At 41.1% G+C, this 72089-nt stretch overlaps 1 pseudogene; it reads right to left on the reverse strand.

The window, feature by feature from the left end:
- Positions 1-26485: 26485 nt before the first annotated feature.
- LOC143398358 (homeobox protein OTX2-like) lies at positions 26486-58370 on the reverse strand (annotated as a pseudogene).
- Between the last annotated feature and the right edge of the window lie 13719 nt (positions 58371-72089).

Raw genomic sequence — 72089 nt, forward strand, 5'->3', positions numbered from 1 at the left:
TATTCTGGAAGGATATATTTGCTAAGAAATCACCAAAAGGAGTGGTGAGGAAACGCTTCACATGCTGATAGGTACTCATCCAAAACCAAACCAAATCAAATCAAATTGGAATTGAAGGAATGTTCTCAAACATCTTTTTTTTAAAAAAATTGTAGTTGTAATGGACAAAATGCCTTTATTTTTTTTTATTTGCTTATTTTTATGTGGTACTGAGGATCAAACCCAGTGCCTTATGCATGCTAGGCAAGAGCTTTGCCGCTGAGTTATTGCCCCAGCCCCTGTTCAAACATCTTAAAGACCAGTTGCCAAATGGTATCAGAGCAGATGCACACTGAGTGTGCAAGTGGCCTGCCACTCCCATCCTGGAGGGTGAAGGCACGCTCACTGTGCCTACTTCCTACACGCTGCTTTGGTGGTCTCAGTGATGAAGCAGAAGATCCCTGTCTGTTTGTTCATAGGTGGTATTTTATAACTCAGAAACCAGGGGACTAACTATTATACAAAAGAGTTTTTGGTTTCAGAGACACAAAGAAGGCAAACATGCAAGAACCAGTGGCTTTCTTTCACAGTATTTTTCTTTTAAACTATGAAAAATAACTCATCCATCCCACTCCAAATTGTCAGATTCTTATTAATAGATTTGCAAGAAAGACATAGAATCTATGTTAGAATCATGAAATATATTTGGAAGAAATGAATAAAACACTAATATATGAAGAAACATACAAACAACAATATATGAGGAAAGAACCAAAACACTAATATAACTGATACCTAATAGTGGGGAAAATCTTAACATCCTAAAGCTGGTTTCCAAATCAATGTGGAATATCCTGCTTTCCAGTCTCTGAATCTTGTACCAAGGCTTTGGTGTCATCCATTTCTGCCACCAGAGAGGGAGGTGACTCTGTTCAAGAGGGGTGGACACAGGTTTCACCATCCACAGCAAGTGAACAACCGGGTTCAGTATCCTCCAACTTAGTTGCTGGTGGCTGAGTGGCATGCCTCCTGGTCCACAGGTGTTACAGTGGCCACTGGAGGCTCTGACTCTGCCACTGTTGATGTGTCTTGCAGTTTGGATGACTGGCCTCTCTCCAGCTCAGCAGGTGTAGCTGTGAGCTGCCCCAATGATAAGGATGGAAAGTGGGGCTCTTCTGCCAGAGGCATTCCTGCAACTTGAGGTGGCCCTGGAGCTGTAGAAGAAAGACCCCAAAATGATAGCCTTTCCCTGGGCGTTTCCCAATTCATCCAAGAACCCTGCCCCTGAGAGTCAACCACCTCCTGTTCCCACAACAGACTAGGGTCCCCCAGGCTATTCTGGCTTGGGACCCAATGGCAGTTCCTGGTGGTGCCAGCACAAGTCCTCCTCACACATTTGGACCACCACCCCAGGTGTCCTCCTCACAGGGCTCAACTCACTGGGATCTGGGTCCTCCAGCCATGTAAGGAGTCTGTGGATGTGGAGGGTCAGCCCTGAGGCAGGCATTGTGAGCTGCAGGAAGGTCCCAAGATGCTTCAGGGTGTCCAGGTCAGAAGATGCCTCAAAATCTTGAGGGTAGATGTATAACAGTGTTTGAATCATGGAGCAGCGGGTGCTGTGGACATTGGAGGGAGGTAGGCAGCCATCAGGAACTGGGTGTCTTCTTTATCTGGAACTTCCCAAAGCCCCCTGCATGGTGGGCTTCCCAAAGAGTTCCAAGCAGCCCACATGCTGCTGTTGGGCAAGGAGGGCAATCCTGTGAGGGACATGTGTGGCTTGGTGATTCCCAGATTTCTGTCCAGTCTCTATACAAGAAAGTGTGGGCAGTTCTGGGTAGGACTGCCTGTGTTGGGAAGGGATCGTCATATGGTGTGGTTCTGAGGCCCCAGAAAAGCCTCTGTTCCTTGGGTACCCTGAATCCCACCACAGGTATCTATATTTATCCTACAGGCAAAGCCACATCCCTTAGGCATTGGCTGGGAATCACACAAGGGTGGGATCTGGGGCTTGCCCAGCCTTTTTCTACACCAGCCTCCCATGTGTCCCCATGTGGAGAAGGGAACCAACCCTCTTGACCCAAAGACCACTCCCTTCTTTACTTGAAAGTACTCCTCAGCATCTGCCTGGAGGTGTTCATACCTAGAGAAGACCAAGAAGGTGTCACCTGTTCCATCCCATGCCCCCTACCTTCCTAGATGCCTGGTGGAATTGACTAACTTCCTGATAGTAATGGAAGCTCCTAGGACTGGGAAGTTTGTCTGCACTATTTCCTGAATGGTAGGCTAAGTGACTGCCAATAGGAGGTGCTTGCATACATTTGTGTGATGAATGAACCCAACCACCTACTTTCTATCTCTCTCTCTCCAGGCCTGGATCCCCTCAGTCCATTCCCGGGGCCCTGTTCTGACAACATCAGGAACCCTGTCAGATGCAATCCACATATTCCCTCCCAAATGAAGAAACTGCTTTTCCTGAGGCCTCAAAGGAATGAGGCCCGAGGCAGAAAACTTCCTGAGAGGATAGATGACAGGCCCTCAGGAGAAGCACAGTGCCCTTAGCAGGCTGCTCCACAGGACCAGGCCTGAGGAAAACACTCCTGGGGCTCATCCTCCTGATCCTCCAAACACCCAGGCAGGACTCTGAAAATCCTAGTGTCCACAGAGCTGACTGAGGCTCAGGTGATGCCTGGCATTCCCAACACCACGCCTGGAGAGGGCCATGTCCCTGGGCTTGGAGGTGGTGTGTACTTTTTACACAGCGGCTCCATCAACTTCTGGGTCATAGTAGAATTTTGGTAGTTCTGCAGATGTTCATGCACAAATGCTGTGTTCCCCCTCAGCAGGTCAGGCATCAGACCAGTAATGGTGTCCTCCACAACAATTGCCCAGGGCAACTGGGCTGAGCACTGACCCAGTGCCTCAACACTTAGGAAAGGCCCCTACTCAGGGGTTTCCTGAGGCGTGAGGGTCTCCATCTTGGAAAACAGAAACTCATGGCTCTGAGCTTAACTGTCACCACCCAAGTTAGCCAACTGGGCCTGTACTGGACCATTGGTGCCTGCCTACCAGGATTCCAAGTTCTGTTTGCCAAGGAAGTGACCTTACTTCCTTGGGGTCCCTTTTCCCTTAAGTACTTCTTCTCAAAATAGGAGCCCTATCTAGTAGGCTCCCTTCTCCCTGTGCCACATGCACCATTGGATACAGGTATACCAACATACTCTAGCTCAGGTTTCAATAAAAGCCTGGGTAGAGCCAGCCTCCCAGGTGTGGGGAGACAAGAGATGGGTTCAGACCCATCCTCTCTTTTTGGCTGTGTGTGTGTGTGTGATCCTGAAGAAGTCATTGAAACTTGCAGGGTCTCCCCACATTGCCAAAATATTTCTGAGGGACCATTCTAGCATCTGCTTTTCAGATTGTCACCTGGTGTGTGGGTCCATACATATCTATATTACCTCTGAAATGGTAGATTCACAGGGTGATTATTAACAAACACACAGATACCATGGTTACAGAGAGGGGAGGGACAAAGGATGACACACACCTCTATCTAGATCTGAGTCCCAGAGTGAGATAGGGAAAGACCCTCTCCTCTTGGCCGTGTCCCACTCTGCACCAGTGGAAGGTTGACGTGACTGATTTTCAGAGACTCTCTCTGTCATAGACCTTCCAGTGGCTTCTGCTGAGCTTTAGACATGCCTCAAATGCCTCTTCTTAATGTAGGAGGTCTTCCTGCCATGGGAGCTCCTCAGAAACTCAGTGTCCTGGAACCCAAGGCCTGTAGTCCCCTGCTCTCTAGGTGGATACAAACCTGCATCTTAGTTCTAACAAACAGAAATTAGGGTGATCAAGGGAAATCACTCCACAGGTTGAGTTATGGGAAGTGTCCTTTCTGGCTGGTTCATTCCCACCTGCTTTCCTTTAGTCTGTCTCATTCTTCTTGTAGAAAATGAAGCTGGAACATCAGGAGCAGGCCAGTGGACAGCCCTAGGGGCATCCATATCCGAGTTTCTTGACCAACAGAGAGTATGAAGGATGAAGGCTCAGTTACACTGTATTCTGCCAATAAGACAGAGGTCTCAGAGGCAGGCAGATCCTTTTGGATGTGCCTTCTGAAGGCCAGAGCCCCTGGCTCCTGACAGACCTAGATATACAGGCAGCAGCTGAGCTGGTCTGGATCCCATTGCACAGAAACTGTGACATCATCGCTCTCTGTGGCTATTAACAGTGGGATGCTGACCCACAGCACTGGACAACTAGTGTGGTGACTCAGCCCTTGGTCTCCCTTTTCATCCTATTCTGGCCCAGTCCCTCTAAAGCCATACTGGCCTCCTTTCCAATTTCCCTGCATCACCTCAGCAGGTGAAGCTGAATGCTGAGAGCTGCAGTTATGGGTTTGACCTGCTGAGTGCACCAAATACTTCACATGAATTAGATGTACCAAGCATCTTTTAGAAGAGGAAGCTTTTCATCTTTAGTAAAGGACAAATAAATAATAATTTTATTACAATGGAAAAAATTAGCATCACAAAAAATGCATCAGAGAATTAGACAGGTGAGGTGAAGGACAGCTGTGACCAGGAGCTGGCACTGGGTCATGCTTAGATCACAATGTGGGAGTTGCCATAGAGGTTTCTAGAACTATGGTACTGTGAATCCTTCCAGTAGATCTGGATTGGAGGTTAAGAAGCTTCCCATGCTATTACCCACATCTGTGCAGAGCCACCTCTGCCAGTGGCTGTCAGTTGCCAGTCACTGCTGCAGGTCTGCAGAGCAAGTTGATTAGGGCCTTGCTAAATTACTGAAGCTGCCTTTAACTTAGCTTCCTGAGTCACTGGGACTACAGGTGAGTGCCAACACACCAGATCAAAATTTTAAAAAAAATTTAAAAATTAAAAAAAAATTCTTTTTCAAAAGGACTAGGGTATGTAATCCAGTTGTTAAGTGCTACAAAGATTAATCTCCAGTACCAAAAATAAAACAACAAAAAATCAACTTTAATTTGATGTAGTTCCATGAACAACCATATATGCATTATTAGTAGTTTTATCTTCAATTTTTAGGCCCCCCTCACCCAAGCTCATCCATACCCAGAATCTGACTCAGAAATGAACAGACTTCTAGTTGAAAAGATTAAAGATTTAAGACCAGCAGTTGAGGTGGTTCATTTTCTGAGGGACCACAGCCAAAATAAAAAAAAAGTGACATCAAATTTACCTCAGGTAGGTAGAACCCAAAATTAAGACAGGAAAGCTTCAGTTTAGAAGCAGCACAGCACTGGTCTGTTTCTACAAAGAGGCCATTGCCCAGGATTCATATCCTAAGGGTCATGTGCATTACCTTTAACATTAAAGCTTTTGTGGTTGCAAATGTGAGAGTTTGGGCTGGGTACAGTGCCTCTCACTGTAATTACACCCACTCTTGAAGCTGAGGCAGGAGGACTGCAAGTTTGAGTCTAGTCTGGGGAAATTAGGGAGTTCCTGTCTCCAAAACTTCAAAGTGCCTTGGAATCAGCCCACAGGTAGAGCTCCCCAGCTTCAACCCCACTTAAAAGGAAGGAAGCAAGATTAACAAACAAACAAACAACAACAACAAGAACAACAACAACAAAAAAAAAACCCGTGATGCTCTGGGGAACCACATGAATAATCACAATGAAACACTAATGAATAATTTCTTAACAATGATACTTTTATTTTTCTTAAGTTTAAATTCATTAGAAAGGAAAATCTATTCTATAGTGTTCAGCATAACTTGGGCTGGGTATCTATCTGATGTGGGCAAAAAGTAATGAAGACTAAATCAAACAGATGTTGTCTGCAGTATGAAGCCCACTGTTTGAAATGCATCTTCCCATAATACTGGTATTTTGAATGTTTTCAAGTGGGATTACTTTCATGAAGACATCAGTGGAATCAAGTTGAATCAGGCATCTACCTACATACACACTTGTTTACACATGCATCAGTCATCAGACTTGAATGGAGACAGCTTTGCCCAAAAGAAATATTTTACTATAATAGTGCAATCTGAAGTAGTTTTCATGGCTGAAAGAGAAGAGTATGATAAGCACAAAGATCAAAAATGTGAAGTTTGAGGTATTACATGGGAGCGTTTTCAGTAGTTCTGCTCATTGTTCAATCTCATTATCTATCTATTTATTTACTTATTTATTGTGGTGCTGCCTATTGAATATCATGAGTGCTAAGCAAAAGCAATTCCACTGAGCCCACCAGCTCCTTCTTTCTTCTTTTCTTCCTTCCCTTTTTTTCTTCTTTTGTTTGGTACTGGGGATTGTACCCATAGGTTCTCTACCACCAAGCTATATCCCCCATATTTATATATTTTTTAAATTTTGAGGCAAGTTCTTTCTAAGTTGCCCATGCTGGTCTCAAATTTGCCATTTTCCTGTTTCAGCTCCCTTGAGTTTCTGAGATTGCCACTATGCCTGACAACTCTCTTTTTTGAATTTTAATTTTGTGATAGGGTTTTGCTAAGTTGCCTAAGCTGGCCTTGAAATTGCATGGTGGTGTTGAAGCAAAATAGGCTCTGCACCCATTTTTGGAGGGAATCCAGAAAACCATCTTCAGAAATGAATACATAAAAGCTGGGTATGTTAGCACTCACCTGTAATCCTAGCAACCTGGGAGACTGAGGCAGGAGGATCAAAAGAAAAAGAATGAGAGAAACTGGAGATGCGGCTTCCTGCATAGAAAAATGCCTCTGGTTCAATCACCAGTATGGTCCTCCACCATTCATTTAAAAATAAAGAAAAAGAAACAAAGAAAAACCAGAGGCATGCATACATTTAGGATATTCACACTATAGAAGGAAAAAATTTAAACAACCATCTTCATCAGCTTTATTTTGTAACTCTAGAACCAAACAACACTTCATGTCATCAAATAGAATACATGTGCTATGTATTGAGCAGTGGAGGTTGGTTATATAGACAAGAAACTTCTGGAAAAAAAAAAAAAGAAAAAAAAGCACACACATTAGAACACACACACACACACAAAAAAAAAAAAAATTGGTAATTTGTAAATTACTTTCCATGTAAGGGAAAGACAGGGAGACAAGACAATAGAAAAACAACTGATTGGTTAATGTCAGGTTACTCCAGGTTACTTTTTTATAAAAGTTAAAAGAGATATTTTGTGATGCTGAAAAAACTGGTCTGTTTGGGAGCTGTGATACTCTGTCTCATGATGTCTGAGGAACTTTGGAACTTTACCATAAATAAGTCCATTTTCTACTCCTCTCCTTTTCCTCTTTCTTTTTGTTTTTCTTCTTTTTATTTATTTATTTTTTTAGGTGAATCCTTGCTTTTTTGTTTAATTCCTATTCAGTAGTTCTGGAGGCTGGTCCCTATGGTTTAGCTAATGGTAAGCAGGTGCTCTACCTTGGAGCTACACACCTAGCCCACTACTGCTTAGTGCTATTAAAAGAAAATTCCTCAGACTAATGAAGTTTAGTAAAATTTTTGTTTGTTTGTTTTTGGTACCAGGGATCAACCCAGATGCACTCAACACCCAAGCCATATCCCTAGCCTTTTTTTTTTTTTTTTATGACAGTGTCTCATTTAGTTTCTTAGTGCCTCACTAAGTTTCTGAGGCTGGCTTTGAACTTGAGATCTGCCTGCCTCAACCTCCTGAGCCTCTGGGATTACAGGCATACTCCATGGCTGAATTTTAGTAAGGTTTACCTGAGCAATGAAAAACAAGATAAAATTTTTTTTAACCTGACAGCTCCCAGAACCAGTGCTGCTTCTGAGAACTCCAGCCGACCATCTGATCAGACAGCACTTAGAGAACAACAGAGGGAAGCCATAGAAAATGAAGTAATTGGTGCAGCTTAGTCAACCAGTCAGTTGGTTGCAGTTGAACTAATTAATAGGGCCTTCCAACCAACCAAAGCTGTTGTTCATTAAAGTCTGAATTGACTTGGTCTGTTGGGCCCATCACATGTGCTCACTCCAGATTCAAGTACTCCTGCCTGTTTCAACAGTCCTAAACAATGGCCTCCCACAATTGTTTTTAACGCAAAAATGTGCATCGATTTTTTTGTCCACTTAAGTGCTGGGGATTGACCCCAGGATGAAAATGATCATTTTATTGTTGTTTTCATTTTTTGTTTGTTTTGTTTTCCAGAGCTGAGGACTGAACAACACAGGGCCTGATGCTCGTGCACTCTACCACCGAGCTGCACCTCCAACTCCTTACTATTTTATATATATATATATATATATATATATATATATATATTTAGAGAGAGAGACAGGGAGAGAGATAGAGTGATAGAATTTTTAATATTTATTTTTTAGTTTTCAGCGGACACAACATCTTTCTTTGTATGTGGTGCTGAGGATTGAACCCGGGCCGCACGCATGCCAGGCGAGCGCGCTACTGCTTGAGCCACATCCCCAGCCCCTTACTATTATGTTTTAAGAATCCTTTCTATAGTTGCCTGCCATGGTGCTGCTACCCTGTCTCACAGATTCCCTGCCAGTATCTCTGCTTAGCTTCAGCCTGGAGCCTAGCTTTTCCCTGACAGCTGCCACAGGGGGAGTGCAGGTGAGTGTCAGCCAGCTACATGGGGAGCAGAGGTTGCAGGGCAGGGACTGCTTTTGCATCCTTGTGCCAGGGCTCTAGTGACCCACTCTTGGGTCCTGGGGGTGTTGGTTGGGGACTGAGCAGCTTCATTGCCCCTCCTCATGCCACTGCCACTCCCACCAGCCCATCTGGCCACCACCTCTCCTTGCCCTACTCCCCTGCAAAGTGAGGGGCAGGGGAGCAAGAATCCACCTTCTGGAAAACAGAAGGCAGATTTCCATGCTTTAAAAATATATATCCAGCTAAGTGAGTGGCACACGCCTATAATCCCAGTGACTCAGGAGTTTAAAGCAGGAGGATTGCAAGTTAGAATCCAGCCTGGCAATGTAGTGAGTTTTTGACTGAGAAGAACAAAATACAAAAGTCTGTAAGTGTCACTTAGTTGTAAAGCATCCCTGGGTTCAATCTCCAGTACCAGTAAAAAAGAAAATATCTGTATGTATATACATACATCATAATATATACACATTTATTTATTTCCAGGGGTTAGCAATTTTAGGAATTTAGCTGAGTGGCTGACCCCTCACCTAGTATGCACAAGGTTTTGAATTCAATCCTCAGCACTGGAAAATAAATAAATATATCCAAGCTGGGCTGGATGGAGTCTATGGCAGGAGAATCACAAGTTCAAGGCCAGTCTAGGCAACACAGGGAGGTCCTGTTTAAATAAATAAATTAAATTAAATAAATAAGTAGATTTCTTCCCCTGAAAAATTTTCCACCCTGTACACTTATAGGGACATATACTGTCAATCCTGAAAGTGGGGCTATTACAAGTACCTGGCAGGCTGATGAGGAATAAGTGCTTTCAGATTATTTTTCCAAATTAATATAGAATTTTAATGTGCATAGCTATGTTTTAATAGTTTGAATTCTCATGTTTCAATGTGCAGTAACATTATGGTGCTAACCACGGAGCATTGGTTATATACAAGATTACAATTATTATCCTGGTTTGTCTTAAACAGGCTTGGTTTTTGCCTTTTATCTTGGCATAATTATTAATAGTGCTTCCTTTCACTTTCAAAAATTCCCTTTTGGTTGACATATTATGTGCTCACTTAAGTTTTGTATATTGTTTCTAATTTTTCTCTTTTATGAACAACACTTTTCTAAATATTCTTCCAGCCAAGTCTTTGTGTGGAACTTTTATATGACTTGATCAAAGAATGTGTTACATTTTCGGTTTTTATATATGTTGCTTTTCCTTTCAGAAACATTATGTAAATGTATGCCTCAATTATTCATTTTCAAAACCTTAACAAACTGGGTAGTGCTATTAATTTGTGTCAAAGGCATAACTGTCCTCTAAGAGGAGGGGGTGGGTACTTTGTGGGGGTTACCAGAGGGATGCACATAATTAATTCCCCTGAGCTAGCTGCCAGGAGCAACTGCTAACCATGGGGAACTATTGCACATATTTTTTTCCTATTTTTTTGTGGCTCTGAGGATCAAACCTGGGGCCTCTGACATGCTAATAAGCATTGTACCACTGCTCTATATTCCCAGCTCTTTTGACAATTTTTTATTTTTTAGTCAAGTTCTCAATAAATGCCGAGGCTGGCCTTGAACTTGTGATCCTCCTGCCTCAGCCTCCTGAGTATCTGCGGTTATAGATGGGAGACTCAGTGCTGAACCAAGATTTTTTTGTTTTGTTGTTTAAAACTGAAACTTGCTGATTGGTGGTGCATGCCTGTAATCCCAGCAGCTTGGGAGGCTGAGGCAGGAGGATCATTGAGTTCAAAGTCAGCCTCAGCAATTAGTGAGGCCCTAAGCAACTCAGCAAGACCTTTTCTCTAACTAAAATACAAAAAAGGGCTGGGAGTGCTGGGGTTGTGGCTCAGTGGCAGAGCGCACACCTAGCACATGAGAGGCCCTGGGTTTGATCCTCAGCACCACATATAAATAAACAAAATAAAAGCATTGTGTCCAACTACAACTAAAAACTAAATATTAAAAGGGGTGGCTGGGGATGTGACTCAGTAGTTAGTGCCCCTGGCTCAGTTTCCAGTACCAAAAACAAACACTACCCTCCAAACTCAAAGAACAACAACAACAAAAACTGCAACAAGTAGTTTATTGATTTTACAAGGGAACAGTTGTACACATCAGTAAATGACTCTATAAGAGTAAAAATACAATGAGACCATCAAAATTTATAGGATACTCAAATTAAGTTACAAAGTCCAATGACCATAAATCTCATCTTGAGTTCTTTGACAAAACCAGGAATTATGACTCAAAATAGCAACATTTATCTGCTAATACAAGGAATAAAAATTCTTATTATCACTGTGATATTGCTAAACTTTTCAAAGATAGGAACTATCATGAAGTTTTCACATTTAATTTGAATATTGCTATAAATAGCTATGATTCAAACAATACACATACCAAGAACAGCTCGGTCCCAAAGAGAGAAAAGAATGTAGAATGAATCAGCATGGAGCTAACAGAATTATCTACACAGTCACTTAGGTCAGTTCTGAAACTGTCCCACACAGGCCTCAGAAGACTTACTTGGCCTGCTAGAGGGAAGCTGTGGCATGAAAGCCTATGTAAATCCTTCAGATAAATCCTGCCTCAACCTGTACAGCAGGGAGGGGCTGGGGCTGGGGCTCAGCAGTAGAGTGCTTGCCCATCAGTGCAAGGCCCTGGGTTCGATCTCAGCACCACATAAAAATAAATAAATAAAATAAAGGTATTGACAACTACAACTAAAAAAAAAAAAATAAGTATTTAAAAAATATATATGGCAGTTGATTTCCTTCTTAGCTTCTTCAAGGGCTAATATGAGATTTTCCTGGATATCTGATACTATAAGGGCTCCACCCAGGTGGCCACTACTTTGCCATCTTTGAGGGTAGTGTCTGCCTGGGACAGTCTCAAAAAATGTTATCTACCTCCACACCCTTGGTGTAGGTTCCAGGATAGCCTGTACTTGCCAAGACAGATATAGTGTGTCTTTCTAGCCAAAAGGGCAGAGAGATGCACAGCAGACCCTCTAAGAAATGAGAGGAAGATGGGTGTGATATTGCACCCCTGTAATCCCAGTGGCTCCGGGAGGGTGAGACAGGAAGATCCCAAGTTCAAACCCAGCCTCAGCAATTTAGCAAGGACCTAAGAAAGTTAGGGAGACCCTGTCTCAAAATGAAAAATAATAAAGGGCAGGGGATGTTGCTCAGTGGTTAAGCGCCCTGGGTTAATTCACTGGTACCAAAAAATAAAAATAAAAAAGTGAGAGGATTATTTGTATTTGGCACTCTGGCTCGCCAACACAGCAATTGAACTTCAGAACTTTGGGACTTAAGCTGATGTAATTCTGTACTGCAATCAATAAAAATCTAAGATTTGGGGGTGTAGCTCAATGGTGCAGCACTTAAGTGCCCACCAATGTACGAAGCCCTAGGTACAATTTCCCTCACTGCAAAACAAAACAATAAAAATCGAATGCCTATAGCGTATGTGTGATATACGACTACATGTAAAATGAGCAGTAAATCAAATTGTTTTTGTGCCCCTGGCTTCCACATGAAAGAGTGACAGGACCTTCAGTTACTATGGAAACACACATAGAACTGACAGTCAATATAGTCCTTCTTCCTTCATTGCAACTTAGAAGTTTATGTGTGGAAGCTTTTTTATTTCTTGAGTCTTTTGTTGCGCTTTTGCTCGGACAATTCTTTCATGTACTTCTTCCTCTTTTTAGAAAACCATTGTTGTATCTGCAAAAAATGAGGCAGGTGGAGTGATTAGTACAGGAATCAAGATGCTGGTTATATGCATAATAGTGCTACAGAAGTGACTTTGTCTGTGAAGGAATAGGTCCTTATACCTGTTTATCTGTCATGCTGAATTCAAATGAGAGTGACAGCCTGTCTTGTACTGTGGGGCACGAGCTTAATTTAAACTTTGCCCAAAGAGTGTCCATGAGGGATTTGCTGACTGGTCTCTTCCTGGGACACAGCTCCTCATGTTCCTCTTCATTTTTCAGGGTGTCTTTTAGCTTCGCTTCTTCTTCTTCTTCTTCTTTGGCTTCTTCTCTCCAGTTGCGCTCCTCCTTTCCTTCCTCTTCACTAGGACACTAGGGCGAATGCTCTGGACTTTGGTTCTGTGGCGTAGCTGGTTCTTTGTGAGTGACAAGATCTGTGAATAAAACCAACAGACACATGAGAATGTATTTGATTTTTGTATCAATGTTGTGTATTGGTGGAAAGCAGAGAGGAAAGGGAAAGTCCATTTTCAAAATCGTGGAATATTTTCATAAAAGGTACAAATTAAAATTAATTCACTTATGTTTTCTTTATTCTTCTCCCCTCTCCTTTTTTGTTTGTGATTGTGTGTGTGTGTGTGTGTATGTTTTGTATTACTAGGAGTCTAACCTAGAGCCCTGTGTGCTAGACAAACACTCCACCACCGAGCTATCCCCCCGCAGCACACCTCCTTTTAAAAAATTTCCACTTTGACACAGGGTTTCATTGTTGCCCAGGCTAGCCTGGACCTTGCTATGCTCCTGCCTCAGCCTTCCAAGTAGCTAGGACAACTGGCACACCTCCTCACCCAGATCTTTCTTTTCTGGGGATTGAACCCAGGGAGATTTTACTATGAGCTACATGCCTGGTCTTTTTTATTTTTTAGTAAGACAGGGTCTTACCTAAGTTGCTGAGTGAATTGCTGAATATGGCCTCAAACGTGATCCTCCTGCCTAAACCTCCTGAGCCACTGAGTTACAGGCATGCACCACCACACCTGGCTGTTGGATTTTTAACTAATGTTCATAATGGAACAATACATAAGTATTTTATACTTATTCTATTAAATAGGTGTTATGCAAACTACAAAATGTCTTAGTATTATCTCATGGATGCAAAAGTTTTGAATAACATGACTGAATAAGTATGGAAGGAGAGTTGAATGACATCCACATAACTCTAACAGTGGTTATAAAATGGGAGTGAAATGAAATGAAATGGAAGTGACTGAGGGACACTTTTGCTCTGTACACCAGACACTTCTGTATTGTTTGACCCACATACAATGTCAGTGCATTTGTTTTTAGGTATATTAAGGAAAACAATCACATCAATGAGCCCCCATAAAATACCTGAATGTGGAGAAGCACTGGAGTGCTTTAGGAAGCCTTTTTTACGTTTCTTTGTGCTGTGGAGATGTTGCAGGCAGTCCATATATTGTGTATCTTGAGTTAAAAATTGTAGAACTGAACTCAGGGTCTCTTCAAAGCTCATGCTATTAACAACATCCTCCAAAGGCAGATTTACATTTTGGTTCAGGCCAATCCAATTATTCTGTGAACTGGATATGCCTGTGTCATCTAAAATGAGAGTAAAGAATTTCTATGAGTTGGCTTTATTATTATTATTATTAACAGTATTATTATTCTGGGTATTGAACCCACTCCCTTCCACATGCTAGGTGAGTGCTGTACACTCCCACTGATATATGCTTGCAGTCCTTTTAAAAAAAATGTTTATATTCATTTGTGTTTTGCAGTACTAGCAATTGAACCCAGAGATGTTCTACCACTGACCTAATTCCCAGACCCTGCCCCATTTATTTTTTTTAATTTTGAGACAGGTTCTTTGTAAGTTGCACAGGCTAGCCTTAAGTTTGCAGTCTCCTGGGCTCAGCCTCCTGAAACAATGAAATTGCAGGCATGTGCCACCACATCTGGCATCTTCTCTTTTTTCTTTTCTTTTATCACCTATTTTGCCATTTTTATGTAAAAGATTTGTAATAAAACCTGGAAAAATAATCAACTTGGGAGGCTGAGGCTGGAGGACCACAAGTTGGAGGCCAATCTCAACAACTTGGTAAGAACCTGTCTGGAAAAACAAAAATAATAATGAGGATGTAGCTAAGTGTAAAGCACTGCTGGGTTCCCCAGTACTAAAAGACAAATACATGAATAAATAAGTAAATAAATAAAATAAATAGATAGATATGTGGATGTAGCTCAGGGGTAAATTTCCCCTGGGTTTTTATTTTTGAGGGGGTACCAGGGATTGAACTCAGGAGCACTCAACCACTGAGCTACATCCTCAGCCCTATTTATTTTATTTAAAAAAATATTTATTTTTTAGTTGTAGTTGGACACAATATCTTTATTTTGTTTATTTATTTATTTTTTTATGTTCTGTGCAGGATTGAACCCAGGGCCTCACACATGCTAGGTGAGCACTCTTCCACTAAGCCACAATCCCAGCCCCCCATTTGTATTTATTTAGAGAGAGGGTCTTAGAGTTGCTTAGTGCCTCACTTTTTGCTGAGGCTGGCTTTGAACTTGAGATCCTCCTGCCTCAGTCTCCCAAGCCACTGGGATTACAGATTCTTTTTTTTTTTTTTTTTTTTTTTTTTTACTTACTCCAGCCTTCCAGCCTTTTGGTTTTATGAGGTTGTCATCAACTGCCAGCCCTTGCTGATAGTCATTCATGATTGTTTTGTTTTGGATCTTCTCTCCCAGAAGCTGATTGTTTTAGAGATAAAAATATTCTTAATACCAGAAGTCTTTACCTAAGAAAAGTCCTAAAAGAGATGAAAAGTAAAGTAAATAAGTAAATTATAACTTTCCAAAACATCTGTATTTGATAAAAATGAAAGTTGTTGAATTTACTGAATACCCAATTTGAAATTCATTTCTCTAATTTTGTTGAAAATGAATTTTCTTGTGGTTGCTGTTGGTGCTGGGACCAGGGCTTTACACACAGGAAACCTGTGCTCTACCACTGCAAAAAACAACCTACCCAGCCCCTGTGTGTTATGCGTTAGTTATTTATTCATTCACATGTTCTGTTTCATAGTGTATATTTGAATAATCAGTAGTTCTTATTTTGAGAATTCCATGGTCAAAGTTCTATCAGGTTGGAAAATGCACATGCACATCATAGAGTCAGGTTTTTTGGTTGTTGTTTGTTTGTTTGTTTTTGGTACTGGGGATTGAACACAGTGGTACTATATTATTGAGCTACATCCTTAGCCTTTATTATTTTGAGAAAGGGTTTGAGTTCTTGAGGATGGCCTTGAACGTGGCCTCCTCTTGCCTCAGCCTCCCAAATCATTGAGATTAAGGCCTGTGCCACTGGCCCCAGCCTTTTTAATTTTTTTAAAATTTTGAGACAGGGTCTCACTAAATTACCATAATTGAGATGCAACTTGTAATCCTCCTGCCTCAGCCTCCCATGTAACTGGTATTACTGTGTCTGCTATCTTTCTTATTACAATTTACATGTTGAAGCCTGATGCAAGACTGAGCAACATAGTGAGACCCCATCTCAAAAAAACAATGAATAAAAGGGTTGGGGGCATTGCTCAGTGGTAAAACATGCTGGGTTCAATCTTCAATACAAAAAACAAATGTTTTTGCATGGTGACATTTCTCATTCTGTGGAACTTTAAAAAACCCCAATATATTATAGTCATTTTGATCAGCAAACTCTTGTTATTAATCCCACACCAGCTAAGTGAATAGAGTGTCACAGAATCAGTCTGAGAGATTGACTTTTGTGTGTGACATCTGACATCTGATTTCAGTTTGTTAGTGCCTAAAACAGAGACAAATTGGATCTGTCCACGGTAGCCAAATGCGCACAATTCCTTGAGGGTAGCGTCTTTGCTGGCAGGTGGATCAGGAAAACCAAGTGTGCAATCATCTGAAAGGAGCTGAACAGGGGCTGTCGTCGGGCATGTCATTGCTGCCTACAGTGTCACAGGCCTTTCATCCCAGCAGCTCCTCCTCCTCCTCCTCCTCTTCTTCTTGTTCTTGTTCTTGTTCTTCTTCTTCTTCTTCTTCTTCTTCTTCTTCTTCTTCTTCTTCTTCCTCCTCCTCCTTCTTCCTCCTCCTTCCTCCTCCTTCCTCCTCCTCCTTCCTCCTCCTTCTTCCTCCTCCTTCCTCCTCCTTCTTCTTCTTCTTCTTCCTTCTTCTTCTTCTTCTTCTTTCTTCTTCTTCTTCTTCTTTTTTTTTTCTTTTTTGGTACTGGGGATTGAATCCAGGGGCACTTAATGGTTGAGCCACATCCCCAGCCCTTTTTATTTTTTATTTTGTGATAGGGTCTCCCTAAGTTGCTAAAGGCCTAACAAAGTTGTTAAGACTGGCCTCCAACTTGCAATCCTCCTACCTCAGCCTCCAGAGTTGCTGGGATTACAGGTGTGCACTACCCCACCCAGCCCAGAAGTTCCCCTTGAAAGGGACACTGACTTGCATAAGCCTGGGTTTCAGAGGAAGTTCTGCAGGCCACCATGACTTCTGTAGGAGTAGGGATTGGATGGATAATAAATTTGCAATGGACCTGAGATTTTCTAGGTTTGGTTTTCTGGAAAACAGTAGCTGTCTTCCAGGCTTTAAAAATATATATCCAGCTGGTAGGTGCAGTAGCACATGCCTATAATCTAAGTGGCTCAGGAGTATAAATCAGGAGGATTGCAAGTAGAGGCCAGCCTGGGCAGCTTAGTGAGTCCTTGTCTCAAAATAAAAAAAATAAATAAAAAGAAGAAGAAGAGGGGCTAGAAATGCTGTTTATTTGGAAAGCACACTTGGTTTCAATCTCTAGTATCAGGAAAAAAGACACACACACACTACATATATTTATTTATTTCCAAGGGTTAGCAATTTTAGGAATTTAGCCTTTAGCTCTATGGCAGAGCCCGTATCTAGCAGTACTCATGAGGCCCTGAATTCAGTCTTTGGCACTGAAAAAAATATTCAAGTGGTGTTGGGTGGCATGTATCTGTGACCCCAGCTACTCTGCAGTCTGTGGCAGCAGGATCGCAAATTCAAGGCCAGCCTGGGCAACACAGGGAGGCCCCCTTTAAATAAAACAGACAAACAGATTTCTTTCCCTGGCAAAACCCATCGAAGTTGATACAATTTAACTACTCTCTTTAGAAATTGTTTTTACCCTGGGCACTAAGGGAGACAAATACTATCAGTCCTAAAAGGAAAGCTATTTACTATGCCTGGCAGGCATAGCTCAAGTTATGTATATTATCTCTAATTTTTCCCTATCATGAACAATACTTTAATAAATATTTTTGCTTAAAGATACATTTTAAGCTTTTGATATATGTTGCTTTTCTTTCCAGAAAGATTATATAAACTTACCCTCCTACCAGCAATTATAAGAGGAGTCATTTTCCAAAACCTCAACACACTGGGGAGTACCATTAATTTTTAAAAATCTTTTCCAGTTTCATAAGTGAAATTGTGATTTACTGCTGTAATAGGAATTTATGTTATTGAAACTGTGGGTAAGCATTTGGACAGATTAGTGTTCTTCCATTGCAAGCAACAAACAACAATTTTGTGTGAGTTAAATCAACAGGAATGCAGAGAAAGGAACTCAGAGACATTTAAAATATTTAATGCATTTCAGGTGATATTTTTGAAGTTGCTTTTGATTATAATAGAAACTTCACTCTATGACTGACAGGTCTATTATTTGAAGAACATATAGGCATTCTTTAATATGGCTGGGGATGTGGTGCATTGGTTGAGCGCACCTGGATTCAATCCCTGGTACCAGAAATAAAAAAACAAAAAACAAACAACTTAGCTGGAAGCTGGGCATGGTTGCACAAGCCTGTCATCCCAGCTACTTGGGAGGCTGAGACAGGAAAATCCCAAGCTCCAGCCCAGCCTCAGGAACTTGGTAAGGCCCTAAGCAACTTAGAGTCTTCCTTAAAATACAGGCTGGGTCTGTGGGTCAGTGGTAGAGCACTCACCTAGCATGTGTGGGGCACTGGGTTCGAGCCTCAGCACCACATAAAGATAAAAAAAGGTATTCTCCATCTACAACTAGACAATAAAGATATTTAAATAAAAATAAAATGGCCTGGGTATATAAAAGGTTAACCACTGAGATCGAACTCTGGGTTCAGTTGGCACTGGGGTTGGCACTGGGGTTAGTGGGTACAACTCAGCTGGAGCAAATGAAAAGGAAAGGGCAACTCCTGTGTGAAACAGATCGTCAGTACAATGGTGTCAGGAGGGCAGTCAGCTGCCTATTGAAGTCCTGGGGATTTCAAAAACTGAGGGGGAGGGCTGGGAGTTAATGGTAGAGGTCTATCTAGCATGTAAGAGGCCTTGGGTTTGAAACCCAATGCCACACAAAACAAAACTCTGAATGTCCCCTATTGGAGGACCCAGCACCATATACTGGTCCTCATCATCCCCTTAGAAGTACAGGCTAGGAAAGCGCCAATGTTACCAGCTTGCATTCTGAAATTTGGGGGAATGGTTTCTCCTGGGATATATTGGTAACTGGTGGGGAATGCCCCGTAGGTGGGAGGATTCGGTCTCCTAAGAAATCACAGAGTAGTAGACATCAACATCTGGGGCACAGGACTGAACATCGATTTGGAGGGTGCAGTGAGTGGAGCAGGGCTTTGGCCTGAGAGTGAAATACCTGCAGACTTTGCCTAGAAGCCCTCCTGCTCCTCAATGTGGTGCACCTGCTCTTAAGTAAGAAAGTAGCAGCTGGGCACCCTGGCATGTGCCTGTAATCCTAGCTACTTGGGAGACTGAGGCAGAAGAACTGGTGGCTTGAGGCCAGTTTGGGCAACATATGGAGATCCTGTTTTCTTTTTTTTTTTTCCAAAAAAAAAAAAAAAATCGGCCACATATGAGGTGGCAAGTGCATACAATCCCAGCAACCACGGAGACTGAGACAGGATTGAAGTTTCAGACCAGCCTCAGCCATTTAGCAAGAACCTCAGCAACTGAGAGACCCTGTCTCAAAATTTAAAGGCCTGGGGATGTAGCTTAGTAGTAGAGCACACCTGGTTCAATCCCCAGTCACACAAAAAAATTAAATTAAATACTTTTTTTTAAAGGCAGAGCATGTTGATACATGCCTGTAATCTCAGCGACTTGCTGAAGCAGGAAGATCTCAAATTCAAGGACAGCCTGGATATTTTAGCAAGACCCTGTCTCAAAAAACACAAGAACTGAGCATGTAATTTAGTGGTAGAGTGCCCTGGGTTCAACCCCCACTACCAACACACCTGCACAATTAAAAAAAAAAAAGAACAAAAGAAAAAGAAAAGAAAGCAAGAAAAGGTAGGAGTCCAACCTCAGTTCAGCCTTGGGGAGCCAGGACTCACAGGAGAAATAAAAGGAAAAAGAAGTTTTTATGTAGAAAACCTGGACGTAAAAAGTGAAGTCCCAGAAAACCTACTGACTCAGAGTGTCACTATTGCAAATTTCTAAATTTATCAAGAAGACTGGGCCACATTAGAATCCATCAGTAATTCATTCATTGAATCCTTACTGATGGCTTAGTATATGCTCAGCACTCTCATAGGTCCTTTGAATACATTCATGAAAAAAGCTGACTGAGACCTTACATTACAGTGAGAAAAAGGTGTTTACAAGATTACTGGATTTTCTTCAGAATATGAGAAGCACAGGACAAACTAATTGGAAGGAAATCTCATAGTGACTTTTAAATTTGGAGGTGGGATTCTTTTTCCCTAGAAAACTGGCATCATATAGATTTTTATTTTTGGAAGGGCTGGTGCTTGAACCTAGGGCCTTGCACGCACATGCTAAGCACACATTGTACTAAAGAACTCACCTCCTATCCCTAAAACTTCTTTTTTTCTTCTTCTTCTTTCTTTTTTTCTTCTTTTCTTTTCTTCCTTCCTTCCTTCCTTCCTTCTTTCTTTCTTTCTTTCTTTCCTTTTTTGGTACTGGGGATTGAATCCAGGGGCACTTAAATACTGAGCCACATGCCCAGCCCTTTTTAAAATATTTTATTTTGAGACAGGGTCTTGCTAAGTTGCTTAGAGCCTCACTAAGTTGCTGAGGCTGGCTTTGAACATGCAATCCTCCTGCCTCACCTTCCAATGTCACTGGGATTACAGGCATGTGCCATTGCACCTGGTTCTAAAAATTGTGACTTAAAACAATGCAGTGCTGAAACTAGAACCCAGGACTTAGTGCCTGCTACACACCCCGTCACTAAGTCACACCCTAAGTCCCATGGCACCATTTTGAGTGTGAAGCCAAGAAGATCTTCCTCTCTTTTTCCTTGTCTCCATTTACATGCAGTTATCACCATTTCTTTGCTATGATCTTTGTGGGTGAACACCAAATAGAGAAGACTTGAGCCTTAGGAAGAGTTTTGTTTGGGAAATGACATTTTCAAGAGATTGGTGTTATGATGTAAGCTGCTCCAGTGCTCAAGCACTTCTAAAAAATGTCTTGGTACTTTTTTTAAAAAACTTTTCTAATGTAGCTATATTGAGTTGGGAGTGTGATATTCTGTGGAACTATGAGAGAATGCAACATACCAGAATCTAAGCGGCTGGGTTGTAGCTCAGTGGTAGAGAAAGTACTTAGCATATACAAGACCCTGAGTTCCATCCTCAGCAAACCCCCCACATACATTTTTTTTTTTACTGCATATTAATTTAAGGTAACTTGCAACAATATTAGGTTTTTCTCATGAGTATTTAGATATTCTCTCATCTTAAAAGAACAACACTCGGGCTGGGGCTGGGGCTCAGTGGTAGAGCGCTTCCCTAGCATGTGCGAGGCACTGGGCTCAATCCTCACCACCACATAAAAATACATAAATAAAATAGAGGTATTGTGTCCAGCTACAACTAAAAAATAAGTATTAAAAAAAAGCTCCTGCACAGCAAAAGTAAAAATTAAGAATATGAAGAGAGGTCTGGGAGAAAATCTTTGCTACCTACTCTTCTGATGGAGGCCTCATATTTAGAATACATAAAGATCTCAAAAATCTTAACATCAAAAAACCAAATAACCCAATTAACAAATTGGAAAACAGATGATTCTCAAGAGAATCTATGCCACTCCTCCGTTACTTATCCTGAAGAATTAAAGTGATCATACTACTGTGGTACATGCATACCCTTGATTACAGTAGCACAATTCACAATAGCCAACCATGGAACCAGCCTAGGTGTCCATCAATGGATGAATGAATAAAGAAAATGTAGTTTAGCTGGGTGGGGTATGCTTGTAATCCTAGTGGCTCCAGAAGCTAAGGCAGGAGGTTTGAAAGTTCAAAGCCAGCCTAAGCAATTTAGTAAGGCTCTAAGCAACTTAGTGAGACTTTCTCAAAACAAAAAATAAAAAGAAAGGGCTGGGTATGCAGCTCAGTGGTAAAGTACCCCTGGTTCAATCCTCAGCCCACCCCCCCCCACAAAAAAAAAGAAGGAAGAATAGAAAATGTGGTATATATACACATGGAATTTTACTCAGCCATAAAGAAAAATGAAATCATGTCATTTATAGGAATCCGAATGGAATTAGTGACCCTTTAGCTAAGTGAATAATCAAAACAGAAAGTAAAGGTCAAATGTTTTCTCTCATATGTGGAAGCTAGAGAGGAAAAAGGAAAAGTGTGTGTGTTGGTGGGGGTTGGGAAGGACAGGGAATCTCATGAAAATCAAGGGAGAAGAGTAGAGGAAAGGGACCAAGGGAGGCAGGTGGGAAGGGAGTAGGGAAGTGGTAGGGAGTGATATTGGCCAAATTTTATTTTTATATTTATATAAATATAAATACATGATATATACATGTTACAACAAATGCCATCATTATGTACAAGATAAAAAATATGGGGAAAAAAGAGCTGGGGATGTAGCTCAGTCATAAAGTGTCCTAGATTAAATCCCCAGTAACTCCCTCCCACACAAAAAGTGTGTTCTATTTTATGTTAATTCATTCTTTTTTTTTTTTTAACTCTGGATGGAACCCAGGGGCACTGTTTGTCTTATTTATGTCTCAGTAAGTTACTTAGGACCTCACTAAATTGCTCAGGCTAGCCTCAAACTTCTAATCCTCCTGCCTTGGCCTCCCAAGTCACTGGGATTGCAGGCTTGTGCCATCACACCCAGCCTTGTTATGAATTTTTACATAAAAATTTCAAAAAGTGAGAACTTAATGTATTTGTGTTTGACACTGCTCAAAAGTTATCGGAGTGGATGCAGGAGGGTGCATGCTTTTAATCTCAGCCACTACAAAGGCTAAGACAGGAGGATCCAAAATTTGAGGCCAGTCGGGACAATAAAATGAGACGCTGTCTCAAAATAAAAAGTGAAAATGCTAGGGTATTAGGTCATTGGTAAAGCATTTTGCTTCATTTGAAGAAGTCCCATGTTCAATTACCATTATCATCAAAACAAAACTTAACAAAAACTAGTCAAGGAATATGTCAGAAATACAGGAGATCATATTTGTTTTTTTGTGGTGTTGAGTGTTCAACTCAGGGCCTGTGTGTGTTAGACAAACCCTCTACCACTAAGTCACATCCCCCAATAGAAATATTAAGAATAAAGTAATAAGAGTGACACTGGAGATCTTCATTGGATTCAGCAGTCATGGGTTACCATTGACCAAAAACAAAACAAAAAAATTCATAGTCAGGCACAGTGGCACATGCCTGTAATCCCAGCTGCCTAGTAGGCTGAAGAAGGAGGATGGAAAGTTCAAGGCCAGCCCCAGCAATTTAGTGAGGCTCTAAGCAATTCAGCAAGAGCCTGTCTAAAAATAAAAAACAGAAATAAAAAGTGCTGGGGATGTCACTTTATGGTTAAGTGCACCTGGATTCAATTGCTGGTACCAAAGAAAATCAAACCAAACCAAACCAAACAAAAATCCTATTACTTCTCAAAAAAAATTCCAGGAAGTGGTGGGTGCAGGGGTGCATGCATGAAAGCCCAGCAGTTTAGGAGGCTAAGGCAGGAGGGTCAGGATTGAGACCACCCTTGACAATTTAGCAAGACACGCCCTCAAATTAAAACAAAAAACAAGCCGGGCTTGGTGGCCTATGCCTATAATCCCAGCAGCTCAAGAGGCTGAGGTAGGAGGATCATGAGTTCAAAGCCAGCCTCAGAAATTTAGTGGGTTGCTAAGAAGTCAGTGAGATCCTGTCTCTAAATAAAGTACAAAAAAGGGCTGAGGATGTGGCTCAGTGGTTGAATGTCACTGAGTTCAATTCCCCAGTATCCAAAAAACAAACAAACAAAAAAAGAACACCCCCAAAATAACAAGAGTTGATGATATAGAGCATCCCTGGGTTCCATCCCCAGTACTGCAAACAAAACACAATAAAAGAAAAAGAAATTTTCAAAAAGTAATAAAATAAGAGAGTAGCTATTAATTTTTTTCCATTTATTTATTTATTTTTCCCTACAGTACCAGGTATTGAACCCAGGTATGCTCTACCACTGTATTTCTCTATCCAGTTTTTAATTTTCAATTTTGAGGTAGAGTAGGGTCTTACCAAGTTGCCCAGATCTGCTTCAAATTTGTTATCCTCCTGCCTTAGCCTCCCAAGTAACTGGGAGTATAGGAGTGTCGCAGTGACCAGTTCACTGGAGCTAATTCTGAATCACATTTTTCTTCTATAAAATATCAACCAGGTAAACCTTGAATTTTTGTTAATGACCAAATAGGCATAAATTTGTAAACATGGTCTTTTAAAAACGAGTGTTTAAGTTTTGAGAGAAAGAGACTATGCTCAGATTTGTATTTTAGGGAAAAACCCCTAAGGAGTACGGGGAGAATAAAACTGAGGACAAGACTGACAGTGACTAAACAGAACTATTGTATAAGTCCATTTTCTGCTGATAATAACAACACCACAGACTAAGTTACAAAGAAGAAAGGTTGTTTTGACTCACAGTTCTGGAGGTCTGAGGTCCAAGTTCAAGGGTGGCTTATGGTGATGGTCTTTTTCTGGCAGAGTCCCCAAGTGATATGGAACACCCAGTGTTAAGACACAGGAGCGCAAGACCTTATGCCTCTTCTGGTCTCTCTCCCTCTTCTTATAAACCATCATAACCCAATCAGGAAAGCTGCACCCTAATAGCTTGATCTAATCTTCAGCACCTTGTGAAAGCCCCACCTCCAAACCCATGATCAGATTAGTAGCAGTGGTGCATGCCTGTAAATCCCATCATCTTGGGAGGCTGAGGCAAAAGGATTGCAACAGTGAGGTACTAAGCAACTCAGTGAGGCCCTGTCTCTAAATAAAACCCAAAATAGGGCTGGGTATGTGGCTCAGTGGTAGAGTGCCCCTGAGTTCAATTCCCAGTTCAAAACAAGCCTCAGCAACTTAGCAAGGCCCTAAGCAATTTAGTGAGAACCTATATCAAAATAAAAATAAAACAAGGCTGGTGATGTTGCTTCGTGGTTAAGCATCCCTGGGTTCAATCTCTGATACCAAATAAATAAATAAATAAATTTTTAAAAAATAAATAGTTGCCTGAAGCTGATATAATCATAAATTAACTTTGGACAGTGAGATGTATTCATTTGTGGAATTGGTTTGAGTGACAGTAAGATCTAGGCTGACCAAAAGCTTTAAAGAAAAATAGTAGTATATCTGATAAATAAAATAATAAATGGCATTAAAGAATTTGGGGAAAACAATAGGAAAATAAAATTATAATCACCTTTACCTCACTAATCAGTTAAGAAGTCATTAATTTGTGTTTTTTCTCTTTGTTACTTTAATATGTATATACAAATTTGTTTATATGTGCAATATAAATAACAGTGATAAAGCATTCTACACTCTGATTTGTATACTGCTTTGAAGAATGATTTTTAAGTGCCGAATATCTAACTTAGAATCCTGCCCATAATAGACACCTGCAGTTCCACAGTACCATTCATGTGGCTCCCCAGAACTTTTCAGAATTATTTTTAGGTAGTACTAGGGATTTAAACCAGTGCCTTGAGCTTGCTGAGCAAGTGCCCCACAACTGAGCTACATCTCAGCCCTTTTTTATTTTTTACTTCTTGCATATGTGTTTCTCTTGCCTCTGCCATCTGCAGTGACAGAGGAGTGCCATTATGCCCAGCAAGAATTTTTGTGTGTGTGTGCTAGAACCATTTTAATATAATTATACATATCTGCCAAATCCAGGAAGAAAAGGTTTATGCATATATAACTTCCAGTTAACATCTGCAAGCATAAACAACAATGATCTCAGTTTAAAAATTCATCAGGGTCAGAGCAATTGACCAATGTCTCTTTATTGCTAGACTTACCAACAGTAAAATACAGATGAATTAATGTCCTTTATTTCTCTTCTCTCACTCTCCTTGTCCAGACATTTTGTCGTAAAGTTTCAATGCAGGTCACCTCCAGCCAAAAGTAATCTTTTAAAATCAGTACTCAGTTGCTCTGAATTTTGCTTATAAGTATAACCCATTTAATCACGAAGAACTCCTGGAGAGGTGGAGTTCAAGGTTGCATACAATAACAGGAGATCACAGTTTTGAAGTTTAGCACAGATTAAAAACCACAGATGTACCATTTATATAAGACACACACTGATTGTCTCTTAAACTACATATTGACTACTTATGAATATTATTTTTTAAATAAAGTAGTGCATCTAGGACAATCAGTCGCACAATTCACACAGCCCTGAAGTTTTTCAGTGCTAATTACCAGTTGGTCATGAAACGTGAATGAGTTGAGACACTGTTCATTCCTAAGATTCAACCAAAGATTGGCTAAAACATTGGATCACCTCTGCTTATGAAGGCTAGGACCTTCCCTCCCTTCCCTCACAACTTGTTGTGTGATTTTCAATTTTTGGTTGTGTTTGGTTGCACATGGCTGGAATGCATTTGATAGATCACTTGGTAAATCAGGAAAACCAATGATCTACAGCTATGAGAGGATCTTAAGCAGATTGGTTTGTCCATTTCAGGTTGCTGGTTGGTAGGTCCCTTTAAGGTCCTTCCTTTTTCCTTCTATGTCTCCTGGAACTTTCATCAGAGGAGTCTGAGCATCATCCCATCTAACTCTTTTAACCAATGCCTGGCTAAAACTGGAACGTCCAGCCCAGCATATTTAAAAATCATCCACAAAAAGAGGTTCTGTAGGTCTTCACAAAACCTGGAATTTCCATGAGGATGTCTGATCTTTATAATCCAAGCAGTCAGCATTGAAGTTAAGCTACCAGGAGGCAGTTTGGTCCTTATAATCCAAGCAATCAGTGGTTGAGTTAAAACCCAAGCTTGTAGCTCCATATCCCTGGGTGGAAAGAGAAGCTGGGAACTGATTGAGATGGCTGGTAACTGCATTGGTACCCATGGGACTCAGTGTGGCCCCTGGTCTAGGAAGCTGGTGATGCATAGGGGTCAAATAAGATCCACAGTCCATGCCCCCAAAGTAGGAAGTTGAGCCAGCATATCCTTGACTATAACCTGAAGCCTGAGTATAGGTCATGGGATAGGACCTCTGCATGCAGGAGAGGAGGTGGACAAGGGATCTGACAGTGGGGAGATGGAAGCTGGGCTCCAGATAGACACTGGAGCATTGCTGCTGGCAATGGTAGGGACTGAGGTGCTAGAGGGGGGAGTGAACTGGCTACTTGTTCCACTCTCTGAACTCACTTCCCCAGCTGGAGATGTCTTCTTTTTGGCAGGTGTCACTTTATTTTGACCTCCATTCTGTTGTTGCTGCTGCTGTTGGCGGCACTTTGTTCTTCGATTCTTAAACCATACCTGCACCCTGGATTGGGCAAGTTGATTTTCAGCGCCACTTCTTCCTGCATGAAGATGTCTGGGTACCAGGTTTTGGCAAACAGCGCTTCCAGGATGTCTAGTTGAGCTCTGGTGAATGTCATCCTTTCCAGCCGCTGTTTGGTGGGGTGGGGGGGAATGGGGGGTGGTGGTTGCAGGACAAGAAGCCCGGGGCCTTTTAGGGTGGAGGAGCAGTTTCTCAGTCACAGGGGTTTCCGCGGGTCCTCCAACTATCCCACCTTCCCCCCTCTTCTCCTCTCCTCCTCCCAATGCTCTCCTCTCGGCTTCCAGGGCCTGGGCTCCTGAGACTCAGGACATACTGCCCTTTTCAGAGTAGCATCCAATTATGAAATGCAGCAAGAATTTTTAAAAATTGGGGTTATTGGTGGGCGAATATTAATTAGTGATTTTTTATAGTGTTATAATTAAATCCAGGGCCTCAAGCACGCTAAGCAGGTACTCTACCTGAGCTTCTTCCCCAATCCCATTTTATTTTTATTTTGAGACAAGGTCTTGCTAAATGGTCCAGGCTGGCCTCCAACTTACAATTCTGCTGCCTCACCCCCCAAATAGCTAGTGTGGAGATGTAGCTCAGTGGTACAGCACCCCTGGGTTTAATCCAAGCAACACACACACACACACACACACACACACACACACACACAAAGAGAACAATTTTTTAAAATTAAATTTTGGCAAAATCTAAACATAGGATCATATTCTTTCAATTAGAAGCACCAATGACCATTCTTTCTTAAACAGTATTATAGCAAAGGTAATCCTGTTATTTATTGGTTTGTTTGTTTGTTTCTTTATTTGTTTCAGTAGAGGAGATTGAATCCAGGGGTACTTTATTACTGAACTGCATCTCCAGCCTTTTTCTTTTCTTTTCTCTTGAGACAGGTTCTGACTAAGTTGCCCAAGCTGACCTTGAACTTGAGATTCTCTTGCCTCAGCTTCCTGAGGAATTGGTAGGACAGGTATGTGCCACATGTATAGCATTACTGCTACTTACTAAACCCATTAAGTTGTGTTTTGTTTTTTTGTTTTTTTGTTTTCCTCCTGTACCAGGGATTGAACCAGTGGTGCTCAACTACTGAGCCACATTCCCAGCTCATTTTTTTAAATTGTTTTAATTTGAGAAAGGCTCTCAATATGTTGTTTAGGGCCTCAATAAGTTGCTGAGTCTGGCTTTGATATTTTGATCCTCCTATCTCAGCCTCCAAAACTGCTGGGATTACAGAAGTGCACAACCAAGCTCAGCTAAACCCACTAGATGTGTTTTATTTCAACACAATTTTTATTTATTACTTCAGATATCTTTAATATCCAGATGTGTGTGTATTTGGTACTGGAGTTTAAACCCAGGGGGTTTTCAACAGTGCTCTACATCCCCACCCCTTTTCATTTTCTATCTTGAGATAGGATCTCCCTAAGTTGCTTAGGGCTTCATTAAATTGCTCAGGCTGGCCTCAAACTTGTGATCTTCCTGCCTCAACCTCCAGAGTTGCTGGGATTACAGGGTAGTGCCTCTGCATCCAGCTCAAACATATTGTTTTTAGCATGTCAAAGTTTATTCCCTCCTTCATGAGGAATCTAATAAGGAGATAATAGTCTGTGCCACTCACAGCGGCCTGGGAAATAAGAAGGTTCCATAGGGAATTACTATCTAGGTTTCCCCATGCAGCACTGGTCATTATTGACTGCTGCAGGCTTTTCCTTTCCTTTTTCCTTTTTCTTCTTCTTTTTTGTGAATCTGGGGATTGAACTCAGGTTCTCACTCTCACACATGCTAGGGAAACACTCTCTACTGAGTTACTCACCCAGCTTTCCATATATATAAAGTATATATGCATATATATATACATCAAAATGTCATGTTTTTATTAGCTGATATAAAATAAATTTAGGACATGATGATTTGGAGGTATTTTCCCAGAAATACCATAGCAGAAATAATGCACCATGTATCTGAGAAGCAAGCCATAAATAAATTGACCTGAGACTGTTCATCAGTCGCAGGCATCAAGGTCCATCTTCCTGGCTGGGTGTTCATTATCTGAGAAGCACTGAAAAGTGACAAGGAGAGTTCTTCTAGCAGAGGCATGTAGTTTCCTTTGTTTTCTAATAGCTTTCAATTTCTTCATTAGTCAGTATAAAATGTGAGACCACTATTTTTTTTCATTTTTTTTGTTTTAATTTGTTATATATGACAGCAGAATGCATTACAAGTCATATTACACATATAGAGCACATTTTTTCATATCTCTGGTTGTACACAAAGTAGAGTCACACCATTCGTGTCTTCATATATGACTTAGGGTAATGATGTCCATCTCATTCCCCCATCATTTCTACCCCCATGCCCCCTCCCTTCCTCTCCCTCCTCTTTTCCTCTTTGCCCTATCTAGAGTTCATCTAATCCTCCTATGCCCCTCACCACCATATTATGAATCAGCATCCTTAATCAGAGAAAGCATTCAGCATTTGTTTTTTGGGGATTGGCTAACTTCACTTAGCATTATCTTCTCTAACTCCATCCATTTACCTGCAAATGTCATGATTATATTCTCTTTTAATGCTGAATACTATTCCATTGTGTATATATACCACATTTTCTTTATTCATTTCATTCATCTACTGAAGGGCATCTAGGTTGGTTCCAGAGTTTATCTATTGTGAATTGTGCTGCTATAAACATTGATGTGGCTGTGTTCCTGTAGTATGCTGTTTTTAAGTCCTTCGGGTATAGATGGAGGAGAGGGATAGCTGGGTCAAATGGTGGTCCATTCCCAGATTTCCAGGAAACCTCCATACTGCTTTCCATATTGGCTGTACCAATTTGCAGTCCCACCAGCAGGTATGAGTGTGCCTTTTCCTCCACATCCTTGCAAACACCTATTGTTGTTTGTATTCTTAATAGCTGCCATTCTGACTGGAGTGAGATGAAACCTTAGAGAAGTTTTGTTTTGCATTCTTCTAAATGTTAGAGATGTTGAATATGTTTTCATTATTTGTTGATTGATTGTATATCACCTTCTGAGAAGTGTCTGTTCATGTCCTTGGCCCATTTATTGATTGGGTTATTTGTTTTTAGGTTTTGTGTGTGTGTGTGTGTTAAGATTTTTGAGTTCTTTATATATCCTAGGGATTAGTGCTATATCTGACATGCATGTGGTAAAAATTTGTTCCCAAATTGTAGGCTTTCTATTTACTTCTCTGTTTCTTTTGCTGAGAAGAAGCTTTTTCCGTTTGAATCTATTCCATTTATTGATTCTTGATATTAATTCTTGTGCTATAGGACTCTTATTAAGGAAGTTGGGACCTAATCCGACATAATGGAGATTTCAGCCTATTTTTTCTTCAGTAGCTCAGGTCCCTCATAGTGAAAACATTCTGGATAATGAGTAGGTCCTTTCTTTGAAGAGAGAGTGTCAGGGAAGCCCATAGGCATGCAGGGCTCTGGTCAAAGCTTCCCAGGGAGAAGTAGAGTGTAAAGCACACTATAGAAGTCTCACTGGTACACCTGACTTTATTTTTATTTTTCTGTAATGGGGATTGAACCTACGATGCTTAACCACTGAGCAACATCCCCAACCATTTTTATTTTTATGTTTTTAAATTTTGAGACAGGCTATCACTAAGATGCTTAGTGCTTGCTAATTTTCTGAGGCTGGCTTTGTACTTGTGGTCCTTCTGCCTCAACCTCCAGAGTGAGTCAGTGTGATTACAGGCAGGCATGTGCAGTACACTGGGTTGGCTTTTTTTTTTTTTTTTTTGAGAAGAGGTCTAGCCATGTTGCCCAGGTTAATCTCAATCTCCTGCCTCAGCTTCCCAAGTAGCGGGACTATAGTCATGCACCACTGCACCAGGCTGTTCTAGAAGCCAGCCACTTCTAACTCCAGAGTTAATGACACCTTCCGAGGAGAATTGGAAAGGATACTGGTTTTACACTCAGGGCCCATGGAAAGACAAAGGGGTCAGGATCCAGAGTCAGACTTTTGATCACTACAGGGTCCTTACCTTGGTTACAGTTATCCCAGTAAAAGGTAATGATTCAGACAGACAATTTCAAGGACCTCAGGATCCCAGAGAAGATGGCCCAGGGCCTTGGGATCAGGTCCCTGTAGGGATGCATTGCAAAGGATGCATTGGCACTGGCAAAATTTTCATCTATTAACATATTATTCATATAGTTTTAAAGTCTGATTCTATCAACTCTGTTCCAGGATTTTATTTCATTTTCTGTTTTAAATGAGACCTTGTCTTTTTTTTTCCTCTCTCTACTTAAAGGATAGAAACCAGGGGCTCAAGTATGTTAGGCAAGCACACTACACTGAGCTACATCTCTGGCCCTTTTTCTTTTGAGAAAGGGTATTATTAAGTTGCCAGGGGTTGGCCTCCAGCTTGTGAACCTCATGCCATTCACTCAAGTTAGTGGAATTACAGGCTTGCTCCACTGTGCCCAGCTAGATCTTATCTAATTTTTTAGTACCAGGAATTGAGTCTAGGGATGCTTAAACAATGAGCTACATCTCCAGCTGTGTATGTATATATTATTGTGTATGTATATATTAACTATTGTTAATATTTATGTGTTCATATGATATTTCAATATATTTACACATTAGGGGTAATGTTTCAATCAGGTAATATTCAACATGTCTATTTCTTTAACATTTATCATTTCTTTATGATGAAAAGATTCAAACTCCATTCTTCCAGGTTTTTAAAATGTATAGCACATTATAATTATCTACAGTCACTCAGCAATGGCACAACAGAAATTGGCTTATTTCATTTAACATAATGACCTCCAAGTTCTAACCATGTTGAAAAAGGACAGAATTACATTCTCCCTCATAGATGAAGAATATTCTATGGTGTATTTATACCAATTTTCTTCACCTATTCATTACTTGATGGACACTTAGGTTCATTTCTTAGCTATTTCTTAGCTATTTTTGAATAGTGCTGTGTTAACATGTGAATGCAGATATCTCTTCACTGATCTTATTTCCTTTGGATATATTCCTCATGGTGGAATAGCTAAATCTTAAAGTTTTTTGTGGGTTTTATCCATCAACAAGCAAATACACTTTCTTCTCAGCAGCACATGGATCCTTCTCTTAAATAGATCATTTATTATGCCACAAAAAATCTTTTTTTATTATTTTTAAGCTTTATTAAGGGTTAATAGGAAAACAAAAAATATATTTATGATATACAATATAATATATAATATTATATATAATATTATATATTATATATATATATATTACAAAATGATTAAATCAACCTAATTAACATATTCATCATCTCACATTTTTTTGGAGTGAGAATGTTTACAATCCACTCTCTTTTTTAAATCTTTTATTGATTTTATTTTTTTAAATACACAACAGCAGTGGAATGCTTTACAATTCTTATTACACATATAGAACACAATTTTTCACATCTCTGTAATAAAGTATGTTCACACCATTTCATGCTTTTATACATGTACTTTGGTGGTTTTTTTTTTTGCCTTTCAATTCTTTATATATATATATATATATATATATATATATATATATATATATATACCATGATTTTTCATATCTCTGACAAAGCAACTCTTAGTAAATACAAAAAAAAAGTAGAGATACTACCCTGCATTCTATCAGACCACAATGGAATGAAATTAGAAATTATTGATAAAATAAAAAATAAAATCCACTCCAACACATGGAGACTAAATAATATGCTATTTATGATCAGTCGGTTGCAAAAGATATCAAGGAGGAGATTCAAAAATTCTTAGAGGTGAATGAGAACACAGATACAACATATTGGAATCTTGGGACAAGACATCAGGAAAGTTCATTGCATGGAGTTCATTCCTTAAAAGAAGAAAAAGGTTAACAAATAAATTATCAAACATTACATCTCAAAGCCTTAGAAAAAGAAGAACAAATCAACCCCAAAAGCAAAAAAAAAAAAAAAAAAAATCAATCCCAAAATAGGAAATAATTAAAATCAGAGCTGAAATCAATGAAATTGAAACAAAATAAACAATTGGAAAAATTGACAGAACAAAAAGTTAGTTCTCTGAAACATAAGATTGATAAACCATTAGCCATGCTAACAAAGAGAAGGAGAGAGAAAACTCAAGTTACTAACATCCATGAGGGAAACGGAAATATTATGATAGACACTACAGAAATACAAAAGATAATTAGAAATTATTTTGAAAATTGTACTCCAATAAAATAGAAAATATCGAAGGCATCAACAAATTTCTAGAGGCATATGATATGCCCAATTAAATCAGGATGATATACATGATTTAACTAGATCAATTTCATCAAGGAAATAGAGGATGCCATCAGAAGCTTACCAATCAAGAAAAGCCCAGGCAGGACCCATGGATACACAGCTGAGTTCTACAAAACCTTTAAAGAAGAACTAATACCAATACTTCTCAAACTATTTCATGAAATAAAAAAAGAGGGAAGACTTCCAAACACATTCTATGTGTCCAATATTACCCTGATTCCAAAACCAGACAAAGACACATCATAGAAAGAAAACTTAGTGAGAGGCATGTGCCACTGCAACAGGCTAGATCTTATCTTTTTAATGTACAGTTATTTTCCATCCAATACCAGATATTATTCATAAAATCTTGAGACAGAGCATAACTCCCTACTTGACTTCCTTTCAAAGAGGAGACTAGAGGTTCCTGAAAAATAATACTTTAGCCAGGTCATTAAGGTCAGTGTAAACAGTAAGTTATAAGCATGTTGTGCCCTTGGGCTGGGAATATATAGCTCAGTGGTAGAATGTTTGCCTGGTATGCATGAGGCCCTGATTTAATTACCAGTATCCAAAAAAGGAAGCTGGGCTTAGTAATACACATCTGTAATTCTAATTACAGGAGGCCAAGGCAGAAGGACTGTAAGTTTGAGGCCAATCTCAGTGGTTTAGCAAGATCTTTAGCAACTTAGTGAAATCCTGTCTCAAAAAATAAAAAGGCATTTGGGGATATAATTCAGTGGTAAAGTGCCCCTGTGTTCAATCTCCAATACAAGAAAAGAAAAAAAAGAAATGATATGATAAAAATGCCACTTTTGTGATTTTTCTAACAAAAATCCATAATCAAACTGTCATGAGAAAAAAAAAAAAAAAGTTAAACAAATACCCAAAAGGGACATTCTGCAAAATTCATGACTAGTATTTCTCTATCAAGCTCATCCAAAAAAAAAAAAAAGAGAGAGAGAAGAGATTCTAGCTCAGGGTCTCCAATGCCCAGTGAATAGGAAGAGTCAAGAGGACCACAAGTCAGAGGACAGCATTAGGAATTTAGTGAGAACTTAAGCAATTCAGTGAAGCCCTATCTCAAAAATGAAAAGGTCTGGGATATAGCTTAGTAGTGGAGTGTCCCTCAGTTCAATTTCCAGTACCAAACAAACAAACAAATGAAAGAGCAAAAACAAAAACAAAAACAAAACACACATATACAGAGACACAAAATACGAGAGAAATCTGAGAAACTCTTATAGGCCAGAGAAATCTAAGGAGATCTGATTATTAAATATACCCTGGTATCCTGGTTAAATTCTGGAACTCAAAATTACATTAGTTGAAAATTTTAAAAATTCAAATAAAGTATGAACCTTAGTTAATAATAACATATCAATGCTTGTTTATTAGTAGTGACAAATGGACCAAACTAATGTTATTAACAGGGGAAATTGGATCTGTTGTGTCTAGGAACTCCCCATGCTATCTTCTCAATTTTTCTGTAACACTAAATTCATTCTGAAAACTTAAGTTTATTTTTTGAAAAAACAGAAATTCAACTTCTGCATTGTAGTGAGGAGTTCTTGGATAATCTGACCTTTTCCCAGAGATTATTTACTTTCAATTTGGCAGCTGGAGTTAAGGTAGATTAAGGCAGATTTTGCCTTGATACAGTCAGGGATTGGGTGGTTTTCAAAACTGCTTTTAAGGGCAATGGTAGAGTGCTTGCCTAGTATGCACCAGGCACTGGATACCATCCCTAGTATTGCAAAACAACTAATTGCAAATTTTACAGAGGAACAAACTGCATTTTAGCCTGAGATAACAATCTATTTTCAGTTCTTCATTATTCCTAGGGCACTGGTGGGTTGGATCCTAAATCCCCTTGCTCTGGGAGTCTTCTAAATCCCTGTTTTTGAGTTTTGGCCTTTCTTGTCACTTTATGTGCAGATTCTCAGTCTTACAATCAAGGGGTTTTGTTTATTTGTTTTGGTACCAGGGATTGAGCCCAGTGGTGCTCAACCACTGAGTCACATCCTCAGCCTCTTAAAAAAAAATTGAGACAGGGTCTCAGTAAGTTACTTAGGGCCTCACTAAATTGCTGAGTCTGGCTTTGGACTCATGATCCTCCTGCTTCAGCCTCCAGACTTGCTGGGATTACAGGTGTGCTCCACCACACCTTGCTGCTCTCTATGCTTTCAAATGGTTGTTTTTGTGTTTTACCCAGCTTCAATAGTTGGTCTCAGCAGAGGATTGCTGACACTAGCTATTTAGCCACAGTCCAAACTGGAAGTATCTGCTTCTTATTTTGAGTGTGCCTTTCATATCCTCATTGATTGAACAATTTTAACAACAGGATTTCCATTAGTCCTGGTGCTGCTTCTTAGGATCAGACAATAAAATAAATTTAGTAGTGGCATTTTAAAAATCAGATAAAAAGTCACATAGATAATAGAATAATAAAGAACTAGTTAGGGAGTAAATCTAGAAAATCAAGAAGAATACTACTGACACATCTTACATAATACTATGGGAAGGTAAAATACTAGTTAGCATGTTCCAAAGTAATCCCCGAAGTGCTGGCAGGAAGTGCTAACACTGGATCTAACACAGACGTATCTTTTTTCTCTAAAAATGCTGCTGCTGCTGCTGCTGATGATGATTGTTCTGGGAACTGAATCTGGAGCATGCTAGGCAAGTGCCCCATCATTGAGTAACATCCCCAGTCCTTTTTAAATTTCATTTTGAGTCAGGGGCTCATTAAGTTTCCCAAATGACTTCAAATTTGGCTTGATACTGTCTCAGCCTCCCAAGTCACTGGGGTTATAGGCTTGTGCCACTGTGCCTGACTACCTATGAGAGTTGGCCTCTTTTTTTTAATTCTCAGCATTATTTATGTTATGATACTGGCAGCATGTCTTGGTCTATTATTTATTGATCTATTTTGACAAAAAGAGATGTGAGTTAATTTGCTAATTAATTTTTAATATTTGTCAATTTGGAACCACTGATAATTTAAGGGCCTTCTTTAGGGCAAGAAATGCATGCTGGGAAAAAAGGAAGGGGGAATAATTCATCTTTTTTTTTTTTTTCTTTTTCCCAATACTGGGGACTGAACCCAAGGGCACTTTATCAAGGAATCACATCCCTACCCTGTTTTTATTTTTATATTGAGACAGGGTCTTGCAAAATTAGTTTCCCAGGCTGGCCTCATATTTGTGATCCTTTTGCCTCAGTCTCCTGGGTTGATAGGCAGAGTACCACTGCACCTGACTGTGGGAAGCCATTCTCCCACGTGATTTATCTCCCTGGTTGGGTGAGAGGCACTTAGACACAGCTGTGTCAGAGCCTTCCGCATCCTGTCCCAGGTGCGAGGGCTTGTCTGTGAGGGGGTGTGCTTGACCACTGACCCCAAGACAATCACTGACCCTGACCTTGGAATGCTGCCCCTCTTTTCCTTCATTGGATGGAATTTTCCCTTGAGTTTTTGTTCCCCAATAAAAGCTCACTCCCTGGCATGTTCCCTCTCTCTTGTTTAACCTCCCACCACATTAGGTGGCTGGAGGCAGGAGCTAGGAGGAGCCATCTCTGAGCTGGGCAATAAAGGTAATGAGAATTATGTCTCTTTAATTTTACAACTCACTAGTTAATTTTTATGCTTCTAACCTCTATTATGAAGCTAGCGTGCTGATCAAGTGGCTGACCTGACTAATATTTCAGCTTTGGAGGTCATGAGCAAAAATGTTAAAAAATAGTAGTATGGGGTCCAGGGGTATATTTCAGTGGTAGAGCACTTGCCCAGCATGCATGAGACCCTGGGTTCCATTATCAACACACACACACACACACACACACACACACACACACCTGTATTAATGAGAAAATTTACACAAAACAGCACTGCTTCAAGAAAGAAACAGGACTTTTCCTCAACATGTTTCACTTCTTGAGGGGTGACACCTATTTTCCATATCTAAAAAATACACCCCATGAGAAGGTGTACTCAGCTAGGTTAGTTGAGCCAGATAGGGAAGGCTTAAAATCTAGTCTGTCATGTTTCCTCACAGAGAACAGTAGCTTTATCTGAGTCTCCTATATAATCTTATGTTTTCTGTTCTGAAATCAACTCTCCCTTTCTGTATTTGCCATTCAGACTGAAAAAATGCATAGTTGGGTTTTGTTGTTGTTGTTGTTATTACTGTCATTTGTTTGTTTGCAGTGCTGGGCATGGAACTCATTGCCTCCCATGTTCAAACAATTGCTCCAACAGTGAGCTATATCCACACCCAAGATGCATAGTTTTATCAAGATTGATACCAGTTTGTGAAATTCTGAGTTGGAAGCAGCATCAGAGTGTACTGCATGGCTGCCCGCTTCCAGGTCTTGGGACTGCACATGTGGCTGGGATGGCTCTTGGCGATCAGCCAGGAGGTGGTGCTGTGGGAGGTGATGGAGGAGGCGGACCACCTCCAGGATAGGCCTGGGACTCTTCCACCCTCTTGGACAGCTCGTGCCTTCCCTTAAAGACTTTGGGATGGGTGTACATGTGAACTCCCTCCACCCCTCTGACCTTTATCTTGATTGGCTCCTGTGCAGTATACAAGCTGTGTGTACTTCCTTGTGAAACCAGATCCTGCTTCCACTCATCTCCCTGGTGCATCTGATTGTCCTCCCATGAGGGAGGGCTGGGTGCAGGCCACCAATCAACCTTTACCTCTCTTGGCTTGTCCTGATTGGGCCTGCTTTCCTAGCTTCTCCTGCCAGTCATAGGGGTGGGGTGGGGGGGGGGGCTAAAAACCCCAACAACAGAGACTGCTGAAGAAAAGAGAAGGAAAAGGAGAGAAATAACAGCATTCCAGAGTGAACTATCACTAGATTAACTACACTTCTCAGTTGATCAAGGATGAGCTCTGGAAAATGACCCAGACTCTAAGAGAGAATAGGGTAATGATAATATTTGGTGCTTAGGTAAGGAAGAGCAGGAATCAACTATCATTTTCAAGAATACATAGCACTTTGTGGGTATTTGACTTTGTATCAGATTATAGCTACTTCCCTGGTCAACATTAACCAATTTACATATAATGGAAACAGTGAAAGATAGGCAGTCTAATACACCCGGTATCCAAGACACCCCTGTGTTTCCTAGAGGAGTAGTTTGCAGTGTTGGGGATCCAAGTGAGGTTCTCCACATAACAAGAAAGTGCTCTACCACTAAGCCACATCCCCAGCCCCAAGATAGTTCTTTTTTTTTTTTTTTTTTTTTTTTTTTTAATGAGGATCAAACCCAGGGACATTTATAGCCCCTGAGCCACATCCCCAGCACAATTTATATTTTATTTAGAGATAGGGTCTCGCTAAGTTGATTATGGCCTCACTAAATTGCTGAGGCTTGCTTTGAACTTTTTATCCTCCTGTCTCAGCCTCCAGAGCTGCTGGGATTACGTGCATGTGCCACCATGCCCAGCTCCCAAGATAGTTCTTAAGAAAGATCCAGACAAGTGAAACTAGTCTTTGCTTTCCTTTTGCAGAGTTTCAAAGGAACTTACCATCAAAATCAAAAAATACCATTAATAAATCTTTACTAAAATATGAGATAATAGATGTTATTATCCCATTAGTATATACATTTGAGACTCATGAAGTTTTACAATAAAATTTTATTTTCAATAAGGTAAACATACAGAATTGTATCTACAGGCACAGTTTTTGGGTGCAGAGGTCTGTATGTCCTCCTGCCCTTTGTGAAAAACAACATATTGCATAAATGAAAAATTTATCAGCTAATGAATAATATTACTGTGTTTGAACTTGGCTATTTTGTAAATGTACATTTTTTTGTTCTGTAGTACTGGGAATTGAATTCAGGTGCATTTTACCACTGAGATACAATTCCAGCCCTTTTTGTGTTGTTTTGAGACAGGTCTCACCAAGTTGCCAAGGCTTGCCTGCAACTTGTGATCCTCCTCTCTCAGCCACTGGAGTTCCTGGAATATTAGCTGTTTGCCACAGCACCTGGCTTGGAAATATGTTTTATTGATGTAAGATTTGAATTTTTCTGTTCACTTTCTTGACATGTGGAGCTGTGGTAGGAACGTGCCCCTGCTGAAATTAATATGTTGAAATCCTTACTCTCAGGGTGATGATCAGGAGGTGGGGCCTTTAAAAGTTGTTTGGCTCACAAGGGTTCCCATCATTGAACTCAGTGCTCTAACTAAAAGGCTCAAGCCAGGTGCCATGGAACATGCTTATAATCCCAAATATTAGGGAGTCTGAGGAATTAAGAAGGTAAAGCAGCAGGATCACAGGTCTGAGGTCAGCCTGGGTAAATTAGCAAGACTCTATCTCAAAATAAAGTAAAAGTAAAAATGGGCTGGTGACGTGATTCAGTAGTAGAGTGCTTGCTTCATATATGAAGGTCTGGGGTTCCATCTCCAGGATACCCACCCAAAATAAGATCTTGAGAGGGCTGAGAGTGCAGCTCAGTGGTAGAGCATTGCCTTGCATGCATAAGGCCCTGGGTTAATCCCCAGGATTTCAAAGAAACAACAATAAACAAAACAAAATTTAAAAATAAAAACAGAAACCCAGAGAGCTAGCTTGTCCCTTCCACCATGTGAAGACACAGTGAGAAGACACCATACATGAACAGAAAACTGTAACCAATCTGCTGGTACCTTGATCCTGACCTTTGTAGCCCCCTGAACTATCAGAAATAAATTTGTGTTTTTATAATATCCAGTTTACCCTATTCTGTTATAGCAGCACAAATGGACAGACATTGGCTTTTCTTCTACTTTTCTGGACATTTTTCTTTTTCTTTTTTCCAGAAATTATAATGTTTTATTCATATGATATCATTAGCAATGGTTTTTATCTTTTAAAAAATGTTTACTTGTTTTGCAATTGTTTTAAATAGGAAATTGTGAAAGGTTTTAACAAAGTCAACAGGTAAATTTCATTTGCAATTCAATTTGAATGACAGAAAGTTTATAGAATTAAATTTGAGGTAAGTGCTGTGTTTATTGAGTATTCCCACCTAGGAGATGGTACATCATTCCTTTTAATAAGATCATGTTTAGCCTGTCAGTAAAGTTTGGTGTTTTACTTCATGTTACTTTCTCTTATTAAGTTTATGGTTAGGTGTGGTTTATGATTTCAGTTACTATAAAATGAGTACTAATTACAATATAATTGTGGCTCTAGACTAGAATGTCAACAAAACAATGATACAGTTACCTCAGTCATTCCTTATTGTTATAAAAATGTTATTAATTTCCTTAGAATTTTGAAATTTTATTAGAGTTCAGCTATGTCATTTTTGGAGGATTTCAATGAAATGTTTTGAATGTCATATTGTTTCATTGAGATATTTAGCTGGTAGAAGTGTAGTTTATATACAGCAAACTGCACCCCATTTAAGTGTCAAGTTCAGTCTTGACAAAGGTGCACAACTATGTAGCCATTGGTCCAGGAAAGATGGAGTGTTTTTAACCCCATTAAATGCATTCATGCTCATTCTAATCAATAATCCCCAAAGGCATCTGCTGATCTGATTTTTCTGACCATGGATTAGTTTTGCTTGTTCCTGAATTTTACACTCATATACCATTTTGTATCTGGCTTCTTCTGCTCAGCAAAGTGTCACATTTTTTATATTTATCCATGTTGCTGCACATGGCAGTTGTTTGTTTATTTTGTTGGGTTTTTAAACATTTTTTTAAATTTTGATTTGTTATCTAGGACAACAGAATGTTTTATAATTCATATTACATATATACAGCACAAATTTTCACATCTCAGATTGAATACAAAGTAGAGCAGTATGGAGAATACTTGGAAAACTGGGAATGGAACCACCATTTGACCCAACTGTCCCACTCCTCGGTCTATACACAAAGAACTTTAAAAAACAGCATACTACAGGGATACAGCCACATCAATGTTTATAGCAGCACAATTCACAATAGCTAAACTGTGGAACCAACCTATGAATGGATAAAGAAAATGTGATACATATACACAATGGAATATTATTCAGGATTAAGAGAGAATAAATTCATGACATTTTCAAGTAAATGGATGAAGCTGGAGATTATAATGCTAAGTGAAATTAGCCAATCCCAAAAAACCAAATGGCAAATGCTGGAATGATTTCTCTAATCTAAGTATGCTGATACATACTATGCTAGGGGTGGGAATGGGAAGATTAGAAGAACTCTAGATAGGGCAAAGGTGAAAAGAGGAGGGAGGGGAAGGGCAAGGGTATAGAGGTAGGAAAGATGGTGGAATGCAATGGTCATCATTACTCTAAGTACGTGTAAGAAGACATAAAGGATGTTTTCTGGACATTTTTATGTGTCCCCTTTGCAGTCTCATCCTCTACAAACAATACACTCAAAAATCTTAATACTGAAAATTCTCTTCTCAGTGTGCACTCCAGCACAGACTCTGTGCCCAGCAACCCATTGTGTGTTCTCTGTCATGAAGGGCAGCCCAGCCATCTGCTCATGCATTCAGAGACTTGAAAGTTGTCCTAGAAACCTTATTCTCTCCAATCTTCCCTTTCCAATCTGTCACCAAATCCTGTGGATTCAACCACATAAACAGCTCTTGAATTGGTCTACATCTTCCCACCTCTTTTCCACCTGTGGTTCAGGCTCTGGGAACTTTGGCAAAGAATGCTAAAATCCTCCTCATTGCCCTCTTCACATCTATTCTTGCCTCTCTTCAACAAATTCTCTCCATTTAAGCCAGAGACAATTCAAAAGAAAGCCTGATCCTGTCACCTCCTTGCCCTGGCGCCTGTAATGGTTCTCACCTCTATTGGATAAACTCCAATCTCACTTTACGCTGCAGGGTCTCACTGCTAACTTCTCCTCTGACCATGGTTTAGCATTTCCACCACCTTGCCTTATGTGGAACAACCTAAAACACTAAGGGCTGCTGTTCTAATTGACCTCCTTTCTTGGTAGAATGTTGCAAAGGTAGTAATGTTCACAAGGAAATCCATTTTTCTGAATGCATAAGCAGTAATAGATTGGGAGTGGGGTCCTTTTTACATTTTGGTTGTTCTTATTATTTGTGGATTTTTTTAAATTAGAGATTGAACCAAGGGGTGCTTTATCACAGAGTTACATCCCAGATCTTCATTTTGGGACAGGATCTCACAAAATTGCTAAGGGCCTCCATGAAGTTGCTGAGGTTGACCTTGAACTTGTAATCCTCCTTCCTCAGCCTCCAGATTCATTAAGATTACAGGCTTACACCATTGCACGTTATTTTATTGTTTATTTTAATCAGAATAGTTTCACATATTGCCAACAGTAATTTTATGTCTTAGGAATATAAATTCAATGTAGTAAACTTTATTTATTTTTTTTTACTTTATTCTATTTTATTTGTTTATTTAACTGGTTATTTATTTTTGTGATTCTCAGGATCAAGTCCACCCTGCTAGGCAAATGCTCTCCCACTGAGGTCCATTCCCAGCTCAGCAGTATAATTTTGATTTTTATCTGAAAGTCACTTAAAATAAGCAGAGACTCATTTTTGAGATTGTTTCTTAAAGCAAGTTTTAAATGAGATTAATACACAAATATCAAAGTTTCAAGACCCAATAAAGGGAATACTATTTATATGTTTTCCACAACAGAATTACTGGGTTAAAAGTGATTTTCATAGGAATTAATGGCAACACTGTAACCTGTTTTTATATTTAGCCTCATTTTATCACATATATTTTGTTTTACATGAACTGTAAATGTTATATTTATTGTACATTTTAATATGGAGACCTTATTTTCAGTCTTTATACTAATATAACTTAAAGTGAGTTTATTAGTATTACTGTACTATATAAACAAATGACAACCATTATTTTAAAGATTTTTCATGTAACTTTTTTCTTAATAAATGTGGCCTTGCCCACAGGCCTCTCTTTTTATCCTAATATAATTTGGGTCACTGTGTAACCCATGCTGTTGTTGTGGGTGTTTTACCATCTCAAAGATGGAGACAGTGATGAGATAACCAAACAATTCAGCCTGTGCGGAGCAGCCAGACAGTGCCTGATAAGCACCTGATGGATATCAGGTAACCTTGTATGGACATTAATATTAACAGTAATATGTAAAACTCCACTCCATATTTTCTTTCATATAAATTTTATCTCATTTGGGGTCTATTATATGTTCTTCATTCAAAACAGGGCTTAAGTATAAATTTATAATTTTAAATTTTAAGAATTGGATACAATTTTTTTCCTTTTGAAAAATGAAAACATACAGGGGTTAGATAGTTATTTTCTTACTCTTTGTTAAAGATTTTATTTTGTTTTAGATAGTTTCAGTTATATTCTTTTGTTGTTGCTGTTGTTGTTTGTTTGTTTGTACCTAGATTCTCAAATAATGTTAAAGAAATTACCCATCTTAGGAATCTTTAAACCATTAATATTCCTCTCAAGTATCTAAACTAGCTGTTCATAATGGCACATGCTTGTAATCTCAGCTACTCAGGAGGCTGATGCAGGAGTTTGAAAAGTCCAGGACAGCCCAGACAATTTATTTTATATATATATAAAGTATTTTTATTAGTGCATTATAGTTATGATAGGATTCATTTTAATATACTCATACATGCATATAACATAATTTGCTCCATTTCAATTCCTTGTATTTCTCCTTTCTTTCTCTACCTCTCCCCTGCTGATCTCCTTCCTCTACTTTATTGGTCTCCCTTCTACTAATTTATTGTTGTTCTAATTGGTGCATCATACAGATATACATAAACCTGGGATTCATTGAGATACATTCAAATCTGCACATAGCATAATTTGCTCAATTTCATTCTGCAGTTCCTCCTCTCTCCTATTCTTCTTCTCTCCCCCACAGTCCCTTTCCTCTGCTTTACTCTTCTCCCTTCTATTTTCATGAGATCCCTCTACTTTAAAATAATTTCTTATTTCTCTTTAGCTTCCACATATGAGGAAAAAAAAATTTTGGCCTTTGCTTTTCTGAATCTGGCTTATTTCACTTAGCATGATGCTCTCCAGTTCTATCCATCTACCAGAAAATCACATAATTTTATTCTTTTTATGGCTGAGTAAAACTTCATTGTGTACCTATACCATATTTTTTTATCCATTTATGTGTTAGCACCTGGGCTGGTCCTATAACTTCATCTTAGGCAATTTAGTAAGCTCATATCTCAAAACAAAATAAAAAGGGCTGGGGATACAATTCAGTAATAAGCATTTACTTCCCAAGTAAGAGGCCCTGGGTTCCATAAACAGAAACCAACAATAATTTAAAAATGTATAAGTGTGGGCTGGGGATATAGCTCAGTTGGTAGAATGGTTGCCTCACATGCACAAGGCCCTGAGTTGAGTCCCTAGCATTGCCAAAAAAAAAAAAAAATCATAAGTTATTTACAGTACTAATAAAGTAAAATAATAAATGCTATAATAAATTCAACTTTCAGCTCAGTGTGGTGGCACATCCCTGTAATTCCAGCTACTTGGGAGGTTGAGGCAGCAGGGTCACAATTTTGAGGCCATCCTGGGAAAGTTAGACTCTATTTAAAAATAAAATTAAAGTGTCTGAAATGAAATTATAGGGTAGAGCACTTACCTATACAAACATGGTTTGGGGTTAAAATTCCAGTGCTGGAAAAGAAGAAGATGGAGGAGGAGGAGGAGGAGGAGGAGGAGGAGGAGGAGGAGGAGGAGGAGGAGGAGAAGAAGAAGAAGGGAAAAAACAGAAAGACTTTAGATTATTTCATTTGTTTAATTTTTTCCCCCATAATGAGAATTGAGTGCAATAAAATCTAGTGTTTTCTCACCTCCATTTCTTACTTTCTCTTTTATTCAGAACCTCACTAATCCTTTATTCTTATTTTCATACTAAGATTCTTGTCTAGAGTTGTAGTTAAATGTAATTTTTATTTTTATTTTTCTGCAGTGCTGGGGATAGAACTATGGGGCTCTTGTATCTAGGCAAATACTCTATCACTAAATTGAGCCCCACCCCAGTGACAGGTCATCTTCCTAGTGTATATGAGGTCCTGGGTTCACTAACTAACTCAGTAAAGGAAAAAAATATTTACACATTTATATTTTCTAAGTGCTCAAGTTAATCTTATTCTGGGTTATTTTACGTGATCATTCATGGAGTTATGATGGTTTATGCTTCCAGTGCCTTTCACAGACAAATTATTTTAGCTGTGAAATGATTTGGGTCAGGCAAACTATTATGCAAACTCATAACATGACTATGTTAGTGTCTCACTCTTTGAGCTACTGGCCTTTTTTTTTTTTTCTTACTGAACTAGACCTCACTTCAGCATGAATATAATTTCTGAACTGGTAGGTAGGCACAGGAATAAAAGTTATACTGGGCAAGGACATCACCCTACCACAAAGGTCAGTTGTAATCCACAGTCTTCTGCTTCAGTTAGGGTTCCAGTGGTATCTTGGTATCTTCAAATAGCTTGAATATCAAAACTTGAGGATGCTCAAACCCCTTATATTAAAAATTGTGTAGTATTTGCATATAACCTACCCATCCTCCTGCAGACCTTGTGTGTGTGTGTGTGTGTGTGTGTGTGTGTGCATGTGTGTGCACATACCCACCTGTGCATGTGCTGGGAGTCCAACCCAGGATTAACCTCACACACATGAGGGAAGTGCTACACCACTGAGCTACAACCCAGCCTTTACCTAACTTTATAGCTGTACACGTTCAAGACTCCCTCAATATTTAACCATATATAAGCTTAATTTGAAATTCTTTAAGATAGAATCTGTGTTTTTCTAACTTTTGTTGTTCTGTCACCGGCTCCCTTACTTTTGGGTGACTTGGAGGAGGGGTTCCCAGGATTTAAAGTTCCTAGCACATTGACCCAGGAGCTCTGCTGATTTCAATCATGAAGGACCCCTTAATATTTTTTTAAAGTCTTTTATAGAACAATCTCTGACTGAACAATACACACTTGGGTTCCCCCCACCCCTCCAGCAAGTTGTACAAGTCCCAATGTCACCATTTCCTGCCAAGAAGAAAAGCACTTCATCCTTTATGTTTTAGGACAACGCCAAGTGAAGACTGGGAACTGTCTCCCTGCTTTTTGCTGCTGTTTATTCAAAATCCACCTGCATAGAGGAGGGAGGGAGTAGCATCTGTGGCTTATCATGGTTTAATTATATTTTAAGTCTATAACCGCTCTTCTAATAACAGTACTCCAAACTATTTCATTACCTTTGTAATAAGGCTTTAATTACACTCAGTAAAAATGCATATTTCAATCCATATGTTTTTCCCTCTTCAGATAGTATTGGTATATTTTGATTCCCTAAGAACTTTTAATTTTTAAAGTCCTAAGAGCAAGAAATGTATAATATACATAACACATATGGCTGAGTGTATGTTTGTGTATGTATGATTTTCCTGATTGAACCTGGGGGTACTCTACCACTAAGATTTTTCCCATTCCTTTTTATTTTTATTTTTTGGTATCAGGGATTGAACCCAGGAGGAGTTAACCACTGGGCTCATCCCCAACCCTTTTTAATATTTTATTTAGAGACAGTGTCTCACTAAGTTACTTACAGCCTCCCAAGTTGCTAAGACTCACTTTGAACTTGCTATCCTCCTCTCTCAGGCTCCTGAGCTGCTGGTATTACAAGTGGCAATAGGGCAAGCCCTATTTATTTTGCTAAGCCATTAGATTTATAGCAGCAAACTACCATACCTGGTTTCTCTTGCTATCTTTTAAAAACTTGTTAGATAAATAAAAATGTCATGTATTTTATTTCTAAAATCAGAATTCATGCCTTATTCTTTTTTTGTGGAGCTGGTAAAAGAATCCAGGTCCTTATACAAGGTAAGCAAGTATTCTACCATTGAGCTACAGCCCCAGTCCTAACCATTTCTTTTTAAATTAACAGTGTTCCTGGACATTTATCAAATTTTATTAGATATTTTAAAGAACCAATTTAGTTCTGTAATGAATTTCCTTATTGTGTTGATTTCCCATTGCATTGATTTCTTTGTTTTGTTTTGGATAGTGCTGGAGATTAAACCCAGGGCCTGGAGTATACTAGTCAAGGACTTTCTCTACCTCGGAGTGACACAGGAAAGGAGCCACTTTTTTAAAAATCAATCAATCAATCAATCAATAAATAGACTTACTCTGTAGAAAAAGTTTCTTCCTCTATTATTCATAGGAGGAAGAATCTGTCAACACATAATCATACTTTTAAAACATACAGTTTGCATTCCCCTTTTCTTAAACTTATTTCTTCATAGAAGATTTGAAAAATAAAAATAATGAAGAAAATTTTTACTGAATAAATAAAAGTCCAACCATATGCAATGAATTACCAGGAGTATTTTCTTTCTCTCCAGACTTTTAAGGTTTTCTCTCAGTGTATGTAGTAAATGATGTATTTAGAGTTACGTATATTTTAGAGACATCTTGGAAATCATAAATAAATAGCTGACATTCCATCAGGAAATCATAAGCATCTGCCTCATGCAGAAGTTTCCAAACATCAGTTACACTGGAATCACCTGAAGAACTTCTAAAAATATACTGCTGCCCACCTATATCCCAGAGTTTCTGACTCAGTAGTCCTGGGGTATAGTGCAAGAATCCTGTGTCTGACAAATTCCCAAATGACTTATTCTACTGATCCAGGGACCAATTATAGAACCACTGATCTGTATCATCCAGCTCTGAGCAATCAGGGTAGGTTCCAGAGCCAAGCAGAAGTATGTAATTGTCCTCAGAGTCTAATAAGAAATATATTTTACACTCAAGTTAGTAACTGTTACTAAAGCAGGGGATTTTTTCATTAAAGTATATGAGGAGCATTCAGCAGTGGATGAAGTTCCTTTTTAAAAAATTAATTTTATTTTTAAAATACATGACAGTGGAATGCATCACAATTCTTACTATACACATATAACAAGATTTTTCGATCTCTGTTTACATATAAAGTATGTTCACATCAATTCATATCTTCATATATGTACTTTGGATAATGATGTCCATCATATTCTTCCATCATTGCTAACCCCCTGCCCCCTCCCTTCTCCTCCCACCATCTTCCCTATCTAAGTTCAACTATTCCTCCCATGCTCCCCCTCCCTACCCCATTATGAGTCAGTCACCTTATATCACAGAAAACATTTGCCATTTGTTTTGGGGGAATTGGCTAACTTCACTTAGCATTATCTTCTCCAACTGCATCCATTTACCTACAAATGCCATGATTTTATTCCCTTTTATTGATGAATAATATTCCATTGTGTATATATGCCACATTTTTTTTATCCATTCATCTACAAAGGGCATCTAGGTTGGTTCCACAGTTTAGCTATTGTGAATTGTGCTGCTATAAATATTGATGTGGCTGTGTTACTGTAGTATGCTGTTTTTAAGTCTTTTGGATATAGACTGAGGAGAGGGATAGCTGGGTCAAATAGTGGTTCCATTCCCAGTTTTTCAAGGAATCTCCATACTGCTTTCCGTATTGGCTGCACCAATTTGCAGTCCCACCAGCAATGTATGAGTGTGCCTTTTCCCCCACATCCTCGCCAACACTTATTGTTGTGTCTGCCATTCTGACTGGAATGAGATGGTATCCCAGAGTAGTTTTGATTTGTATTTCTCTAATTGCTAGAGATGCTGAGCATTTTTTTATACATTTGTTGATTGATTGAATATCCTCTTCTGAGAAGTGTCTGTTTATGTCCTTGGCCCATTTATTGATTGGGTTATTTGGTTCTTTTTTTTTTTTTTTTTTGGTATTTAGCTTTTTAAGTTCTTTATATACCCTAGAGATTAGTGCTCTATCTGATGTGTGAGAGGTAAAAATTTGCTCCCAAGGTATAGGCTCTCTATTCACCTCACACAGATTGTTTCTTTTGCTGAGAAGAAACTTTTTAGTTTGAGTCCATCCCTTTTATTGATTCTTGGTTTTAATTCTTGCTCTATAGGAGTCTTATTAAGGAAGTTGAGGCCTAATCCCCCATGATGAAGATTAGATCTTACTTTTTCTTCTATTAGATGGAGAGTCTCTGGTTTAATTCCTAGATCCTTGATCCACTTTGAGTTGAGTTTTGTGCATGGTGAGAGAGAGGACTTTTTCTCCTTTCCTCATTCAGGTATTACGGTGAATAACTCACAAAGATTTATTCTCCATTAGAAATTAATCATTGTCAGTTAGGCACAGTGGCATGCTCCTGTAATTTCAACTGCTGGGGAGGCTGAAGCAAGATTATCACAAATTTCAGGCCAGCATAAGCAAATTAGAAAGACTCATTTTTATGAGGATGAAGGGATGAAGCACAGTGGTAGATTCCCTGGGTCCAATCCCCAGGACTGCAAAAATAGAAGAAAGAAGGAGGAGAATGAGGACAGGAAAGAGGAGGAGGAGGAGGAGGAAGGAGAGAGGAGAGAAAAAAATTATCATTGTCATGAAGCTACATGGTCTGCTCTCCATAAAAGCAACTATGAGGATATGTTTCAATAACTTCTCCTGGCACTTTTCACCAGCCTATGTGAAAATATATCTTCAGTATTTCTGCCAGTTATTGGGGTATGGGGCAGTTTTAAGAGGGTGGGGTGGAGTATAGGAACCAAAGAACTTATCAGAATTTGAAGAGCTGGCTGGAATGTTTGATAAAAGATCAGTACATGAATGACCTGTAAATTCTTCCATTACATTTGTTTCATTACAGCAAAGTGCCTTGTCTTTTCCAGAACTTTCTAATGTAAGAGAACTCCTGTCCACAAGAATAGAGGGATTAGGGGCAATTTTTTTTTCTGCTTCAATTGCAACTTCTAGAACAGTACCTGGCACATCATAGGTGCTCAGTAAGTATTTGTTATGTGAATAATTAAAATATAAATTCCTAAAACCATAAAAATTTATATTAGTATAATCTCAGTTATCTTTGTATTCCATTCTAACTCTCAGTGCATTTTCTCCAGAGTTTATAATTTTATGCCTTTCCAACGGTAGACAAACTTTCTGTGGTGTCTTTTGGGGAACCAAATGTCACTTCTACAAAGCAGAGCATTATAAATAATACATAACCTGCTTTCCCTAAAGAATCATCCCATCATCTGTGCAACTCCAGTGGGCTTGTAATGTGGAGAGGCAGGCTGGGAAAGCATGTGCTCTTCCAGAAGTAATGTTATCAGGCCTGCTTCCATATTGCACTCTCTTCTTAAATCAATGAAGGATAAGGTGCTCTCTGGCCTTTTCAACTTCCTCCATTGAATCATGTAGCAGGAAGGCCCTTGCTAAATGCTGACATCTTGAAATTGGACTTCCCAGCTTCCAGAATCCAAGACAATATATTTCTGCTCATTACTTTTATAAAACAACCTGGGCATGGTGGCCCACACATGTAATCCCAGTGATAGAGGCTGAGGCAGGAAGATTGCAAGTTTAAGGTCAACCAGGACAACTTTGTGACACCCTGTCTCAAAATGCAAAAAAAAAAAAAGTTGTGGGTATAGCTCTGTGGAAGAATATCCCCAGGTTCAATCTCCAGTACCAGAACTAGAGAAAAGAAGATAAGGGAAGAAAAATATACTAAAAAACATCTCTGTTCACCCAGTAAACTGACATACTTAACAAATTGGTACCTTACTACATTTGTGCTGCTATTATAAAATACTTGAGACAGAGTAATTTATAAAGAACAGAAATATATTCCAAGCATGGTGATACACTCCTACAATCCCAGCTACTCAGAAGATTGGGATGGGAGGATTGGGAGACTCCATCACACAGAAATAAATAAAATTTAAAATCACAGAAATTAATTACTTACATTTCTGAAGCCTGGAAAATCTAAGAGTAGGGACCAGCATTTGGTGTCTTGTGAGGTCCTGTCTTGTTGCTGCATTTTCAGTGGTGGCTCTACTGTGTTCCTCATATGGCAAAAGAGCAGGAGAGTACAAAATGGTCTATGTTTGTTTTCTTTAGTGATTCTATTTTACTTTATTTTTTGGTACTGGGGATTGAACCCAGGGATATTTATCCACTGAGCCAGGTCCCCAACCCTATTTTTTTTTTTTTTATTTTGAGACAGGTTCTCACTAGATTGCTTATGGCCTCATTAAGTTGCTGAGGCTGGCCTTGACCTTGTGATCCTCTTGCTTCAACAGTTGCTGGGATTACAGATGTGCACCACCATGCCAGGCTTATAAACTTTTTTTTTTTTTGATAAGTAAAAGGAGTATATACTATAACATATAGTGTAATAAATACATCAAGCAGTACAGGGGTGTTTAGTACCATTATTACCCTCTGCTATACATAATTATGTGTGCTATACTTAATTTGTTTGTTTGTTTGTTTGTTTTCAGCTCTTAGGAGCATACCAAGGGCCTCCACAGTCTAGGCATTTGTGCTGTACCACTAAGCTACATCCCAGCCCTGGGCAATACTTTCACATGACTGGCAGTGTAGCAGGCTTGTTTACACCAGCACCACTGTACACACATGAGTAATGTGCTGTGCAATGACACTACCACAGCTACAGCATCTCTATGTCATGGGAAATTTTTAGCTTCATTGTAATCTTTTGGGACCACCATCATATATGTGATCCACTAGTGACTGAGACATCATTCCTAACCAAGCACAAGAGAGGAAAAAACTCAGTTCTCAAATTAGGCTACAAGAAGTGCCTATCCCCACCAGCAGTCAGAACAACAACCATATAACTCATAGGCATGAGGTAGAATACGTGAAATGACTGTGTGTCAGTTGTGCAGAATAGCCAGCTCTCCTCTCAAACCTCTTACCTCAGCAAGCCTGAAGAACTAAACTGTTTCCAAAAGATGAATCTGTGTCCTATAAAATCAATTCAAGGATATTTATAGGAACATAAAAATATCCTGTATTCCCCAAAGAAAAACTCATAGAGAGGCATGGTGGTGCACACCTATAATCTCATCAATTTGGGAGACTGAGGCAGGAAGACCTTAACTTTTCTAGGCCAGACTGAGCAACTTAGGAAGACCCTGACTCAAAACATAAAAACGAAATAAGTAAAAGGCCTGAGAATTCCCCTCAGTAGTAGATCACCCCAGGTTTCACTTCCCAGTACCAATAAAGAAAGAAAGAAAGAAAAGAAAATTGCCCCTATTGGCTAGGGATGCAGCTTAGTGATAAAACACATGTTGAGCATGAGTGTGTGGCTCTGTTGTTCTTTTCTTTTCCTTTTGTGGTACTGGGGGATTGAACCCAGGTTTGCTCCACAACTGAGCTGTACTCTCAGTCCCCTCTTTAAATTTATTTTGAGGTAGATTCTCACTAAGTAGTTGAACTTGCCTAAAACTTATGATACTCCTGTCTCAGCCTCCCAACATGTGTGTGTATTTTTAAACATGTGAAATTTCTTCCTCCTCCTCCTCTTCTTCTCCTTCCTCTTCCTCTTCTTCTTCTTCTCTTCCCTCACTGAACTCATGTGACAGAGCCATCTCCACTGCCTGGGCTGGGTGTGGGCTAGAGAAAGGCCACCCTGGGCCCTGGGCTCTCCATGGGCCAGGACCAGCCTATCTGTGGGCAGGACAAGGCTTTTCTCCAGGCAACAGAGGCAAAGGTTCATGGAAGTGCAGATCCAAGAGGTCCATACCAGGCACACAGTGCATCCCCTTGTCAGGTTGGCTTCACAGAGCCTCGTAGTCTTTGGATCAGATCCCAGCTCTACCAATCTGTAAGGCAGAGAGGGCTCATTGGCAAAGACTTAGTATCCCCATCAATGTAATGAGGATGCTCATTTTATCTCCTGTGTGGTGTCTGCAAAGCACACAATGCAATAAGCCACAGTGGGATTTCAGGATTCCCCTTGAGGGAAACAGACAGCCTAGGCTGGTCCTGCTGTCTCCCTGCAACCAGCCCACTACTGCCATGGGCTCTGGCCTCTGCCCACTCTCCTCTTCCCTCTGCTGGATAGGCCTACCTTTCTCTTACTGCACTTTCTTCCTGGAAGTCTGTCTCTAGCCCAGGTGGGGTGAGGTGTCCCTCAACTTCACTCACATCATAAGACTCCTACTTCTAAGACCTCGCAGCAGCATGCAGCTCCACTCCTCCTGCTTATGAAATCCACTGTCCTGAGTGCTGGCACCTGCCTGTATGTGGCCCTGATGTGTGTAAACTTTCCCAGGTCACATGGCAGGGTTGCCCATGGTGGGAACCCCCTCCTTCCCTAGGCAGTCAAGCAGAGCTAGCCTGTGACCTTGAGAGGGCCCCTTCCTCACCAACTCTCCCCATTCCAGGAACACAGAACCCAGTGCTCTCAGAGTGACAGGTGCCAGATACTATTTGATAGTGGTGATCAATGGCCTTTTCCTGAGGAGGGTCACTTGTGCATCAATTGCTTTGCTTCCAGGACATTGCCAAGAGCAAATGTGTGTAAATTGCTATGGGAGCTTTCTTATTGATAGTCTACCCCTAACACTTCTGGAAATGCTTAGCAGTGTAAGAAGATCAACATGGTATAGCATGGTGGCACACACCTATAATCCCAGCTACAGAATGAGGCAAGAGGTTCCTAAATTAGAGACCACCCTTGGAAAATTAGTCAGACCTGTCTCAAAAGAAAGATTAACAGGGCTGGGAAAGTAAATGACTTCCAAAGCAGCCTTGGCTTCAATTGACCATAACACAAAAAAATATAAAAATAAAATGAATTTTTTAAAAAGAAAATTATTATAAAGATATTAAAATGCCTCCTAAACATTGACTTCTCTTCACTTCAAATTCTGCATTGTGTCTGTGTGATTTCAACGGGTGTGTGCACACAACCTTAGACCCATGTTGGCAGGGAAGATCCACATTCAATCACATTCAATTGGTATTCAATTTGTATTTGTACCATCCTCGGAGAGGGCTACAGTCCCATTCCACAGATGAGGAATAGGAGGTCCAAATGAGACCAAACTTCCAAAGATACCTGATCTGTCTGACTCCAGGTCCCATGTACCTAATCTCAGGGGCACTACCCAGGGAATACAGCACCCTCTGGTGAGTGGGATTCCTCATCACTCTCTAGGAGTCACCTCTGCCCCATATACAGGGGCTTCTATCTCACCTCCTCTGGATGGCCCATGTATGTCCACCCCACAGGATCCATGTGCTCTACTGGGGGCTCTATCTGTACCTACACAGTGATGATGATGGCACAGCCTGGTGAATGGATTGGGCATGCAACTTTAAATGAGTCAATAATAACATTTGTGACTACAAATACCTAACATGTCATGATAAAAATTGAAAAAAACCCAGCATGACAAAAAATAAAATTGACAATTCAAAACGGCAAGGAAAGGACAGCTGTGGTGGGGGAACTGCCACTAGGTCACACTCAAGAGCTGACAGGGAGGGAGGTTCCACAGAGTCTTCTAGAACAATGACAGCAGGAGTGGCTTCTGGATTGAATGTTCCTGTACATCCTACCTCTGTCTTTTTGGTGCCTGCAATGTCTGCTGCTACATGGGGAAGTAGCTCTCTTTCAAGAGATGTGGATACAGATGATTTACCATTCATAGCAACTGGAAGGCATGGTTCAATGTCCTCTGGCTTGCTTGCTGGCAGCTTAGATACCACCTGGCCCACAAGTATCACAGTGGCCTCTGGAAGTCAAACTCTCCTTCTGTGGATGGTATCAGAGTTGATCCATCCTCCTGCATTGATTACTGATCTTCTTCCAGCTCAGAGGGTATGGCTGTGTGCTTCCCCAAATGTTAGAATGCAAATTGGGGTTCTGCTGCTGGAGGCAGTTCTCTAACTTGTAGTGGCATGGAGCTGCAGGATAAAAGACCCCAACATGACTGCCTCTCCCTGGGCTTTTCCCAATTCATAGAAGATCCCCACTTCTGAGAGTGGCCCCAGGTCCTATCTCCACAATATAATTTCTTACCAGAGTAGGTTCAACCACCTTCAGGATGCTTCTTGTGTTCAGGATCATATGTCAGTCCCTGGTGGGACCAGCATGAATTCTTCCTCATATACTTAGTCAGTCACCCCAGGTCTCCTCATCACTGGACTCAGGCTCACTGGGATCTGGGCCCTCCAGCTGTTCAAGGAGTTTGTGGACATGAACACCTGTGATTTAGGCTTGGTGAATGCCAGGATGGTCCTGAGATGCTTCAGGTTCTTCAGGTTTGGTGAGTCACCAAAACCTTCTGGATAGCTGTATGTCCGTGTTTGCACTAACCAGCAGAGGGCACTGGACAGCAGCCAGGTCTTGGCCTCTTCTTCCCCTGGAATCCCCTAAGGCCCTTGCATCATGTACGTACCCTGCAGTGACTACCCATTTCACATGCAGCTGGGCACAGAGGGCAACCATGTGAAACACATGTGTGTAGGTGCCTCCCTGCCCCTGCTGTCCAGCCTCTAGACAGGAAAGTGTGGGCAATCAAGGCTGGGATGGACTGTGCTGTGGAGGGATCCAATAGGTTCTAGCTCTGAGCCTCCAGTCACTCCTCTGCTTCTTGTGGCCTAGAAACCCACCACATCTCTCCATGTTTCTCCTCCTACAGGAAAAGTCCCAGTTGTAGGCTCTCTGCTGGAAATTACACAAGGATAGAACTTGGGGTTTGCCCAGCCCTCCTCTATACCAGCCTCCCAAGTACCTTGCTCTGGAGACAAGAGCCCTCCCTCTTGGCCCAAAGTCCATTCACTTCTTTACTTGAAGGTACTCCTCCTGAAAATCTGGCAGGAGATCTCCATAACTAGAAAAGGCCAGAAGGACATCACCTCTTATATTTTGTGCCACTCATCTTCCTAGATATGCATAATGGGATTGGCCGACTTCCTGGCAGGGATGGAAGTTTATGAGGGCTGGGAATTTTGTCTGCACTAAATGATAAGCTAAGATACTGCAAATGCAGGTGATTCACATATGTCTGTACTACAAAAACAAAACAAAACAAAAAACAGCTCCTTCTAGATGGCTTAGGGTCATGTCACCCTCAGTTCACCCCAGGGGTCCCTACTCCAACTACATGTAGATCAGGGCCTCCCCATGAAGTAATCTGAAATGTCCACACACCTCCCAGGAGGAGGCACCGGCATGTTGCCTAGCTTCCTTCCTGACAGATGTGCTAATGCTCGTAAAATGCACTCCTGGGTCCAAATCCTGGCCAGATGCTGGGTACTGTCTCATCCTGGACTAGGTCAAGATGTGTGAAAATATTCTGGAAAACTCTTTAACTCTGGGACTCTGAATGTGTAGCAGAGGTCAGCAATATCCAAGAGGGTTCAGACAATTGCCCTCTTAAACACCCTGAGACCCCTCCAACCCACACAAAAGTCAGTAAATGATTCTGATATGAAACAAGCCCACTTTCTACATAAATAGCATAGCCTGGCAGAGCCCCCAAGCCTGGGCACCACTCAATTGGTGCCACTATGTGTTGTCTCCTGGACCAGCTATGGCCTTGACCTCAGGGAAAGGCCTGAATGAACAACAGTTCAGCTCCAGAAGGAAGGCTGTCTCTGAACACACATTCTTCACTGGTCCTCCAAGGAATAAACTTGGCAGTAGCCTTCATGACTTCCAGATTTATTGGCAAACATCTTCAAAGTGTCCACCTTAGAAGCTATTAGGAAAGATGTTCTGCATTTTAGATCCACTTTGAGACCCTCCTCCACAACTTACTGGTGATGACAAATTTACTGATGATACCTTTATTCCCCACACTGCAACTGTAGCTTTCACAAGAGGATTGGAAATGGAGTCAGGGCCTGCTTGCCTCTCAGAGGAAGTTGGTTGTGATGTAGGAAACCGGAACCTGAAGTCTCTGTCCACAGCAGGGGGATGAAATTCTCCAGGTGGAAGTCCTTGAAGAAAGTGTAGACTCCTTCTTGTGTTTGGGAGAGTTCCGTGAAGATCAGAGCCATTTTGAGTTGCTTCTCCAGAAGCGGCCACCAAAGACAAAAAATCGCCAGCTGCCCTTGTCAGCGTCAGGGTTGTATTTAGTGACAGGGATCCTGACTGAACTTCCTCCTATCACAGGGGCAGGAGAGGCTGGTCCAGGGCACTTTCTCCTTCCCCAAGAAACTGAGTGGCCCAGGGGATGTAATCACCTGAGGCCAGGAACTGAATGCCCGTAGCTTCAGGACACAAGAGGGCAGGAGTTTCCATTCCTCTGACTTCTTAGCGGCTTCAAACTCAGGGGCCATTTCCTGTTTGCCAGTGGAATGAAGCCTCAGGGTGGACCAAGTCCCTCACCCTTCTGAGTGGCTGCTGGTCTTTCTTGTGGCCTTCCCTTCCCAAATGCCACTCTCCAGCATCTATCTTTCCAAGAACACAGAGGCAGCCAGGGATGCCCTGTGCTAGGAGCCCGCCCCTCAGGGGTGATTTGGCATGTGAGTAGTGATCTTCCAGTCTTTCCTGGCCAGTGGTCTATGCTGTGCCTCTGACCTTGGCTGGCAGCAGGATGAGCAGCCGCTTAGCTCTGTGTGCACCAGGAAGGTGGACCTGAGGCTCCTGGCATGGGTGGCGAATGCTTGAAGTTCCTTGGGAGCAGGGAAAGGCCTCGGCCTCTTGGGTTGCCCTAAACGGTGAGCACAGGGTGCTCAGTCAACACGCATTGGGTGAGGGAGTGCCCCTGCCAGGAGTGGCCTCCTGTTCCCTTTCCATTCCTCCACACTGAGTTGTCTGTCCTTGGGCCTGCTCAGAAGCCTTGGCTATTGTATGGATATTGCCTTCTGGGAGGCTTCTTTGCTCCTAATACTGGGGCCTGGTTTCCTCTGCGTTGAAAGAATGGGAGGCAACAGGGTTGCCTTCCACTGTGCACCAAACAAACCAAAGTGGCTTGCTGCCACCCTGAAAGAAGCAATGTCGCCTCTCCCTAGAGACGTGGAGGAAGGGGCACTCACGCCCATGCTTGACACCATGATACTGGACAGACTCTTGACCACTTGACACCATCCTCGCTTCTTGATATATTTTGTGCATGAATGAATTTTGAAACACCAATATTTTCACCTATGTGGGGCTCAAGGAAATGGAAGCAGAGAAATGCCAGCTCTGGGTTATTTCCTGGGGCCTCTGGGTCTCTGTCTGCTGCCACTCCACCTATTTGTGTCACACAGCTCCAGAATCCCAGCAGTCCCTCCTGCTGGGGGGCAATGAACCCACAGACTCCTGAGACTTCTCATGAGACCATGTTGCATGCGATACCAAATGACCCTGGCTGTTGCCTCTTTCTCAGAATCCAGGTAGTGATGTGGATCCCCTAGAGGGGAGGGAGCTACAGGACTTGGGCACAGGGCTGCTTTGGAGATTGGGAGCCTTCGTACTGTACCCACATGATACCATGGAAAGAGACATGGGTGCTATTCAACATCTCCCAGAAGCCACTGGCAGTGCTGGGGTAAATGAAGGCTCTCTCTGAAAATCAGTCCCTACACGCGTCCAGTTGTGCACAGTCAGGCACTATCAGAGCCAAGAGAGGAGTCCACTTTCCCTCTCTCACTGTAGGACTCAGGGCGGGGTAGAATTGCATGTCATCCCTGGTTCCCCACCTTCCTGTGATGTGTCACCTCTGTGTTTGTGCATGACAGACGCATGACTCCAGCATGACGGTTGCCCGGGTGGTTCACACATGCATGGGCACATACAGGTGATGACCATCTCCAAAGCAGAGGGTGGAAGGAACCGAGGATATATTAGGAAGCTCTGGAGAGCCTGTGAGGCCCCCCTGGATTCTTGAGACTCACACCCATGGTCAGAAGGAGGAGATGGGTCTGAACCAGCTCTGTCTCCCCCAACCAGGGGAGCTGCTGGCAGGACCTGGATCTTCCTGGGGAAGAGATCCAGGCTGTGTTGGCAGAACTCTGTCCACTTGTGCATATGCCATGGGAAGATGGCAGCAGCCAGCACCCCAGGTGGCCTTTGGAACCATCTTGTGTGAAAAAGGGACTCAGGTAAGGAGTCCCAGAGGAAGTGACCTCACTTCCTTGGCCATGGAACATATAGAACTTGGAACCCTCCTGGCTAGGTCCCAACAGTCTACCTCCAGCCCCTGTCCGTTCACTTGCGTTGTCAAGACCAGCAGAGAGCCATGAGCACTTGTGGTAGAAACCCTGGCCTCAGGAAAGCCCTTCATAGTGGCCTTTCACGTGTGTGGAGGCGCTGGGTCAGCCGTGGGTCCAGAACACTCTGGCGATTTTTCACAAGGACACAGGAGGTGAGACAAGACCGAGAGTTGCAGGTGACCAGAGTCTAACCTGCTTCTGCGACTCCCCTTGGGACAGCCTCAGACCCTCACCGAATGCGAGTGGGTGTGGGTGTGTGTGTTTCCCTCACTTCAACTGAGAATTAGACGGGAAGGAAAGCCTTTTGTTTGGTTTTTAACTTGACTGTAGGACAGTGAGACATTTTGCAGATGCTACTGTTTCCTGGTTGAAATGTCCCTCTTTGATCCCTGAAACTAGGGAGATGACAAGCGTTCGTCCCTGGCTGTGTCCCGTCTAGTGGACAGCTTCACCTCACTGGTCCGCCAGGAATTGGAGAAGGACCTCGTGAACGTCCTGCAGAGGGGGCACTCCTCCTGGGTGGAAGGATTGTTGTGCAGACGCCCAAAGGTGCTCAGCATCCAGAAAGTGCTGGAGCTCCTAAGTCAAAGGTGTGTATAACCTCCAGGCCCCGGGACATGGCCATCTCTTGGCGTGGTGGGTGGGATTCCGGGCACCACTCTGGACCTCTGGCAACTCTGTGGGATGTGTGATATTCACAGAAGAACCCCGCCAGGGTGTTGAACCAACCAAGTAGGATGAGCCCTAGGAGTGTAGGTCTCAGGCCTTGTCCAGTGGGCTAGGCTTCCAAGGCCTCAGGACTTCCCAGGGGGGGCCTGTCCTGGCCCCGTGGGGAACTCTTCTGCCTCAGCCCAACTGGACAGAGGCCTCAGGAAGAGCAGTTTGCACCCTGGGGAAGGAGCATGTGGCTTGCATGTGGAAGGGCCCCTGACCCGCCTGGAGGCAGAGCGGGGACAGCTGGGGTGGATGGAGGGGGACCTGGTTGGGTTCATTCATGGGCCCAATAGATGTGAAGCACCTGCCCTTGGCAGGCACATGGCCTATCCATTAGGAAGCAGTGCACACACACCTCCCAGCCCTCCTGAGCTTTTATTATTGGCAGAAAGTTAGTCAAGGCCACCAGGCGTCTTGGCGCATGCAGGGCATAGGATATACAAGGTGACATTCTCCTGGCCTTCTCTAGGTATGAGGACCAGCAGCAATGCATGGAGGAAGTCTTCCTTCCCGGTCAGAAGTGAGTGATTTGGGGGCCAAGAGAGTGGGCTTCTGACTCCAGGGCCACTTGGGGAACCTTGGCAGTGGATGGGTCGGCAAAAACGCAGGCGTCCACCTTCTGTGATTTGTGGCACACGGATGTGGTCTGGTGATTTCCCTCTGGAGTGGACACAGATAGCTGTGGTGGGATTCTGGGTAGCTAAGGATCACAGGTGGGGCTGGCGCCTCAGAGTCTGGCCCTGTGAGCATCCCTCCCGTCCACAGCCAATCCCAGCCACGATGGCCCTCACTTTTCTCTATTGAGGCAAATTTGGGGAGCCCCCGATGCACAGGAGAGGGGAGCCTCTTACCCTCATATGGCCCTCACAGATGTCCCCCTTCTCGCCTTGCTGCATGGGACCCGCTTGGCCACTCTCTGGGAAGCCCATCATCTGGGTGGTCCAAAGGGGCTTCCAGCTCAAGGAGATGCCCAGTCGCTCATGGCTCCCTGCCCCACTCCTATGTCCCCAGCGCCTTCTGCTCCACCGTCCAAATGTGGCTCTACCTGTACCCAGAAGATTTTGTGGGGTCCATGGACAGCCTGAGGAGTCTCAGGACCTTCTTGCTCCACACCATGCCGGAGTCAGGGCTGACAGTCCAGGTGGAGAGCCTCCTGACGGGGCTGGAGAACACAGATCCCAGTGAGTCCGAGGCCTGTGATGAGGGGGCCTGGGGGGGGGTGACCTCATGTGTGTGTCCGGGACACTCTGCCGCTCCTACTGGGAACTGGCCTGTGGTCCCCAGCCCAATACTCCTGACCCCACCTGCAGCTGGAGGGCCCTCGTCCGGGAAGAAGTCCTGGTGCCGGGATAGGGGCTGGGCTCTTCTCACAGCCAGGGTTCTTCTGAGAATCGGGAAAGACCCAGGGAAAGGCAGTCATGTTGGGACTCTTTTCTCTTGCAGCTGCCTCTCCAGGAAAAACCCTCCATTAAACAGGGCCAAACACCAGAGGCACCAGGTCACCCATCTCTCAGGCCTGGACCCACTCCACGTGTGCTGGAAAGTTGACACTGCCCTAGAGCTCATGTCTCCTCTGGCCCCTCTACCTTTGTGAGCTCCTGAGGACTACTCAGTTCCATATCCCCACCACGCCTCTCCTCTTCCTCTCCTCTGGAATTTTCTGGATTTCTAAAATTTATTTCCTTATTTATTTACTTCTTGTTTATTTATTTATTTATTTGTTTCCTTCTTTCTTTCTTTCTTTTATTTATTCATTGCCTTTCTTATTTATTTGTTTATATAGTTATTAATTATCTGGTTTGGTTTGAGTTTTGTTTAGATGTTTCAGGTTCTTTCATTGTTGTTATGGTTATTTTGCTATAAGTTTTCATGTTGAGATTGTTGTGTTAAAAAGTGTGGTAATAAAGTTTTACGTTGTGTGATATCAAGTTGCCTGCTCAATCCATTCCCCCGAGGCTGTGCCACCACCAACACTGTGTAGCTTCCATGGGAGAGACTCCTGAAGAGCACATGGGTCTCGTGGGGGAGAACACACACTGGTCATTCCGGAGGAGGTGAGATAGAGGCCACTGAGTATGGGGGAGAGGTGACTGCCTAAAAGGTTGAGGATTCCATGCCACCAGAAGGGGCTGCTTTTCTGGGGGCAATGCCCTTAGGACCATGGAAATGGAATGTAGAATCCAACAGAAGAGGTGTCTTTTCCAGTGTGGTCACACTTAGGTCTCCTGCTCTCCAATGTGGAGTGGAACCACTGCCCCCTACCTGGGTGGTAGGAACTCAAATGGAAATGTGACGGCACATGGAACTTCCCTGCCAACTCTGGGTCTCAGGCTTTGGGCCCATGTCATTGAATCCATGCCAAGACACCATGCAGAATTGGAAGAGCACACGAGTTCGTGTTCAGGAGCCACATTTTCCTCATGCAAAGCCCTGAAAACGTGATGGTTGACCTATTTCAAACAACATCTTTCTTCTTTACTTTTTTCTTTGTTTTTGTTTTCTTTTGCAGTAATGTGCAAAGAAACCAGGGTGCTCTGCTACCGAGGTTCTTGGGTAGGACTCTTTCTTTGAGCATTTTATGAAAAACTCCCTCATTAGCGAAGACTGGCATAAATTTTGAGATCTTCCTGCCTGGATCACGCAGGATGTTGATAGTCACAGGCCCAGTATGAGGATCGACTTAGAGCACTGCTCCCGATGTACAAAATGTTTGAGGGTGGACTGAATGTGTCAAAGCACTCCTCTAAGGAACTTACACACATTGGATCCTGGTAATGTCATGCAGACAAATCCACAGAAGTCCCATGTCCAAAAGACTCCCTTCAGGACCAGGCCAAGGATAGCCAGCCATAATAAAGGTTGGAACTTGTCAGATTCAGAGCCTGGGTGCTGTCTCCTTGAGTCAGGGAGAGCTGCTGTGGGTGGGGCTCTCTCCTGGTACAGTGCAGCCCTTTAGATGCCTAGGAGGTGAGGATGCCCCACCACCTATGACCCCGACACCTGACCCGCAAGAAGATAACATACTTCCTAGTGCCTTAGAGATAGGTGCCCGCACTCTGGATGCTGAATGTCACAGGAATGGGGGGTGGGGGGGGTGGTGATTTGCAGATGGTGTGCAGTGACCTAGGCAGATGGTCTGAATGGGGGATCTCATCAGAGGAACACTGCAACATCACCACTCAACCTCAGAGTATCCATTTGCTTTTGCTTTTGAGCTCCTGGCTGACTTTCAAAGTGACTATCATTGTTTCAATTGACATGATGAAGGTTCAGCAATATGGAATTCAGTGCCTTGGATCATCCTGCTTTGTGCTAGATTGGCTCCAGCTCATTAGGACCCACACCTGTGTGTGCAGTGAGCAGATGGGATGTCTAGTGCCAGCCTGCATCGAGGGCCTAGTAGAGGTGACTGGGTTGATGAGGTTGTCTCACCACAGTCGTCCTCCAGTGAGGTAGCCTGTACTCAGGGACATGGCGGCAGGTGCGTTCCAGTAGTAGCCAGGCGTCCCACCCCAGAGTTCACATTCTTTCCAAATGCTATGGGCCAGGATCCAGGTCCTGCAGACACTGAAGACCCTGGGAGGGCAGGATTTCAAATGGAAGGCTGCACCCTGCAATTAGAGAGACCTGGTCTCAAAATGAAGCATCAAAGGAACTGTGGATGGAGCTCGGGGGCAGAGCATCCTGGTTTTAATGATCCATACTGGAAAGACAGAAAATACCCTGTGTTTCAGAACCCAGGCACAGAAATGTATTCTGCGAACGCCAAATTACTTGGGTATCTAAGGCTTTTGGACATGACAAGGTCCAGGAGAACCAGGGCAATTGTCCTTATTCTGTCTGAGAAAGAAAAAGAAAAAGTATGAAAGATGGATCTCACTACTAGAGTAGCCTTGTGTCAGAATCTCTTTAGTTCTTTCAAATGAGAACATTGAAGTGCAATTTTCTCTTAGAGTAAAAGTTTTATATTTCTGCCATGTTGAAGAGGCTGAGCTGAAAACACACTTACCTTTGCTAATTTACAACCTAAGACTTGAAGTCAGAAAACCAAGTGTTGGAAAAGGGCAAGTCTCAGTATTATAGGCATTCCCCACACCCCTGCTCATCAGAGAAAGAACTTTCAGAAGGAAATTGCCTGTGACCAACACTGCCTGTGGCTCTCCCTATCTAGGGCCTGCTCTTGTACTTGGGTTCACTCCCTGCTTTGACCCTGCTGATTTTTAAGAGATACCTGATGCAAGGAATACCAAGAAATTCCCTTTCCCTTCTATACTCCACAGGCCTAGATATCAGTTTCCCACTCTTGCAGCTTCTCATTATGTGCTCTTTCTTGTGCATGCTTCTCCCAGTGACCACATCCTGATCTGGCCTTGCACACCAGCATGTGGAAAAGGAAAAATCTACAACATGCAGAAGGAAAAAGTATGCATCTGGAAGAGAGGAAGGCAGGGCTGTGGTTACCCCATAGCATAGGAATGCATTCCATATCAACTCTTTTTATTCCTCCTGTCAGAAAAAAAAATGATGGGGATTAGTTTTTTTAAATTTTAGATTTATATAGAAATGCGTCCCACAAGTGAAATCAAAAGAGAATCTTTCCCAGTCTTCCTTCATGTCATGCAATACTCTGTAGAACTGAGGAGACATAGAAGCCCCCTGCAGCACTGAAGTGTTTGTCCATGGTGGCCAATGGACTCCTGTCTCTGACCAGAGGTCATGCCCCAGTATGTCACTGAGTTTGTGTGGGTACTAGAGCCCTGTGTCGGGTCTCTCCATAAGTTTGCACACGTGTGAACCACGCCATTCATGGTTATTGTTTTGCCCCTTCTGCATGCAGGCATTCTGTCTCACATGTTTCGAAGTGAGTGATTGGAATATTGCACTTTTTATTCCTTGAAATTCCTTCAAGACCCACACATGCTTTTCTATAGGGGAATCAAAAGCCTTTTAAAAATTGTATTTAAGTATGAAGTTTGGGGAAAACATATGAGCCTCTACAGTTCCTATGTAAGTTGTTCTACCTTTCATTAAGTAATTGATCTCTTTTCACAATACTAGTGAATGGGGCCTGATGCTCTCATCCAATTTAATGTTTTTTTTTCCACAGAGCTAGACCCCTTTTCCCCTCTCTCTCTTTCTCTTTTGCTTGCTCTTGCGCTCTCTCTCTCTCTCTCTCTCTCTCTCTCTCAGTGTGTTGAATGTACCCAGGGGTACTCTCCCACTTAGTTACTTTCCCTTTCTTGTATGTATTTACATACTTATGGTTTTTTTTTTTTAATTTTTACATTAGGTTTCCTTTAGTTTGCCTGGGTGAGCCTTGAACCTGATATTCCCTTGGCTCAGTTCCTCTGAGTGGCATTAGAGCTGGGTGCACCTCTCCCTAAGCACATACTCTAAAGCTAAGCCCAGCAGCAGGTTATTGTTTATGGAGCACCTCCTCTGTGTCTGCAGTCTGCATGCTGGACAGTTGATTAATCCAAACAAATTAGACACTATTGCTTTGTAATACAAGATGATGAACATTTTAATTCCAATGACCGTGTTTGCGGTTGCAAGAGGACCATGAGTCCCTGGCCTGTCATGATGGGGCTCTTTTCTCTTTCACCTATGTCTCCTGGATAAAACCTCAATTAAACCCAGCAAACATCAGAGGCACCAGGTCAACAATCTCTCAGGCCATCCCCCTCTCCACCTCTGCTGGAAAGTGGACACTGCCTTAATGCTCACCTCTCCTCTGACTCCTCTATCTTTGTGAGCTCCTGAGGATTACGCAATGCCAGATACCCCACTTGGCTCTCCTTTTCCTCTCCTCCTGAGTTTCTGAGTTTTTCTGTTTTGTTTGTTTTCTTGTTTGTTTTATTTTTGTTGTTGTTGTTGTTTGTTTTTATGATATGATATTTCATTTTTGAGAATAGTATGGTAAATTTGGGGGTATATGATTTTATGTTGTGATATAAAATATGTCATTTTTCATAATCTTAGATTCATTTCTATGTGCTAATTACTTTTAAATCATTCAGAACAAAGATAGTTGAGAAAGAGATAATATATTTACAGTAAAATTGTAATAATTATTGGATCTAAATAGTGAGAATACTTGTGCTCATCATCAGGCACTCAAGTGCATGTGTAATCCCTGCTGCTTTAGACTTGGGCAGTGAGATGGCAATTTTCAGGAGAGCCTTTAAACTTAGCAAACTCCTGTCTCATAATAAAGTAAAGCTTGATGATGTAGCTCAATAATAGTATACTAGGTTTAATCTGCAGTAACACAAAGAAACAAACAAGAACTGGTGGTCGTCCAATTATTCTTGAACTTTTGTTTAAATGTGAAATCCCTCCAACAAACTTTCAACATTGTAGTTGCGCATTATGGCCACATGGTGGCAATAGACTCACTTTGGAACGTCTGTAAGAGCACTCCTGTGGTCAAAGGAGTAGTAAGAAATCAATACTTCAACAACATCTCTTTCATTGCTTCCTCTATGAGGAGAAATGTGTAAAACATTTTAGAAGGCAGGCATCCTTGAGAAAACTTAAAATACGAATGAGTGATTAACATTCCAGTTGGCCATACTGAAAAGTAGAAGAACCACTGAAGAAACAAGGATTAGTAACCCGGGAGAGATCTGGGTTCTAGACCTGGCTCTGCCACAGATTAATTTTGTGACATGACCAGGAAACCTGTGACTAAGTCTCACATATGAAATGAGGATCTTTGGCTTTCTTTCCACTTGTAAAAATACTTGCTTCCCTTTTATTTCTACTTGCACATGTTCATTGTACAATAATGTATTTTCTGAGTATGGAGTCTTGAAATACAAGAATTACAGATGAGCTCAATTTTTATGCTGCTGATGTAGAAATTATATATGTACATATATATATGTGTGTGTGTGTGTGTGTGTATGTGTGTGTGTGTGTGTGTGCATTTGTGCTTATAGATGTCTTAAAATATCTCTATGAAACAAATCTCTTTGCAAAACAGAAGATTTTTTACAAAAAAAAAAAAACAAAACAAAAGTTTAATTAGTGGGTACTAAGTTCAGAGTATGAAGTCTGTTGTGTTGTTGCATAATAGGGTTACTGTAGATAAGGATAATATACTGTATATTCAAAAAGAAAACTAGAAGAAAGGATACAGAATGTTTTCATCATAAAAATAATGCTTTAGGTGATAGATTAAATTTACCTTGATGTGAACATTACACAAATACCCATGTATCTAAACACTACATGTCACCCCCTAAATATTCACAATTTTTGTTTTATTTTTTAGCTTAAAACTTAATGTAAATATCCAACACCCAAATATCTGCAATTTCTTCTATAGAAGCAAGCTGATTAGAGCCAATTGCTTCTCCTCCTGCTTCTAGTATCCTGGTCCTGTATAGAAAGTGATGGGACCAGTGAGGGACAGAGTAGAGCAGGGAAATAATGAAGGAGGAAGAGGCAGTGTGCAAGGGAACATGAGGAAATAGCAAGATTTAAAGGACATGCGTCTTTGATGAGGAAAGAAAGTCCAACTGACTGAACAAATTGCCCTGTGAACCTCATCCTCCCCAGGCCACAGGCAATTCATTTTGTCCATGATCCTCTCTTACTCTCTACCCTGCCACTTCCAGGATCCTGTTTTCCTTTTACTGCCTTCTGGCAGCTTCAAAGACATCCAGATCTTTCCTCCTTTGTCACACCCCTATTATACACCTGTTGTCAACTTCCTCCTTAAAGTCCATTCCTGGTAAAAATATTTTCAAAGGAATTGACATCCATTTCATTGATTAAAATCCCCTTTCCCCACTCCTTATTTTTGTAGGTGAAACAGAATTGTGAATCTTAATATTGGATAATATTTGAGGCCATGTAGTCCTAATGTTCCATTTAATAAATGAGATTTTTTTCACATATATTATATCTGATATAATAGAAAATAAATAACCTTGAAGTGCCCTATGTTGAGGTAGAAATTAGTCCCATGTCTGCTTCTCTACTCTCTCCTTGTACCTGGGCCCTTTGTAGTGACTTTGTGCCCAAAACGAAAGCCAGTTTCCCTTGAATCTGGGAAGACTTTTGGCTTGATTTGTCCAACAAAATGTGAGAGAAGTGAATGTTCATTTGCAAGTCAAGATCTTTCCACTCCTCTGAACTCTGCCCAGAGGTCATGTGAACAACCTGGAATAATCAGATGGAGATTTAGAAACACATACTTCTGCTTCTCTCAGTCAAGTGGACAGTAAGCTAACTGTCTTTTGTCTGACTCACTCAGGCCTCAGAGGATTTGTCAGCTGCCCACAGGCATGAGTCAACCTGGGAAAAATCACCTAAGACTTGACCAGTAGAATTGTTGAGCTAATCTACAGTCTCATCAGCACAGTGGAATCATTGTGATTTAAGTCACTGAATTTGAGTTTGATTAGTCATGCAGCAAACAACTAATCCTGATGGTAAAACACAGTTATATTTGTGCTTATTTATTCTAATTTTATTTTAGCACTATTTTAGTTAATTCCTTGAATTAAATTTGAAATGGTTTTGAACAATTTGTTACCATTTTGTTTGATTTGATTTATTTGACAGTTTGGAGGCTTTGCTTTAGGAATTATCTTTCTGCATTGGTTTTTGTCTGTTTTCAAATAGTAACTGCAATGGATCCTAATTTAGGAAAGAACATGGACAAATCAAAAGCAGCTCAATTAAATACTAAGCAAATGCTAAATGGCATGAAAATATTTTTAAAATAAATCCAAGTAAATGACTATTTATCTTAGTGCAGTAACAATATTGACAGAGAATGAAATTGAGAATATATTTGATACAAACAATATACCCAAGACCAGAAGTGAAATAAAATTTCAAAGAAAACAGTATTTACTGCATTTTCAAACAATAACGGGCAGCTCCATAGAAGACAAATGTAGATTCTTGAAAATTACTGCAGTTGTCAATAGTTAAAGAAGAAAATAAGAGCATTCAGACAGAAAAACAACACAAATGAAAGCATTCTTGTCCCATAAAGCGTCTTCTAAAATTATCCTATGAACTACCAAAAATTTCCTACAGAGCTTAAACCCTGCCATGGAAGAGTTAAAGTTTGTTTGTTTGTTTGTTTGTTTGTTCTTGTATATTCATCCATTCAGTAATCACTGAGAATTTACCATATGCTAGGCATTTCCCTGGTTTTTATTATATATCAGTGAAGAAAGAGGCAACGATATTGTTATGGAGCTACTTCTATGTAATATGAATCCACCTTTCTAATGTTTTTCCACTTTTCTATCTTGTTTTCTTTACATTAGCTTCCCAAATTTAAATGAAATAGTATATAATAATTGGGTATATTTTTCATGCTTTAAACCTGCAAAGAGTGATGGATAAAAATATATGAACACAAACTTGTGAATAAAAGTTTACCTGGAGAGTAATTTCACTCAGAATTGGCATTATATTTAATGGTCAAGTACACTCTGGTTTTGCAATATTCTAATTTTTATTTTGAATGTTCCCTGAGCATGTTGAGGCAGAGTGAAACTGAGTGCAGTCAAACTTCAGTTCTATTTCCACTAGTGGACTACCTCCAACATGTTGACAAATCATTCTGTGTTTCTGCTTTACTGTTTGAAAAATCGTGCTTTTGGGAAAACCACTCTTGCCACACTGTTGAGGCTCCAGGCAAGCCACATGTGTGAGGAAAGCCTTGGGACCCAGTCACCACCACATGCTAACTTACAGAGATCTCAAGTACAAAACTCTGACCAGTTCAGTAGATAGATGAAACTAATTATTTAGCCCTTGACCCATGCTGGCTTCATGAAAGAAGGTACGAATTGTGAGAAACCACTAGGGAGTTTTAAATTAAAGAGACAAGACTCTAATTACCTTTAAAACCAGCTCCAGGATGGCTCCTCCCAGCTCCAGCCTAAAGCCACCTATTGTGGTAGAGAGGTTAACTGAAGAGGCTAGTGAGAGAGAGAACATGCCAGGGATTGGACTTTTATTGGGGAACAAAAAATTCTGGGGAAAATCCCATCCAATGAAGATTAAGCGGGGCAGCATCCCAAGGTCAGGGATGACAGTTGGGTCTTCGGGGTAGTGGCTAGACACACCTCTGCACAGATAAGCCCTTGGACCTGGAGAAGGGTGGGGAAAGCTCTGACACAGCTGTCCCTAAGCGCCTCTCACCCAGCCAGGGAGGTAACTCAAATCACGTGCTAGGATGGCCTCCCACATAATTATATAACTATTCATTTGTAAAAAAAAAAAAAATTATTGAGCATCTATTCTGTGTCATAATCATTCATTGATAACAATACAAAGAAGGACCTTATTCTCACAGAATTTACATTCCCCTGGAGAGGCCCTCATAATAAGATTGGCAGCAGCAACAATAAAAAATATAAGCAAATATAAATAAATAAGCAACTTAAATTAATGAATAATCCAGTTTCATTTGTGGTAGAGAAAGTAGATATTGCAAAGGGACAAAATGGGTAAACATGTTCTGAATAATATCATTTTTGTTTTTATTTGTTTAGCTTGTTTGAAAGGGGAAAAAGCAGTCACAAAACCAAAACAAAATGAAAATTAAAGAGAAAAAATAAGTGAGGTTATAAGGTAACAGAATGGAGTTTATTACAAAAAGTCAAATCATATTTCAGAAAATTGAGAAAAAGAAATAAATTACATATTTTTAAAAGAGATTTAGAGGAAAAATTATTTAAACAATGAACATTTAATTTGAGCCTTCTCCAATTACTAGCACCTGTGGCTGGGCTGATATGGGGGAAGGCTTCTTGGCCATCCCAGGGTGGGGAAAGAATGAAGGAACTGGGTGATAGAGGGTCTTAGGTTTATGCATTAAACTGTGAAATCAGAAAATGTGAGGATGTGTGTGGAGAATGATGAGGATTCAGTGTCCCTGGACCATGTCTTTAAGTGGAAATGGTCTTTTTTCCTTTATAAGAAAAATGGAGTGGTTCAGGCTCCTCATCTCTCTCTCTCTCTCTCTCTCTTTCTCTCTCTTACACACACACAAAAAAAAAAAAAAGAAAGAAAAGAAAAAAAAAAAAAAAAAGCTGAGTAAAACAGAAATTGGTACCAGGAAGCAAAGTTGTTGCCATGACTAACCTGACCATGTGTTTCAAAAATCTTTGGAGCTGGTTTGCTGAATGTGCAGGGGAGGGGGGATTTTGAATAGTTTAGAAATTCAAGTTGCCAAACCTTTAGATTGTTGTAAGTGGAACTTCATAGGGGATTCTGGAACTCACAAGACCAAAATACTTATTGGAAATACCATGGACAACAAAGGCTGGGCTTGTGAGGTTTCAGAGGAGGAAGACTCTATTAGAAATTGGACAAGAGGCCACTTATGTTGTGTTTTGGCAAAGACATGATCTACATTGTGTCTGTGTCCTGAGACTTTCTGTGAGTCTGAATTTAAAGGTGATGTACTAACTTACGTGGCAGAGGAAATTTCAAGGTATCCCAGCATTCAGGTGGTGATATTGTTATGGCTGGCAGCTTTTTGCCAAGTTCACTGTAACAGAAAGAAGAGCAGCAATATTTGAAAACTGTCCCATTTGACCAGAAATGTGTGAGTAAAACTGTGGTTGAAGAAGTTATAGTTGTTAAAGATATTACATTCAGTAAAGAAATTGTGACATTAAAGCAATAGGTATGTGTGCAGCTGCTGAATTCGGTAGGTCAGAACCAACAGACAAGGAAGACACTCTTTATACAAGATAGCATTTATTTTAGGAACAATATGGAAGCAAAAGCAAAACAAAAGCAAAATGGTAGGCAAGAGAGGAAGAGCTGAAAATACATCATCAATTCAGGGAAACAGCAACCCCTGAAGTCATGCAACTGAGGAGTCCTGGGCAGCTCTTCAGGTCCTGAC

The sequence above is a fragment of the Callospermophilus lateralis genome, chromosome 4, assembly GCF_048772815.1.
Source record: "Callospermophilus lateralis isolate mCalLat2 chromosome 4, mCalLat2.hap1, whole genome shotgun sequence".
In the NCBI taxonomy this organism is placed as follows: domain Eukaryota; kingdom Metazoa; phylum Chordata; class Mammalia; order Rodentia; family Sciuridae; genus Callospermophilus; species Callospermophilus lateralis.